The following is a 64,499-nucleotide window of genomic DNA, read 5'->3' on the forward strand; positions in this document are numbered from 1 at the left end:
TCACTCACTGAAGTCCACGTTCCAGCCTGTGGCCCCAGTCGATGGCCTGTGTCCACTCTCCCAGCCCGGCTGCGGCGTGGAACGCCCCCACCAGGATCCTGATGGTGTTCACGTTATCCTCGTGAAGGACCTTGTCAATCTCCAACAGGCAGTTCTGCCGAAACTGGAGCTCGTATTCCAAACCTGGTGTAATGGTTAAGTTGAAAACTTTGAATGGAGAAGCTATACAGTATCAGATAACACCGGTTCCGGTTTTTTAATTCTAGCCTAGTATTCACCACCTTCTATTAAACTGCGGGTCGCTCCTCTGGTAGCTCCACAGAATATTCGAGGATATCAGAGGAGCGGACTGGAGCTAGACTACCATGAATACCAGACTGCTAGTCCTACTCAAGCCGACAAACATGACTCAGTAGGATTTGACATGAAGTTACAAGGCATTCCAAAGTACGGCTTTTTTTCTTGTCCACTTTTTATCATGGAGTTCATCTGTGTTGGTAGTAATTCGTAGTAAAATGTGGAACTTTATTCCAACACAAGGATTACACGTCACGTATCCGTAAAGCCTCGTGTGAATAAGGTCACGTGTCTGTAACCGCAACTCTCGCGAGATTACGTTCTGAAGTGGTCATCATTGTCCTGATGAAGGCGACAGTGGTCGTTGAAAATTTGATCTCTTTGTAATCCTTGTGTTGGATAAAGTTCAATATTTTACTTTGTCCACTTTTTGTTAAGAAACTAGCGGTGAACCACAAAAGGATACCGTTGCACCATCTTCTCTCCTTGGTGACGACGTTGTCCGCGTACTGCACAGCCGTGTCGATCTTGTCATGAAAGTCCTCATCAAACTCGTCATGTTCGCACCGGGGACACTTCTCGTAGGTGGACTTAGATTCTGACAAAAGATTTGAAAATACTATTTAATATATATGCACATAGCGCTGTGTACCGGTCCGCTGGAACTAGTTCCGGACTTGTAAAATGTTTAGGTTCAAGTCCAAAACAAAATGAGCGTCTGGAACTAGTTCCGGACTTACAAAAAATCATGTCATATTCCCCTTTTTGTTCTAAACCACCTGAAATCTTCAATAGTCAAAAATGTGCACTGCAAAATGAAGAAAACATTGCCATTGGGCATAGTCAAGTGTTGGACTCGCTACAAAATTTTACAAGTCCGGACCTGAACGTTACCTAAACCCATGGACTTGAATCCGTACCTGGACCTGAACGTGGGTTTAGGTATACAGCACTAATTGTACACAGTGCACAAAATGGGTAGATTTCGGGACATTTTAATGTTTGTATTTTTCCATATTCATTACGTTTCCGTTGATATTCGGTCATTGACCTTTCGCGCAGCGAGTTATAAATAATCCTGAAACGGGGTCATTTATTTTGTACGAAGGGTTCATCATTTCATGATTTATTTCTGGAGTGTTTTGATAACCCGCGAATGTCAACAGAATGATTAATAAACGGATGGTCCGCAACCAGTCAAGGATGGGTACTCTCTAGTTTGTTCAGTTGCAGAACTGAGCCACATGTATAACTATAGCGTTTAGCATCCAACTGTTGCAGTCATCATGTTCAGATGTAACCATTCCTTATCAAAGGCCAGTTGACTATATAGTTACTGTTCTGTTGAAACGTCTGCATCATTTCTTGCTTTTTGAATGTAATGGTGTAATGGTGGCTTTGTATATGTTCCCACTGAATCAAAACCATTTGTACAGTGATTGAAAACTTTCATTTTTCAAAGTTGTTTCAGTGAGAAATGGATGTTGTAATAGTTGGCAGTAAACTTAGCGCAATCATTTCGGTTTATGGTATCAAAATTTGAAAATGTAGGAATGTTGTTTTTTGGCTCGACTTGTTTTTTTCGCCCTATTGCATTAGATTTGGAGACTGTGGTGGATGTTATCCATAAAATTTACTTGCTGCGGCCTGATACGTTTATCCATTTGTACCCAATAGATAGTGTGGCACCTCTGTAGAATTTTAGTGTCTATATGACTCATATGAAACTATGTGTACTGCGCTTAGCCCTCATGGGCATGAATGTGCAAATAAACATCATTGTCATTGCCATTGTCATTGTTATTGTCATTGTAAAACGATTCATTGTTATTTTCATTGTAAAATGAGTGCAACTTGAGTGAACATATAAGTACGAAAATACCGAAGTGGCACACCTGGGTTAGGTAGCACTGGCCCTTCGCAGTTGGGGCACTTCACGGTTCTCATTCTTAAGTCCTTTGGCAGAAGGAACACACAACGTTACCGCAATCTCAGAACCAGGGATCAGCAGCTTGTCAATACGAATATTCATCATCCAACAGAGGAAAGCGCCTCTACAGGAATGCGACATCAACAAACAAACAAACAAACAAACAGGATAAACAGCGTGATTGGATCAGACGAAATCTGATGAAGACATACCCTGTCGATATTGAGACAATCGTCACACTGACAAAGAAAGAAGTACTTCTCCATCAGGTCGTCTCTCCTGCGGTCTGTTGTCGCACCTTTCTGAACATAGGCATGGAATACCTGCGTAGCGAGACTGTCATTTTAGAACATCCAAACTATAACGTTAGCTGGGATAACAAAAGACACTGGGATGGACAACTAAAGAAATCTTCATTTGACCACAGAGTCACATGTACGGTGGCACAGATGTGGAAGTTCTTGGAAACAAATCATAGTGCCACGTGTTACATCAAGTCAAACTCGACAATGATGTTAATTTGCACTTGAAAACGTTTGTTGACAACATTTTATATATATTGTATGTAATTGTTTATTAACTATTTCAAATTGCTTAAATGACGTTTTGTACTGTTTATGTGATGTTCCGATATCATTTCAGCCTTCGGGCTGCCATCTTAGGGACAGTGTTGTTGTTAATGCAAATAAACCATTGAAAAAAATGAAGAAATGTCGCAGTTCGTTTGTTAACGTTACTGAAACAAAACGTACCTCTTCCCCGGGTCCGATGTGTGTAAATGTTCGAACCTCCATGTTGGGTCCCTGGAAAGTAGCGATGGTGTTGGACCTGCAGCTGTGGTTGAGCATGGCTGCCCTGGTAGGGAACAATTAAGAGGTGTACAACAACGCACGGCGCGGCATTTCATTCCAAAAATCTTACAATACAAACATGAAGGAAATAAAAGGATGAATACACACAATCTCAGTCATAACCAGTCTTTCCGTCACCAAGATATCGATAACTTAGATTTGTAACGTTTGAAGCAGACATGAAAGTGAGAGAAATGGACAATGATACAATAGCCTGGACCAACAGTCCTCGCGGTAAGGGTATATCTATATGCAGTTCTTAATTAACACTTTTACGGACACGAAAACGCGGAACTGCGGTATTTAAAATCTACCATTTAGTCTGTATACTTACTGTGGGTAGACGCCCACTGCAATGTCCTTGAGTTCAGAATTGCTGATTCCGAAACAGTTGCAGGTGACCTATAGTAAGAGAAAACGTTTTCAAATCATCGAAAACTACCAAGTTGCAGCTTGAATAACATGATGCATCCAGTCTGTAACATAGGGAACAGAATAAGCAGAACTCTACTTGTCCAACGCACGTACGTGGTTGTAACGTTAGTTCTAGATCTCAAATAGTGGGGGAAAGTCGTCCAAAGACATTAGTGGGGTCGTGTGGCGTAGTGGCAGAGTGCTCAACTCAGAACCAAGAGGTTCCGGGTTCGAGTCCTACCATGCCACCGATCATGTGCCCTTAGGAAAGGCACTTTGCACGATTTTCCTCACTTAACTCAAGTGAAAATGAGTATTGTCCTGTCTGTATTTGTCCTCCGCGTTGGTGGCGGCATAAAATAAGTTGAAAAAGCTTGAGAGTACTGTCACCATGTTTAGTCATGAAATGTTGGAATAAAAAAAAAACAGTGACATCAATAGCTAGCCGTGAAAACATGAAGACAGTCTGAACACGGTCTTTTGAACAGCGCCTGTGCTGGAATCATTGTGGCAAAGGCGTGTTCAGTGCTCTAGGTAGGCCTTACCTTACCAAAGAGCCGTTGAAAATACGCCCAATTTGGTATGACGTCCTTGTCCACCATACGGGCAAGATATCCCAGCTGCGAATCCATGCCAAAACTTCCTGTCAGGTCTTCCATGTCTGTAATAGAATAAAAGATTTTCATGATCAATCAATAAATACATCAATGGACAACTACAATGTTTACCAGAAGATCCTGTGTAGGTGTGCATGGCATTGCCAATATCAAGTGTAAGAGAGAAATGAACCAGAAATAGCTCAAAGAATTTGAAAGGGATAAAGAGGACACAAAACAAGGCTAGATTAGGGTAGAAAGGCTTGATAAACCATATAACAAATGGTTCTCAATAGACTCACGTGAACATAGATCGTTCAAGGGGTCCAACGGTCCCGTTTCCAACTTTCGCACGTGCTATAAAAACAGATTATTATATCGTACACATGAAAAAAAAAGATTAACCTAAATGCCGACGAATAATTCTTTAAGTCCATTGCCAACTTATGGCCCTTCCAGTAACTATTTTCCGTCAGAATGTTGGGTATTTTTGCTCCAAGAGGGTAAATATACATTGGGATAGTGTGGTTTTAACTCTGTATGTCGATAAATGACAAGAATATTAACTTTGAAAAATCGGGTTTCCAAGCCCAAAACTGCATGCATTTAAGCTGCATTATGTAGTTTTTTTGCGCAAAAATTCAAATATTCTGAATCTAACAAATCTTGGTTTTATCATCATTTACTATCACTTTTCAACACATTTGCGTCTTTATATTACGTTTCTGGCGTATTTTGTTAGCGCAAAAACAGTCCGCTCGATGTGCGCTCAGTTCCCGGTGGCACCGAGTTGATGCCACCACTGGAACCAAAACAAACAACGGTTTTCGGTCGGGAATCTTCGGTAAGTTCCGTTTTTTCGACTGCGTGACGTCATGACTAGCTCGCCCTCTCAAACAAAATGGCGGGAATGGAGGGCGCTCGGGATCGGGTGAACCGTGGAGTTAGAAGAAGTTTGCTGACAAGTTCCGCCAGGAAAAGAAAGGAGAAGGACAAGTTCCAAAAGCAGGTGTTGTTGGGCGATATGTTTGTGGACTGGCGGGACCTGAAATCTGCGCTCGGCCTGAAGACAGACTGTGATTTGGCCCGTCTTCTCATCAACAGGTTTGGGGTTCGTATTTTATACAGACGTGTTTACTTGTGTGTATTCTTTCCATTCTCTCCGCGAGTTACCCTATTTTGATCCAACGAATCGTTTATTGGATAAAGAAATAAAATAAGATTAAGTCAGTCTGTTCACCTGTCTGTAGATGATCCGTCCTATGAGCCTGAGATGGAAAGGCAGTAACATCAGCTGTCGGTACCCCCGGCACTCACACCTGTGATCCAGCTCGGCGTTTTTCTGAAGGAGATGTAGGATGTATACGCTATTTTGGGTACTCTGTACTACACGAAGAACCGGCCATCATACTACACAAATGTCCTGGATATTGTCAACTATTTTGGGTGGTATAGGGGTTGCGGTAAAGGAAGGCAGACAGGCAATAGGCATCTGACACTACCAAAGACAGTACGTGGAAATTTTCTTTGTCATTAAATCTCGTTTAGTGTACGGCAGTGACGGTCAAACAAAAAAAAAGGTACAAACGAGGTTAACGTTCTACCTGACATTGCTCGTTACAGTATCTGGCAGTGGCGCAGCCTGGACAAACCAGCAGCTTTTGGTCTTTCCTGGTAAAGATAGAGGGGAGAGAAGATCTCATCAAGTATTTTTTTTACCTTTGCTCTAGAGGTTTTGCTCTAGAGATACGGTTTTCATACTTTGGACAACTTATTTTATTTGTAGAAAAGATCATCGACTCGCATAATTTATGCAAATGAAGACAATACTTTCATAATAATAAATTAATGAGAAACCTTAATAATTTGTCACTGTATTAAGGTCGCGGAACTCTAGTTACACGAGATATAAAAATATAAAGGATAAAGGATATGGTATTCACATCAGAATATAAGTACACATCAAGCAAGGACCTTGAGTTTATTGTAGGATGTAGATAGTTGACTCCACTTCGCTTCGTTTACGAAATATTATAGCCATCTCACAGCCCCATGTGATAGAGGTCATAGCCGATCGTGAGGAAGGCCAGTAATATCTGACCTAATCACGATATTATCACGTGTGGAAGAAGACATGAAATCGCACCCCACGTATCCGATTCTAGGTGGTAACTAGGTGGCATGCTAGACATCTACCAACTGATTTACGTCTAGACTATATATAACAAAGAATAATCTTGAACCACGTCATGTTGCTGGGCCTTGTCCAGATTAAGGACACCTAAATACATATTTGTACATTTCATTGCAGTTTATCTTTATATATAGATGTAACGCTACGTACTATTAATCATAGTTAGACTGAGTATCATACTAAACGCAGTTATTTGCCTTAGGTCAACCAAAACTAACACGAAAATTAAAACAATATATACAATGACAATCATTGAGGAGCATCTGTATGTATGAACAAGTGATGTGTGCACCATAGCTGTGGTTGATCTCCATGGTTTTCTGGTCCTAATGTTGTCCCTTGCCCAGAATGACAGGTCACAGGAAATATGTTTAGCATGGCTGATAAATTTATCTCAAGGTTATTTTTTTCTATTTCAAGGCCAAATGCATGTTCAAACTGAAGATTGTGATTTTGTTGGCAATATATTCCAGTACAACCATTGACAACGTAAGTTCATGATACTTGTGCCTGTTTAACACAGCAAATATATTTTTAGGATGGCTTACAAATTTCTGAGGTTATTGCTATTTCAAGGCCAGATTCATGTTCAAACTGAGATTGTGATTTTGGAGGTAATATTCCAGTACAACCACTAGTGACAACGTAAGTTCCTGATACTTGTGCCTGATATTTGTATTACTTGGCGTCCCCCAAGCGCTTAAATACCACGCTACTTTACGGCTAAGGAGAGGGCCAACTGCCGTGAGAGGGATTGCCTGTACTCCCAACAGACTTTCAAAAACGCCTTGAATTTGCCTTTGCCAACCTCATGATCCGGTAGTGACTGTGATCTACATTTCATCAGTCTGTCTTATCGCTGATGGTCCAAATATGGAGAGGGAGTATCATACATACACACACACACACATACACATACAGACTTCTGGCTAGAGCTAATGTGATTGTTTTGACCAGGAGCCCGGATTATACGTATAACCTGGATACATGTACAGAAGGTTTGGTGTAAGGTGCTGTCCCCAGAGAGTCTGTTGTTCTGGCCCTATCTCATTCTGTGCCAGTCTGTTTGGCATCTCTCCCAATGGTAGATTATATGTAAGCTGGCTCTATCCCGGGTCACATCGTTCTTATGGATTAAAATGTAGATATTTTATTTCTTCCTCCTCATCTCTCGTAACAACTTAATACATCGGTATTGTCTCTATGACATATTCAGAAATCATCAGTAGCATCTGAAATCGTACAATACAGAAGATCATCAGCTGGCTTGTAAGAAAATAACAGCCATGCTTGTAATGTATCATATGTTTACGCTCATTGATATGTACCTACCGCTGGTAGTTCACGTTGATTTACACAACATCACATAGACCCTACATCTACGTTATCTCAATCTAGATTTCAGGAATGTTAAAACCCGGAATAAATAGAGTTCAGCTACTAGCTGACTGAGGGGTTGTGCAGGCCTCCGAGCACGTACCTTTCCTCGGCCAGGCAGTAGTGGCAATGGTTCTCCTCCTCACCATTCAGCAGGGCGTAACAGTACGGGCGCTCGGTGATGATCAGCGTTCCCGGCTCCAGCCCTTTGCCGAACCTGGACGTCCTCAGACCCCTCCCCTTCCCGGGCTCCAGGAAAATCTCGACCTGGTACCGGCCCATCGTGGCGCCGTGTACGCCGGGCACCCGTCCGGTACGCTCCGAGCTGCAGCCCGACCGAGGGCGAGGGTCCGCTGTGTGTTGCCTGGGATGGCCCCACAGAGATGCCCCGGTCACCTGATACTATAGGAACGCACGAGCCGGGGAATATCTGCCGGCTTCATGGCACTATATAAAAGCGCAATCAGTGGGAAACAATGCATGGTATGTCATTACCACATAAAAACAATGTATTTCATTACTTCATTATAATTATTAAGATGGGGCTCTGAGAAAAACGCACAGTGTATGTTCGTTACGTTCACCATTTATTTTTGGTCAAAATCTTTACTTTGTTTTTAGGTCCCGAACCAACTTTACCTTCAATGTTCCTATCACGCCTACAAGAGCAGTATTGTACAGGGGCTTTCCATACAAAACAAGTGTCAGTATCATTCGTCTACACTACTTCCGAATCACCAAGGCAAGGCTTTACAGACTTGACTGAAAGAATAACTTTTACATTTCAACCCAGATTACGAAGTACCCATAAATCGAAGGCAGTAACAGTAACTGTAGTGGAATAGAATGTATATATAGCTGGTTGGGTCAAATACGTCTCGAGATCTACGCCTATCAATAGATAGAATGTATCCTGAAAGTATAAACGTGGGTTGATATCAATGTTTTGATACCAAATGATACTTCCGTGAGTCAACTTCATGCGTTTTTCTTCTCGGGTATCAGGGTGGGTATCTGGGTGGGTATCTGGGTGGGTATCGGGGTGGGTATCGGGGTGGGTGGTACCCTGGATGCCAGACTAGTATCGGGCCGCTAACCCTTTTCCTTCGGCAGCCAGGAGCCCTTCGCCCATGTCGCCCGCCAGTCTAAATTACCGCTACGGGGAGTTGAGACCGAGGGGAATTTGGCTCTCACAGTTAGACTCCCCGTAGTGGGAATTTAGACAGGCGGGCGATGGGCTCTTGGCTGCCGAAGGGAACAGCTAGCGGCCCGTAACAAGTTTGTCACCCAGGGTTGGTGGGTGGGGGATAGGGATGTGAGAAGGCTGGTGGATCTGAAGCGTAATTTTAGTTCCGCGGAATGCCAGGCTCGCTCTTAAGCTCGATGACAGAAAGCGTCGACAGGAATGGGCTTAATCAGGATAAATTGATACGACACTCCCACGTGGGCGCGCCGTGCACAGAACGGGCACAGGTCCAGTCCCTAGGCGGGGTGAGCCAGCAGGATTACATAACGCTTGGCTCAGGGATAACAAAATAAATTTGAAGTGTCTTGACAAAAAGGACTAAACGTTCTTGCCAACACTGAGTAAATCAGTGGGACTTACCCAAATTTAAAGTGTCGTTTTGGCCTTTGTCACTTGCACGGTCGTGTATATTATATTATTATCGTCACACAAACTCATTTTTCCAAGATAATTCGTAGCGGGACAAGTCTCTATTAAGCTTAGTAATTTAGCCATGAATGCGTTGCTGATTAAATATTGGCGTCCTGCTGCCGACCACAATACACCAGAAATATCACTGTTTATTATTTCGGCACAAGTTTAACTATCAAATTTTTAAACAGGATGACGAATTTTGTTTACGATCGCATGGCGTAGCTACAAGTTGTATACACAGACTTCGAATTCAGTAAAAACACCACAAATCGCATTGGAAACATTCGCAAAGCATACTAAAAGTAAACAAGATTAACATATTCAAGTGCGGGTTCCCCCAAAAGGGCGACGATCAGAACTCTGATCTGACCATTGGGTTGAAACTCATCTCTTGGCATGGAAGCTGAAGAAAGATTGTATCTGTATATATATAACCGCCCTTCGGCGTAACACACCAGCTTCGCAGGCACGCGGCGCGGTGGCAGCTAGCTATATCACACCGAACGACTTGTTACACTCAATATTTGCAGGAGTTGTTTAAAGCTTTCTAGTGATGATGCCCCAACTGTGCTTGGTGGCAACGAGTTCCAAGCACAGATTGACATGCCATGCAGCATCACACAACAGTGGGTACACATTCTACGTAAAAAAAGTGACTCGGGCTGCCGTCATCAACTGATCGCTACAATACGGCAGTTGCACTGTTACTTTTACCATGGAGTTAAAACAACAGTGATCATATGTTGCAAAGAGTTGTAATGATTATAAAAGGGCCTGAGATGTGACCACGTACAGATTAATGCAGTCGGTCACTACAGATCATGACCTCGCACACAACAGACAATAAAACATCCCCTGACATGTTGCGGTGTTCTAACTACAATTTTAGTCCCTCTCACAAGCTAAACAGATCCTGGGAACGATCTAGTACCTTTCCTGGTACCCATGGAGCTAGGTCAAGCCAAGGATGTTTGATATAAACACTAGTATAAAGCCTGTGGTGCAAAATGTCGCAATGTTTGTGCAAGAATTGAGTGTCCATATTTGGAAGAGACCTGTCCGATAACATTATGGGTATGTGGAGAACGATGCCCCCCAATGTGGAATGGAATACAAATCCCGCCAACTTGTCTGGCTAATTGGTTTGACCCAGTTTAATACCGTGAGGTTTGGCCCAGTCAGTGTGTTGAGTTTATCTGGAGTATGTAATGTGACAATTGTTATGCTTCTATGCCAAGTATTTTGTCTTGGCATGGTGTAAAGGCCATGAGCACCCGAGGGAAAACACTACTGATTTCCTCAGGTATTCAAAGCTTTGTGAGTCTCACCTACCTGCAGTACCATTTCTGACCGCTAGTGAGAAAGTTACAGAACGACGGGAATGTAGTACGATACACGTATGTGGATTTTTAGAATGCGCATCAAAGCTCTTAAATAGATGCTATATTCGGTACAGATATCGTTAGAACTATTCAAAAACTGCGGGTCAGACAGATGGTGTACCATATAGAAGGAATTATGTGTTGAAGAACACTAAAACGGAATGTTGGCGGTGGTTGTAAGACGAACTCTTCATGGAATATCAAGGTAGCCTGGTTTCCAGACCTATTATAGCTCCCGAGTCCTACATCCTCTTTTCATCTATTTGCGGAGAGGATGTAGGACTCGGGAGCTATAAAAGGTCTGGAAACCAGGCTAATATCATGGACCCACTGGGTCCCCTGATAGTCATACGCAGTTTTTGACAAAAACTTGAAGTAAACATTGGTTGTTTTCAAATGTTGTTTTCAGTGATCACAAGACAATTGAAGTAAATGTAACTTACAGATAGAAATTTCGCACTCTGTGCACATAAGCTATAAACATTATGTCTGTAATTTCTGCCACGGTAGCAACTCTGGGAATATAGAACAGATTTCAACTCATCAAAGTTGGGCTCGTGTCAAGGAGCGCTTGGACCACGTGTAAATCACGTGTGAATCACGTGAAGGATTCCGTTGTAATGCATAGTCGCCACCCTGATTCCTGGACTAAGGTTCTTTACCGACGGAGTACATTTCTGTAGTTAATTTGTGATGACGTGCATTCCATATATGTGCAGATATGACAAGAACACAGAGTACGTAGTACGTACACTATATATAACATGAGATATGTAGTGAACCATATTTGATAGTACTCTTAACATGGAGTAAAAGAGACGAAGCAGAAAAGATCACCGAGGAGCGTACGTAAATCTGATCATGATTTTATCAATTTCCGTTGTGCGAATTATGATTATTTGAAACTTGAAACCATTGCTCATATTCTTCAAATTGTGTCCCCCACACACGGTCACTTCTGGCTTGTCCCTAAGATATGACAATGCGCCGCAATGACCCTCTAACCCCGTAAGTGGTAAGCATTAGATGGTAAACACTGCAGGGGGCCAGGTAGAATCTAGACCTTAACCCTTGGACTCCTTTTTGGTTTTCCCGCAGAGCGCGCTAAAAGGTTTAGGTTAGACCCCCCACTTCCAGTAACTCCCAACAGATCAGTGTGTCAAGATTTGTCAAACTTTACTGGGTACATCATTTTGCATAACAGTACATTGTTATAGTGCAGCCATTGTAAACTTGTAAATTTAAAGCAATTAAAACTAACAAAGCCCATAACGTGTTGGCGTGGTTTATGTTTCAGCCAATAAAACATTGTTGCTTGATTTTTTTTTCTGAAAGTCGTTTAAGATAAATTTCAGGTTCCTGTTGCTAATCATTTTGTATACGTAGTTTTCATGCCAGAGCAAACTTGTAAATTTCATAAAATTAAAACTAATGAAGCTCCAAAACGTGTTGGTGTGGTTTAGGTTTCAGTCGATAAAACATTGCTGCTTGATTTTTTTTTCTGGAAGTTCTAGATTTCTGTTGCTAATCAGCCTTGCCGTCGTCCTTCTTGGTGTACTTGTCGACGAGGAAGCGTAAGAACATCACGGCGTAACTTCCGTAGACGGCGACGGAGACCAGACTGACGAGCACGCCGGCGGAACACGGTTCACCGCGGAGAACGACCCAGAGCGCCCAGGCGTTAAACAAACAGCCACACAGGTGCTGGAGGATCTGCACTAGCGTGATGCAGACGGCTAAAGCTTCGGGTAAGATTACTCTAGCTGCCCGGAGAGCGAAGTAGGCGTACATCGGAGCGTGGATGCCGTAGTTCATGGCCAGTGAGAAGAGTCCCGGACCGTGCAGGTGGGCGTATGCGTACGAAGTATACACCAAGGTGGAGGCGTGGTGGTACCAGTGCAAGGAGCGAAGTCTCCGCTTACGTACCACAAGGAAGAAAGTGTCGCCAAGTTCGAAGACTTTGCTGAAGGCGAACAGAAATGTCCAGAAACCGATCAAGTCGTCGTGGTAGAAGGAAGAGTCGCAGACAGTGTACCTGAGGCCGTGACGATACAGCCTGGAGACGACCTCCCTGTTGGAATGCAGGGCTCCCAGGGCGCTGAACACGGCCAGGACGGCGTTCCAAGCCGTCAGCAGCGGGCGAAGGTCGAGCCTCCCTCGGTTCTTCATAGACCTCTTCCCGAAGAACACCGCCAGCAGGTAGGCGGCGGCGCAGGGGATCGTCACTCCCCAGTTCCTGGACATCCAGACCTGGGCGGCCTCGGCGTTGAACGGCCAAAAAGAGGGAAGAACATCGTCGTAACGGACGGTAGAAGTTTCCGCCATTGCTGAAGAGTGTCCCTCAGCCTTATCTGAGTCGAACAAAGCGAGAGAGTGCGTGCCGGATTCCGCCCTTGAGTACTCGTACCACCGGCACCGGTGCAGCACAAATACTCGAACTCTGGACGACGCCAGGTGGCTAAATATATTCTTCCATCTGTCAGAATAACGCCATGTAAGATAACGTACCTTAATGGGAGACGCAAACAAAGGTGTTTGCATCTGTTAAACAACTTTTCAGCGAAGACAGCGGTCTCTACTTAGCCCCTGTTTCAACCACAAGGATTGGACCACGAACAAACGTAAAAAAGTGCAAAAACAAAAACATTCACCTTGACACATTTCTATTGTAACGATTACCGTAACTGATTCCTCAAGCATTTGAAAACCAAACAAGTAATATGAAAGTCAAAGGTCAGACACAATTGTTTACAAACCATTTACCTGAATCTCCTCACGGAAGAAGCTATTGACCAACTTCTTGGAGGTAGGTCAGGACTCTGATCTCCTGGCCGACATTAGCGTATATGGTGTCGATCGCATGATAGGCACTTTTAAGGTAACCGAATGACAGGGTAACCAGCTGATAGGAATAGAATTGTAGAATTGATGTCAGCGACGTTTTTGTTGTGTAGGCATGGCACAGTAGGTTTTTTTTCGCTCACAACGTCGGCGGCAATAGAAGACTGAGCGTAATACAGGAAGTCAGCGAATACAGGGAAACCAGTTGGAGATAGGTCCGTGGTATATAACTCGCCTGTGCTTATGGTAAAGACTGGGGCCGAAAAATTACCGCCAAGGCGACCAAAGATTTGGTACCTAGGCTAGATGCCCCTCAAGTCCTGTACTTGTTGGTTCTACCAAGAACTGCCCCCACTCACTGAAAATGCACCAAATAAAAGAAAAGCGTAAATGGTCTGAAAGATGAAGGCCCACATAATTCATCATTGAGTCCCGTATTAAACTCCTGCGTCCTTCCGATGAAGAGGCGGTTGAGACACCACGACGCCACCCGATCCTGAATATGATTATCGAGAGAGTTTGTCTAATCATGGTCCATGATTAACGAACTCTCTCGATAATCATAACAGGTTTGGGTGAAGACGCCGGGACCACAGCCAAGATTCGCTAGCCTCTACCAGGCTTGGGGAGGCGGCTGGAAAGAGTAGAAATCGGCCAAATAGAGAGATAAGCATGGCAAGGGAGTTTGTCCGTGAGTTAAAGCATGGCAAGGGAGTTTGTCCGTGAGTTAAAACCAGGGAGAGAACATTTCGCCGGGCCCCGAAATGTTCTCGGCGAAATGTTCTCTCAACGGACGAACTCCCTCGCCATGCTTATCTCTCTATTTGGCCGATTTCTACTCTTTCCAGCCGCCTCCCCAAGCCTGGTAGAGGGTAAAGATTCGCCGCCGAAGAATGTCGCGGGAATTCGTCAAACTCATAACACTATAACACTAGGCTTGATGGGGAGGGGAATAGGTCAATCTTTTACAAAGTTACGAACAGAAAGCTCTCAAAAGAAGCATGTGAATTAAGGGTCTGAGACTTGGCATTGAACGCAATGTACAAGAAGCCCTCAATTTAAAACGGCTCACAGTTGATTTATAAGCCAATTGGAGCTTTTTCAAATAAGTCGATCGTTTCCGCGTTTCACAATTAGGCAGCAAAATGGAACTCATGCTTGACTGCTTTGCGTACTGTGGTATACTGTATTTACATATATAGTGGTGCCATACTGTTTAGCCTCTCTTACACCTGCTATAGTCCTACATGTTGTAGAGGGGCAGGGGTCTCCCCAGAAATTTTTAGGGGAGGGTTGCTCCCTAGTTGGTTGATGTTGTGGGAAAAAGCATCAGTCTATTTTCATGAAAATATTAAGAGAAACGCTTTAATTTGAACATTTTGGGAGAGGTGTTAGGATTTGGGGGCTTCATTGCTTGGGTATACACAATTCCATTCATAAAGTACAAAACTACCAGTATTCCAGAAGAGGTGTGAACAGTGTATCCTCAGTATGTCCCTTATTGGCCTTTCTCACTTGCTTTCCTCATATAGCTCCGGCGACGATGATTCCACGTTAAGAAAGCAAATAAAAAGCACGTCAAACAACTACGTACACAGCCTTTTGGAATTGATACTGAGTTAAGTGAAGTGAGTTAAATCCAGGCTAGTGGGTTAATCCTGGAGGCGCCGTGAAACAACTGTTTTCCAGCAGAACTCAGATATACTTACCCTGGAGGGGATTCTGGAGGAAATATTGATGTGCCATTGACTGATCTCAGCTGGGATTGTCCGGCTCAACGGAAGAGCGAAGAGGAAGACAAATTGCCGCGAAGATAGAATCTAGATGTATCTAGATGTCATTGGTTGGCTTTGTTGTATAAATGAGGACGACGTCCGTATGTTCTTTCAGAAGTGGGTGGCGCTTGTGTAGCATATGCATTCGGCTTGCTCGTGAAACAGGCCAGGCAATCGAAGAGCCGTTGGTTGCTTTTATTACACCACACCACTTTGGTATTCTGACGCGGCGATGTCTTCGAATTGGTGGCACCGCGGTTCTGCCCTCTGCCTGTGGGGCACCGTGTACGTGTACATGTACACGGTGATTCTGGCCGCTGGTGCCGCCGTCACGGATGAAGGGAGCACGGAGGTGCCGGCGGTTGAAGAGGGCGCAGGTGAGGGATCAGAAGACGGGGGAGTTACGATGATCACCGAGCTGCCTGCAGCTCACAACTGGACTGCCAAGCCCAGACCTTCAGGTAGGGCATCTACAAGAGTATACGACCCGTAAACGTGGCTTTTCGTCCGGTGGGCATTGCTTGATAATGATGTAACATAGCCTGGTTACCAGACCTATTATAGCTCCCGAGTCCTACACACTCCTTTATTTGCGGAGAGGATGTAGGACTCGGGAGCTATAACGTTATAGGTCTGGTAACCAGGCTAGGTGTAATAGTTAGGAGGTAGATTCAAAATTGCTATTTAAAATCAAAATGCTGACTACTACTTATTCGGTTGTGCTTTAAATTCTTTCGTAAGCTGCCATCAAAATGCAACACGTACTGCCTAAGTACAAGACCACTCCCTTTATGGCACTTGGGTACGCTCTGTGGAATTGTGAGTGTGTGAATTGTGATTTTCTGTCATATGGAAGACAGTTTCATGGTAGGAGGTTCATGATTTAATCCGGGTGTCTATCTGTAGATAGAAAACACCTGCCGGAACATAATCCTTCCGGCCACAATCACATATTTCACGTACACACCTTCAAACGGACGCAATTCCTTCAAATTTCATCGGAAATAACACAATCGGTACCGACTATAAGGTGTTCTGATATCTACAATTTAATGCATTGGGCCCTACTGACTACGACCATGAATATCGTGGCAGGACAGGCATCGGAAATCGCTGTCAACTCATCACATTTCACATACAGACCTTCAAACGGAGGGAAATCCGTCAAATTTTATCGGAAATAACATCATCGACACAGACTATGCATTGAGGTGTTCTGACATTTAAATTTTGATGCATTGGGCCTAACTGACCACGACCTTGAATATCGAAGCACGACACATCGGAAATCGCTATCTACTCGCATTTTCTGTCTGAACCTGTTTCGAAGCATAGTGAAGGTCCTTGAAAACAATAGTTTTAATTATTGATGGACTGTGTGTATATATATATATATTTATATATATAGCTACCGTTATAATCTTATCATGATCGCTATCTGCCGACGGAATGGGCTTTTTATCATAAAGTTACACAAAGGGATTTCGATAGCAATCTTTACGATCAGCCAAGGAGTTCGAAGGCAATGGAAGTGGGAAATGGATTTTATTAAACAATAATTCCATAGCTGTGAGCACTCGATTATAATCTATATTCATAGCTCACCGTTTCGCAGGTAGTCGTAGCTCAAATTTAAAATCTAATTATGATCAGGTGCATACAGTCTTATACTAGATAAAGAAGTGCAAATCATCAAATCAAAATTTTAGCATTATCATTTACTGCTCTGTGTGTTTTTAGAGGTCTGTTTGCAAATTTCGGAATGACTCGTATACCATCGAGAAATCTATACATGCAGGAAAACAAATGGATACGATATTGGAAAGACATTACTTTCCTCGATATGATAAATGGGAAATTGCATTTCATTTCATCAGCCATATGTGTTATCTTTGAAAAATATTGCCCGATTGACTCCTGAATCATATTTTTTAAGTACCAACCTAGAATGATCTCGCGATCGCCGTAAAATTGAATGTCACCAGACTGTTTCTATTTGTGTGTTAAATGGCTTTGCGGAAGTTGAATGGCCTTGCGGAAGCTTGGCGACAAATCAGTTTGCGATGGTACGATTCCACTCTCCACGTTAGGAAGGATGCAACCATGCTGAAGATTTGTCTCAGTCTTATAGAACTGGGCATTTGGTGGTCTTCGGCTGTTTTCTGACGGGAGTAATTCAACCAGGCCGGCTATGTTGTCTATATGCAATCAGAATATAGCACATAAAAGCTCCCAAAGACCCCGAACACCCCCAACCACGCCCCCCCAGTTTTTGGCTTGCTATGGAGGCTAGCTGAAGACGTTAGACGAAATGGATACGGAAGGGGAATGAACATAAAGTCAAAAGAACACAAGACATCTTAACGTCGCTTCTAAAAGTGAGCTTTTACAGCTTATCTGAGTGTTCACAAACTCGAGTGGTTGTTTCTCCTTAAGTGGAGCCAAATCCGTCAAATCAAGTCCGTTGCAGCTAACTGAGAAAAGCAAAGAGGTAGAACGCTGAGAACATCTCATGCCTGCCTCTAGCCGTTAGTTATGGATGCTGCAGAAGTTACCAAATTTTCTGGATTGTAGCCAACCGGCACCATGAAGAAGAACTCCATTCATGTGTTGGAGACATAGGGATGAGGAATGACACACTGAAAGGAACATTCAACCACGTTCCGACCACTTAGCTTGATGATTGCTGTGCCATCAGCACCTGTAGCGTGATTATGAGAACCGTAATGCACACACAGATCATAATTGGGGCATTTCTAGTATGATGGCTCTCGGCAGAACGAACTGCAGTCCGAGAACATCACATGCCTGCCTACAGCTGTCAGTTACGGCTGCTGCAGAAGTTGCCAAATTTTCTGGATTGTAGCCAACCGGAACCATTAAGAAGAACTCCATCCGTGCTGGACACAGTGGGTACAATCTTGCCCGGGAGAAAGAAGAGTCAGAGATGAGGAATGACACACTGAAAGGGACATTTAACACACTGAAAGGGACATTTAACGTTCGTCCCACTTAGCTTGATGATTGCTGTGCCATCAGCACCTGTAGGGTGATTATGAGAACCGTAATGCACACACAGATCATACCGGGGGCATTTTTTATAGTGGTTCTCGATGGAACGAATTGCAGTTCCGTTCGCTGAAAGCCATGCGAAAGGCGATGGATCACCATGGCATATTCTAGTTTTTCGCACCACTTAGCTGATGTGATGTGGCATCGCCAGGGCGGGGAAATGGCTATTTTACTTCGCAGGGATCTAGAGATCGATTGTTTCCGAGCTTTGGTTATTACCTTGGCAAGGTATACGTTTTCAGTAGCGTTTCTACGTCTGTCCGTTTGTTTGTTTCCAATTGAAGGTGAACATCAACAAAGATAATTTATTTAAATTATCACCTCATTTGCATAATCTACGAGGAAGTGCTAGAATAGCCTATTTTTGTTGTGTGGAGAATATGATCAACTGATGCAATCCATGCAAATGAGGCTCTTATTTGCGAAATCAATGATTAAAATTGTATAATTCGTCAACCGGAAGGGCTAACATCATTTGGCGAAGGTATGAGATCGTGAAACTCTTGTTTATCCGTTTTATTTAGTACTGAAAAGTCTTGTCTTAAAAAAAACGTGCTAACTACTTTTACATAGCAATAGGTAGAAAATTCTATCCATTGTACCACCAACTGTTTTCTATATGGTTCTCTATATTGTGAATTAATGGGATAGCACCCGTGTTATCCCATTAATTTACCAGAAAGAGATAATATAAAGATAGTGGTGGCACATAAGGTGAAAAATGGGATAAACAAATAGCATACACTTATCCCCAGCATATCACGTTTTTACAGTCAAATACTTTTCAGTACTAAATAAATGGAATGAATGATCAGATAATCAGAGACGGGAGGCGCCATAGACTTTCTGCAGCCTTTGATCCACTGCTCACAGAGTCACGTGTGTTATCTGCGTGGCGTCACGGAAGAGGTGGATTATTCATTCCTTGACAAAGACTGGAGTTGTACAGTCGAAAATTTGAGTGAGTCCAATTTCTTGTGTTAGAAATTACAGTTTAAACTTGCTGCATAATGACTTCTACCAACACAGATGAAAAAAATTAACTTTCAAGATAATAATCAGATCGTGTTTCCCCCTTTAATATGGTCGGACTGTCTTTGCATTGTTGCAAACAGCCACTCAAACAGTGCAATGGCCCAGAGATGTGCCAAAAGTCCAAAGGGCAATGGCTGCAGATTTGTCATTGTCATTTAACATGACAGGAGACCGTACGTTTCGTTTATCTCTCCATCTATCTCGTACCGTCATTTCCAGGTCGCTGGTTGGATGTCACCGTGGCAGCGCATCTTGAAAGCTTTGGGTCGGTGTCGGAGAAAACTATGGTGAGATACTTTAATGCTAGTACGTAAGTAGACTTCTTTGAACGTCTAGTTCTATGGTACATTGTGGACTGAAAATTTCAAACTCAACTATCCTTTTTTTTTTATTCCAACATTTCATAACTGGGCATGGTGACGGCACGCTCAAGTTATATCAACTTATTTTATACCGTCACCAACGCAGAGGACAAATACGGAACAGGACAATACTCATTTTCACTTTAGTTAAGTGAGGATAGTCGTGTAAAGTGCCTTTCCCAAGGGCACAAGATCGGTGGCATGTCAGGACTCGAACCCGGGTTCCGAGTCGAGTACTCTGCCGCTACGCCACACGACTCAACTTTCCTTAATTAAGCTTACTCCTACATCAGAAGAGTTTCATTATAGCAAGATTGTTAATGACAATAATTTATAGAGGAATGTAAGATATCGTATCTCCCATCGCCCATACGACGAAGTTCATTGCCTTTTATCAGCGTCACAAATAAATTGTCGAAATTCTTCTTTAATTCCCATACAATCTTTATCATTCTCCGGCATGTTTACTTACCCTAGGTGTAGCTGTAAGGCCACACCAAGTAAATTTTATGGATGACGTCCTTTGGAGACCCTAAATCTAATGCGAAAGGGCGAAAAAAAAAAAACAAGAACGGCCCTAAAAAACAAGATGCCTAGATTAGAAATATACTAAGAGACGACAAATGTCAGGACACAAATTGAATGAGGTGACACAGATTAACAAGCAAGAAATCTTCTATTCATCATCAAAACAGCAATAAATCAGGTGGAACAGTGGACAGTGAAAAATTTTCTGTTATTGACAGGATGGTCCTGTCAATAGTGCAATTTTTCTGTTATTGACAGGATGGTCCTGTCAATAGACCCTTTCTTCGCGTTACGGGTTTCACGTCAATCCGACGATTTGCGGCATTGTCGTGACTCTTTGGTCATAGTTACAGGAAGCGAAATTTCTTGTTTTTTTTTCTAGGAAGAGGCCAAAATCAATGCGCGCGCGGACGTCATCCATAAAATTTACTTGGTGTGGCCTAAGCCTTTGATGTGCGTTGACGAACGCTGACCATTAAAAGCTACACACTGATGTATCGTCCCGCTATAGGGAGGGCTATAGGGAACAATTGGCCTACTTCAAAAGATATTGGCATGTTATTATCGATAACGACTACATGTCAGAATCCATTTGACATTCATCCGTATCTGCTACTTGTTATCGAGGATAGGAAATGGATTTCCACACCTTGTTGAGATTCAATCAGGGAGTAATACCGCGCCTCTTTGATGGAAAACCAACATTTGGGTCATCTGTCAAGCACTTGTTATACAGTGATCATCTGCTATTAGTTTTCCGAGATAGGCGATGGTGTAGCCTCCTTTGTGTGTGTGTGTGTGGGGGGGTATTTTCTGATCAAACGTAGATCGCACGCAATAGAAGCCCCGGCCGGCAACCCTACATAGCTCTTACAGGGCCAGGGAGAGAACACTCATATCTAATAAAATCATTTTATGACGATATCAGAAAACAATTTTTACCACCAAAGTGCTCCCTTACTTCCCTACTATCCCCTAGCACGAGAAAACAATGTTACTACTAAAATCAAAGAAACCACATCTTAGAGAAGAAGTGGGTAAATTCGTCTTCCATTGCCGAAAAAGAAGAAGTCAAGCCCAGAAAAACTAGCACCATGTATGTTGTACAATGGAATGTAGTATAATGTTATACGTAGTCTCTCATACCATTGTATTTTCTTTCCTGTTGTTTGTACCTGCAATTAGCCCTTTCGGCATGTATTTGCAATAAACTTTCTTCTAATTAGGTCAGCGGTGTCCAAAATACTCCGGCAATTTACCTAGTTTTCCGGTATAGTACTCAAATTGAATGGGTGCGTACTGTGCTTCTAATGAAAGTAGAAGTAACCTTCAGCGTTCCGCATCCCCAAAGACTGTCTAACCTCCCAGTTGTAGACCTTTAATGACCATGATAGATGTATTAATCCTTAGAAATCCCAGGGAAAGTAAAAAAAAAATGTGCAGGTTAAGCGTTTTTTTCAGACATGGAAGACCTTGGGTATATCTATCACACCATTCCGCTATGTATATGAGTCTCTTGTATGAAAGAACGCCAAAGGCAAACACGGAAAGTCCCACTGAAAGTTAAGAAATGTGCAGGTTAAGCGTTTTTGATGACATCTAATGTCTCGGGTATATATGTCACAACATCCCACTGTGTATACTCGCCTTTTGTACGAAAGAATGCCAAGGGCAAACAGTTACTTTTCTCGACACCCGGCCCCATGTCGTGAGCCAAGGGAACAAAGATAGCTTCCACCAGGCCTTTCTATGGGAATACGGATCGAATAACTCGGCAAAAAAGAGAGTAAAATTGGCCAAGGGAGTCCGGCCGCGGGGAGGTAGTTTCTTTCCCTCTCATTTAACTGCGCGGCCAGTCAAACCCCAAGGCGACCAAACTCCCCTGGCAAATATTCTCCTACATATAGCTAGCGTAGTTAGTCTGGTAAAGACAAGAACAAAGGAAATAAATCCATGAATGATGTGCTCCGAACCAAATTCATTGTTAGCTTTTAGGGCGACAGTAACACCATACTGTGTCTCCATTTGCCAACGTATTATCATTTAAGAACGTTCTCCAATATCCCCAATAATACATTGATTGTCTGTGGAGTTTACTCCCATCACGGTAACATTACAGGTCATACAGGTTCAGATTCTCTATTGACTCGACAAAAAAGTACAGCGACTTTCGTATGGTCTACTACAACTGAAATCGAACAAAGCTAAATATACATGTATGGATAAAGTCATCCTACTTCTATTCATACATGGTCAATGGAATGGTGTCTCTTGTTCAACTGGAAACATTCTGTTAGTGAGATAAAGAGATCTTTTGAAACCAGGAAATCACAAAAAATTGACTTAAGAAAGGTCCCTAGGTCACTGCACCAGTCCAGACAGCTATATCGACCAAATGTAACAAACTGAGTGTGGTATTACATGTACAAAGGAGTTTGGGGAGTTTAGTTTATTTATTTATTTAGTCCAATTTATAAAACGTTTTTGCTATGAATGATTATTGCTGACTCCAATCATTTGAGCTATCCCGTGGCAAATACGTTAGTTAGCCTTGGGATTTTTTTACTGTACTAGTACGGAAGCACCCCTGCCTAGGGAGGATGACACCAATATTCCACGTTATTAGCTTTTTTTTTTACGCGTCAGTGGTTTTGAAGACTTGCCAACAAGTCTAGCGTTATTGCTTTCCCAGTTTACTGTCGAATGAACGGGTAATGGGCCTTTTCGTGGAACTGGAGACAACTTACATACGACCTTACCATTCTAGTAACTTTTGTTACGTGTCAGTGGTTTTGAAGACTTGCCAACAAGTCTAGCGTTATTGCTTTCTCAGTTTACTGTCGAATGAACGGGTAATGGGCTCTTTTCGTGGAACTGAAGACAACTTACATACGACCTTACCATTCTAGTAACTTTTCTCATTATTTCCAAATATCCATGTCAATCCTCCAGGATTTCAAAGTAGAGCTGTTGCTCATACAAGAATGGAAAGACGACCGTCTGCATGAGATCCTGACCGGTAAGAACTGGCTGTCCCTGTCTCCTGATGTCACCCTCTGGTCCCCTCACGTCGACTTCTCCAATGCCAAGAACGTCCAGGTCTTTGACTTCCTGTTCTATCATGAAAGTTCATCTTTAAGTTGGTAATTACATGTTTAGAGTTAAAACTTTAGATCCAACACAAAAAGTTCTCTCACCTAGAGCTTTCGACCAGTCACTCTGACCTTCCTCAGTAGACTGACCCAGTGAGGCTTGTCACGTGGCTTCTTTGAAGTGTGACGTCAACACTGGGTCAAAGGTATCTGGTAAACGATGTCGGCCCCCGTCGCGGTTCAGTGATGGGCCCTGATGTATATAGCCTCCTTCACCCCTCTCAGGAAATAGTCTTGTTCAGTGTCCAAAATCCTTACAGCATTAAGTGAAACAAGGTCTTTGACTTATTTGCATCATCTTTGTCTAGCTTTGTTTCATTTTGTACTTTCAAAAAATTAGTTTTCACTTATTTGTATATCAATCAACAGTCCGTGCTTATAAACCGGTATTTCTCATGCAGTCTCTAGTGTCACTGACGAAAGGTAGTGGATGCTACCTGAAATGTCTGATGGTTTCCAAAATCATATCCAGTTGCTTGAGTAACTGTTTTTTTGGCGTATCTTATTACGAAAGGTAGTGGATGCTTCCTGAAACGTCTGACCGTTTCCAAAATCATATCCAGTTGCTTGAGAAACTGTTTTGGCGTATCTTATGTCTAACCTTCACCGATGTGTCCAGGTCTTTACCTACGAGAAGGAATCCCACCAGGCCGCTAACACTTGGATATCACCGCTGGGACTCGTCAACCATCAACTCAAGTAATAAAACACTGGTCCTTTTGTGCTGAATCCGGCCAATATATATCAGTTATGACGTCTTTTTAGAAACATAATAAAGTAAGCCACTAACTAATTGGTCATGAAAAAAGTACGTGCCATAGGCGAGATTGGTTTGCCGTTAGACCACAGCAAGTACATTTTATGGATGACACCATCCGAAGACTCCAAATGCGATAGGGCGAAAAAACATGGCGGGGCAATAAAACAAGATTCCTACAGTTTCAAATTTTGACATCATAAACCTCGTTTACAGCAAAATATTACAACATCCATTTCGCACTGAAACAACTTTGAAAACTAAAATACAAATGGTTTTGATTCAGTGACCATCACATATAAAAAGAATGAAATACATCACACGAAGTAAAAGACAACATTCAATCGGAGCCTTGTCTTGTCTTGTCTCCTCTCTTCATATTTATTTGCAATAATCTTTTAGACCTGAATTTGCATCAAAGATTATTGCTAAATTAGATATCCAAGATTTACAGTGTGCTGTATTATTTGGGCTAGCTTGGCTGCAGTTGGAAGGAAGATTGTTGTTTTGCTAACTGAATTTACTAGGGTATAAATTAATGTATTGCATGTGACATTAGCTTCTAACAAATACATTGTAATCAAATGACTCAGGGGCGTTTGTCACTAAAATCAGGCATACCTTTGTCACAGAGGAACTGTAATGGTGATTCAATAGGACATGAGTGTTTGTTAAATGTACATTGTATTTACTATCTTGGTAGAAAGTTGTACTGTTACTGTAGTCTAGACCAGACTTCTTTTGCGGGGTGAATAAATCGTAGAAATCGGCCTAAAAAGGGTATCAATTGGTCGGAGAAGATAGCCGGCGGGGCAATGGAGCTTCTCTGGCCGGCTATCTTCTCTGGCCAATTAATACCGGTACCCTTTTTAGGCCGATTTTTACGATTTATTCACCCCGCAAAAGAAGTCTGGTGGAGACTACTGTTACTGTGTCCTGGTGTAGTAAGAAAAGTTTTTCTGTTCTCCGCCCACCTCCCCACAGGTACAGCGTTACTGTGAAGTGTCTGATGGACCTGCGGAGATACCCCCTGGACACGCAGACCTGCACCATAGTCCTGGATGGGTGTAAGCAATGATCGATAACTTGTCTCCCCACAGTAATTGAACACACCACGCACTTCCCCCATGTAGTCACGTAGCCGCATCATTTACCGTTTACCATGGCCTTTGCCGTCATTGAGATGGATTCGAACAGCCCGGGGTATTGAGCATCTCTCCCGGTCCGAGACGGAAGGACTGGGTGCGCACACCGGGGTGGTTTGGGTTGATGGAGCTCTTAACAGGAAATTCGTCACCAGCTAGCACGTTTTTCATCATTTATTTATGCCAATCTGGCAGGAACTTCTAAATGGAAACTAGTTTCATTTGTGGTACTTCTAATGTCATAACTACGTATAAACAACCATGAATGAATCACTAGTCTAGTAATGACCGTCAGGACGCCAAGTCCGACAGTTAGCGTTCTTCATACACTATATACATGTATATGATGTTTTCTACCACCAAACCACTTTTCACATTTCCACTATATTGAAAGGGTTTGGGGCCCCACTGACATAGTTTTGTCGTTGGTCTCGTTCGCATCTTGTCTAAGATGCGGCTTTCTCATTGTTGGGTCTATTGACGCAGGCGCTAACTCTCCAAGCAGAGGTTGATGGTGGAAGATAGCGTTGGCTTTTTATATATGGCCCGGTTTTTTTTTGTAGTGGTTGCGACAAAAAAAGGGACCATCTATAAAAAGCAAACGATCTTCCACCATCAACATCTGCTTGGAGAGTAGCAGGCGCTTACCGTTGTGTCATCCTAACATCCCCTCTGTACTGGACCTCTCCATAAAACAAGTATCGTTCTGCCTTTCATCGTAAATAAGTTTTTTGAAAGAACGCGTTGTATTTCAAAGTCTACAGTGTATTCCGATATTTATGCTAACCTATGTACAGTTGAGGGAATCCGCCTGTCCTGGGGCTACCCCGGGATCTGGAGAAACAGAGAGGCACCTCTGACGTCAGACATCACATCCCTCCACTCACAGTTCCAGCTCAGCCGAGTCGACATGAAGTCCTACGTGACATCCTTCATTCCTTACTCAAAAGGTACTCAAATCAGTGTCGGTTTGCTTTACAGTATTAATGTGTAATTGATTGTACATTTGGAGTCCAGGTATTACACCCAAATCATCTAAAATTTGGTATCGGTATGCTTTATATATATCTACCAACAACAACTCATTATAACTTTTCGCATGCATCCCTTTAAAATTGAATACTAGTAATTTGGGACTTGTGACTATTTTTCAATGCGAAAAAATGAAGTACTTACTGTATAGCATGATTAGTCAGTAAGGAATGCAGAGAGCAACAGCCAATAGGCATGCAGCTTTTGAGATCGTAGGGCAGTTGTAATCTTCATGCTGATTGGGTGCTGGGTTTAATTGGATTAACTCATTTTGGGCCAGGAGCTCAATGTCCAAATATGGACAGCAGGTGCAGCCCTGTTTGCTATATCTGTATCGTCTCCTAATACTAAGTAATACAAAACTTTGGTTGTAACATGGCAGGGAAAGGGTGCACGTACTCCACCATGTCGTGTGACTACTCCGCGGCGGAAACATGTTTCTCCAGCCGGCTGAGGTCCTGTCTCATACGGACGGACAACCCCGAGTGCGAGTTCTGTACCGGGTTTTCCGGAGACTGCTCCCAACAAAGGCAAAACTGCAGTCTGGTGGACAAAGGTCAGTATAGCATCCCTTCTCACCCCCATCAAACTCCTTTCAAACCGTACCCGGAAATTCAAGCCGTACCCGCTCAAAAATTCTGGCCGTACCCGGAAATTCGTGCCGTACCCGCGAAAATTTCAAGCCGTGCCGTACCCTGTACTTTTTCGCCGTACCCAATGGCGGATATCGCTCAGCCCAGGTGCGTAGTCACTCGAAAGTCATGTCTAAATACCCTGTACGGCAACGATACACAACCTCATAAAGCCTATGCTCTGGTTATTCCTGGCCAGCTATCTGCCGAATGGCGTCTTACAAATCGCGCCCAATCTTGAGGGCTAATGTAAAAGACTGCAAGCAAGAGAAGCCCTGCAACAGTCGCCGCGGCTAGCTTCTGGTCAGCATTACAGCATGCACGCGCGCATGAATTATAACACTTAACACGTTGTTACATACTAAGGCCATGTTGATTTGATTACTAGTAATATATATGGATGACATCCGCGCGCGCATGAATTTTCGGCCGTTTCCAAAAAAAAAAGTTTTCAACCATACTGTAAATCGTACAAAACAGTTGCAAAATGAGCAAAAATATACCATAAGTTTTTAAAAAAATTGATAAAAACTATACCAATGTCGTAGAATGCCAAAATCAAACGAAAAAAGACGAAATTGTAAATAAATGAACTTGAAGACAAGATTATTCGCCAAACCATATTCTGTGCCATTTGCTCAACCCTCATGACCACGTAGATTTCATAATGAAAAGAACTTTTTTTTTTTTTGCAAAACTTTTTTTTATTCGCACGCGCGCATCAGTTTTGGGGCTCCAGGAGGATGTCATCCATATAATCAAATCAACATGGCCTAAACAAAATTAAAATATTATGGGGTGTTTAACGTTGTCGATATGTCATACGTAGGAAACGCTATGCCCCTCCAAAATCTGTGACAGTTGCATGCAACAAGCAATCCAATCGTCGATAAAACGTATCCCGGAAGTTATGGATCCCTGTCCTTGGTGCTGAAAATGCCTTCCTCCTCACGAACAGCTGACAGATTCACCTACACAGCCCTGGAGATCCAGCTGCTGCTACACCGCCGGCTGTCCTACCACCTGCTGCAGATGTACATCCCTTCAGGTGCCATCGTCGTCATGTCCTGGGTCTCCTTCTGGATCGACGAGGGCTCGGTACCGGCTCGAGTCGGCCTGGGGATCACCACCGTGCTGACCATGACGTCCCAGAGCACCCGCACGGCGCCTATGCCGCAAGTGTCGTACGCCCGCGCCGTGGACGTCTGGCTGGTGGCGTGCGAGCTGTTCACGTGCGCCGTGCTCCTGGAGTTCGCCTTTGTGGACTTCATGCGGAGGCAAGAAATGAAACGCGGTGCGAGAATACGTGATCTGGAGGTAATTTCTCTGACTATGTTCTCTTCGTGTGGCGTAACGGCAGAATGCTCGACTCGGAACCAAGAGGTCCCGGGTTCGAGTCTTGACATACCACCGATCTTGTGCCCTTGGGAAAGGCACTTTACACAACTTTCCTCACACTCCTGTCCTGTATTCGTCCTCTGCGTTGGTGGCGGCATAAAATAATTTGATGTAACTTGAGTGTGCTGTCACCATGTGTCATGAAATGTTGGAGTATAAAAATAATTTCTCTGTTGAAAATTGATACAGAAATTTTGTAAAATGCGTCGGTTACCGCGTTGGTATAGAGACTGTTAACAGTGATTTCAACCACGTGTGCATTGTTCAAATCATAATGAGATTGTACATGACTTAATAGCTTTAAATATAAAAAAATGAAATAAAATTAAAATTATTTGCTGTTTTGTTTTGTGACATACAGGCTGTGGAAGATGGACAGATGGATCTGAAGGAAGGCACCGATGAGAGAATATTACCAAAAGTTAGCATCTCGACCAAAATGGACTACACGTGTCGGGTGGCCTTTCCCATCGCTTTCCTGATCTTCAACCTGCTCTACTGGATGTTGTATCTGAATTCCAGAGACATGTAGAAGAGAGAGCGAGGCTTTCAAGGCAATCTTCCGAACAATTTGAAGACAAGCCAAGCAAATTGCTAACGATTTGCACATCTAAACAGCATTGCTGGCTCCCTGGCCTGCGAGTTAATGGTCGTTTTTTTGCCAATGATGTGAAAGGTTCTGACTAGTATAGCATTCTGATGACTCTAGATAGTGCAGTCTGCACTCTGCCCAACAGCTTCCTTTCAATCTACACCTTCCAAGCTTTTGATGCAAAGATGGCAAAAGCAGGCTGGGTGTATATGGGGGAAGACATGCTGGTGGTGACTTTGCCCTTTTGAATACTAAACATTGTACAGAACATGACAGTATGCTATATGTAGTCTAGAGTGCACTAAGTGTCAAGGTTTATTGCCCTATACAATCATAATATTACACGGGGCTCTCCCTAAGCAATGAAGCAAGGGGCTCCCTTCTCCCCAAAATCCTAGGACCTGTCCCAAAATGTTCAAATTTAGGGTTTTCTATTAGTATTTACATGACATTTGCTGATTTTTCATCAACCGATTAGGGAGCACCTCTCCCCTAAGAATTTCTTAATATACATTATGCTAGAGCTGCAAAGAAAAAACAATAGATGCTGTATATAGATAGGCAGATAGAGTTCATGTCCTCTCACGAGAAGGCATAGCATGTCACTAGTCTGTATATACATGTTGTACAGTTTGTATAGGGACTTGTGTGTGCTTGTTTTGTGGATCATGTGTGAGTCATTGCTACTTGAGTATATACCATCTCACATCAGACATATCAGGTTGGTATTTCCTATATTAAGTATTGAATATATATATGACAAGCTGAACTTTATATATTCAACTCATAATACCACCTCTTGTTAACTTTATTGCTTGTATTGGTATATCAATTTTTTGTTTGTTTTATTTTTCTTGTAATGTCCACGATCATGATGATCATTCTGGCATTTTCAAGTGAGAAAAGCCGTGTTCAGTGACTTTCCCAAGGGGCAAAAGGTTGGTGACATAGCAGGATTCGAACCCAGGACCTCTTGGTTCTGAGCCAAATGTCCTGCCATTACGCCACACGACCCAACAACTTTTTTGTCCCAGTTTACTGTAAAGTCTCACATCAATCTACAAATCCAGTAAAATGGCACAGTAGTTCCATGGGGAAAACATGATGCCATTTTAAGAAGTGCATCTGTGCACTCTAAATGAAAGGATTTCTGTGGTGCAGACTGATTACACTCTAATTGATTAACGCGTGAAAAAACTATGTTACGAAAAAAACTAGGTCACATGAAACAAGATTGTGTGGACAGAAAAACAGATCATGTACCAGGTAATCATCATCTGTGGTGACCGTGTGACATTGGAACAGTACCACTTTTAGATTGATTACACTCTAATGGGAGCAGGTGCACTGATACTGAAACTAAGTCATTTTTATCCTAAAGCTTTCTGCTACTTTCAGAACATAAATATCTTCACACATGAGATAAAAGTCAAAAGGCATATACACCAAGGACTAGAATTAGAATATTTATTTTTTTCTGTCCACTCAAATCGATCAATATAGCAATCTTAGAAGCAGAAATAACACTCAATAACATAATAGTATCATCCAATAGTGAACAGACCAGTATACTGAAAATGCATTTTGTACATTGAGTTTTCAATGCTTCTTTTTCGGATGAGCATTTGGGAGCTTCTTGTGTTTCTTTTTCTCTTTCAGCTTCTTCTTCTTCTTGGTTTTCTCCCCACTACTTGTAGGAGAGTCAAAAACTGCAGTTTGTTTGATCTTCAGTTTAACGTGTTTGTCTCCATCTCTGTCAGTGTTCTTCTTTGTCTTCTTTTTGGGTTTTTGTTCAGTTCTTTCTCCATCTGTAAAGTCACTGACTTTGAACTTTTGTTTGCCTTTTTTCTTTGTTTTTTTAAGGTTGGGTGTATCCTTACTGCAGAGGCTGACACATGTGACACTATCGGATGACTCCTCACTGTCACTACCAAAATCATTCTCTTCCTCCTGGAAGGAAAAGAAATATTTAGTGATAGAAACTATATTAAGCTGGTGTGTTGCCCCGAAGGGCAGTTATATCAGCTATACAGATACAGAAACTACTGATGTTCTTCTACTGTAAGGTATATGGCAGAATATGCCATACAGCATTTGGTAAGACCAACATTTCTTGCTCAGATAGCCTTATCCAAAGTATTTCCCTGATAGAATATATTGCATGAAATGCAGATCCTTTATGTAACAAGGATCTTATGGTCAGACCTAAATGTATATGAATGGCTGTAACTTTATAATATAAACAGATCTTCTTTCCACTGATGCCATTCTAACTGAACCTCACCTGCTCTACTCCCACCCCCAGGATGGCCAGCTCTGGTGCCAGGTGGTCTGCAGGAACTGTCTCTTTTACTTCCTGCTTTGGTTTTTTGGGAGGAGGATCTGCAAAATCATATAACCAGAACAACTGTATGAACATCAGAAATGTTTGAAAAAAGTGAAGCAGTTGTGGGGAAATTTTCGTTTTTAGATTTAGGTCTCATACACAATGTTAATTTCAACAAACAAATAAACAAACAAACAAACAAACAAACAAACAAACTGTATCTTGTTTCTTCTGTCTTTTTTAAGTTTTTATAGCATATGCACTTTGAAATGTTTATGAAAAAGTACAAACCCCTGTGGCACAACAATTAAAATCCCCAATTGATTTCTGCATATACAAATGAGGCTAGGTAACCTAAGGCCTAGGTAAAAAAAATATTGTGTCCTGTTTCAGTCCTGCAAAAATTAGGGTCAGTAGGTAGGGATTATCTTTTTTTATCTTTCTTTTTTAAAGACTTTTTTTAGGTGATTTCTAATGATTCAACTTATACAATAAAGTAAAATGTGCATGAGGACATATTCATTTTACAATGTTTCATCACTCAGGTGTCAGATCATGGAGCTAGAAAAGGTCGATCAGCTCAAAAATTTATATCCCAAAAAAAGTCTAGGATCGGTAGGGAACCAAGAAACACAACAGTTTTTTCCTAGGCTAATCATGGAACAGGTGGCAACCAAGAAACTTGCGAATGAAAAAAAATCACCTTCAGCCAAGATGTCCTGGAAGAGCCTTCTCTTCCTCTCCTGGGCAGCCTGGACGTCCATCCACCTGTCCTTCAGCCTCATGAAGTGGTCAATGGCACAGTTCTGCCACACAAACCTGCCATACTGGTCACTCCTCAATCTGCGAACAACACAACACAATATGTCATATCACAAACTTAGGAAATTGAAAACAAACTTGGTATACTGTGGTACAAGTTGACAAGTGCCACTGGCCAACTTCAGGCTTTAAAATTAAGCATTCTATTGTCCCAGCACTGTCCCAAAAATAAATTTCAACTGTCCTGAAGTGAGGATGAACTGTCCCAAAATGTTTTTCAGGTAATGTTGTATGACTTAACTTGAAGTCAACTTTATTTTGCTTAAGCTCTGACTCTCAGGCATGCAATAATTGCAAAGTAGACAGGAAATTCGAGGGGGACTTTTCTGGATCCAAAAGCTTGGGCATGTACTTGATAAAAAAAGGACTGACATTCTGATGTTGATTATTGTTCTGTTGTCCCAAAAATGTCCTAAAGTGTCTTTTTAGTTGTCCCGGCCTAAATTTTAGTGGTCAGTGGCCATCGGGACACCATTAAATTCGAGCCTTGCAACTTGTTCTACAAGGAAACATGGTCTGTCTTGTACCAATAACTACATAATTACCTGTCCTCCTTCTCAACAAGCTTCTCAGCGATGGAAGCCTTCACACCGACAGGAGCGACTTTCCACACCACATCCATGACCCTGCTGCCAAACTTGTCACACGACAGCACCACGTACAGGTCCTGGGGGTGAAATCACAGCGACTAAAATCAGTTGTATAATTTACTAGAAATACTTTTTTTTCAGTCTTCCACAATATTGCAGAAATTTGTCAAAATTTTGTTCTGCAATTTGCAAATACTTTCTGCAAATACTCAATCTTTTCAGTTTAGTAGAAGTTTTTCTATAGCAATAACAGTAAGAAAAGCACTAAATGTTCACCCTAGAAACTGCGTTATCTGGGTTTAGAAGTAAGATAATTATGTTGTTTGTGTGGCACATCTGTGTGAAACTGTGGCCATATGCATGGAGGCCAATATCATTTAACCCGTAGCCTTATTTTTCAGTCTGCAAAGTTGCAGGTTGCTTGATTTTCCTTCTGTAATATTGAAAATGTCTCTGCAAAATGCAGACTGCAGATGGGTATTTCTCACACTGAAAATTATTGCCCTTTTTCATCAGAGATCCAGATTTATGCAGTACAACACATACTGTATGAGAAACATGGTTTCCTCTCTTTCATCTTTTCTTGTCTGCAGGGGTTTTTCTAAACAGGGGAATAAGGGTGCTGCTCCCTCATGTAACCAGCCAGCTCCGGCCCTCATATCAATTTTCAGATTGAACCCTAGGTGGCTACTTACACATATATAATTTAGTCTTTCTCAAAATGATGTTTTCAGGTAAAGATGTAAAAACAATACAACAATGCATTCTAGCATTACAAACTGTATTACTCTCATTAAAAAATTCACCCTTGGTCACTTTGCTCTCTCAGTCACCATGCTAGAAAAACCCCTGTTGTCTCCATGAGCCCTAAAACTGTTCAGTTAAAGTTCAAGAAAAGAAACTACTGAATGACTTAAGATGAGAGAAAATATTGAACGGCCCCTTACAGATATCAATTTAAGAATATCTTCTCCCAAGCTTGACTTTAACCACTTACCATCATCTTCTGCAGTAGAGGCTTTATTCTCTTTTCAGAGATAGTTGGACTGGTGAGGAAGGTCTCTATGACCCGGCTGCCAAATGAGTTACATGCCAGAGTCTGGAGCTCATGTGAGGACATGGCCTGGATACTGTCTGCTACATCCGAGGGGTCATCAAACCTCAGCAAGTGTTGGAGTAGGAGGGATCCATGGAGAGTTACTGTAGTCAGAACCTACAACAATAACAAGACGGTGGTTGCTGTTAGGGTTATTGTTCGCATGTCACTGCCATGATTTAATGATTTTGAGGAAGCCTTGGTACCTGTTAAGTCTAGACAGATACAGTGCACTCCTCCCCTGAGTGTATAGTGAACGAACCCCGGGGTCACAGAAAGTAGGGCATCCGGGGCAGACAGGTTTTCCCAAGGGTTTTCAGGAATGTAGGCATAGATGTGGGTCAGAGACATGCCTGTGGACATTCCATGCCTGTGGACAAAATACCTGTACAATTCCTAGAATTCTTACGAACTGCACACGATACTGTACCATTAGGCTCCTCCCTGAGACGTCGCCAAAAAATCCAGGACACAGCTCATAAAAAAGTCCTACTACCTTATATTTATCTATTTATTCACACATATATTTATTGAATATTAGGCAAGAAGCACAGTGGCTTATGTGACGCCTTCTACTCAAAACATAAATAAAACACAATGACAAAATACACATTACATAATTACAAAGTGGGTAAAAGAAAAATGAGTATAAACAAGGCAAGTTGGTGATCTACGAGAATCTACCTGTACAGTAAATAAAGTTTTGAACTACATCAAAGACATTACACTACAGTTATATAACATAAGGCACACTGACTTAATTATATGGATGACATCTCAGCATCAATTTTTTCATTTAAACAAAAGTTTGAACCCATACTGACAGTCAGTCTCACATAACATGCATTTGAAAATCTACGATATAACATGCATTTAATAATCTACAAAAGAAGTTGCCATGGAAAAAATGAGTTGTCTACCTTTGTAGTCTTCTGTTGTTCCTCACTCTTATCCTTTGGAACACCTGAGAACTGCTCATAAGACTGTAAAGAGGCCACAACCTGGGCACACTTTAGCCTGTCTGTCTTTGGAATGTGAAATGCCTACAGTAAAAAAAATCTATTTAACAAGGATGTACTAACGTAGTACAACAACAACTAACGTAGTTATAATAATAGTTTATTGGCAACACTCCTTGTACATGGCAGCGTACAAAACCGCTGAATTACGTACAGAGGTTTAAAAACAATTCAACAATAAGGTGAACTAAACAAACAAAAGACATTGACAAACAAGGTACAAACATAAACAAATACTGGCTGTACACAGTTATACATGTAGATACACTGTGTTTCTTCTTTGACCGTTTTTCGTGATATGTAGTTTAACACACATCAACTTCAAAAAATCACGAAAAACGGTCAAAGAAGAAACACAGTGTATCTATATGTATCTGAAAGAATTACTAAGAATGAATGGTACAACAGGTCTGATAAAGATATAACATGCAACTAAGATGGAAACAAAGCTATGGTAGAGTTTCTTACAAACATCATTTCACAGTCATATACATTATAACATAACCCTGAAACGTTGGATACCAAACACATAAAATTACAGTACTTTGAGATAATGCCAGACATGTAACTACAGGTACATTTTATTTGACTGTCTGCCTTTTGTTGTCTGACTAAATGTTATCATGTCCTGTCCTGTGAAATTGTATACTGGGCCCCATTGGAAAGCAGCTCCATAGCTGAATTGGGGTACCCAGCTGTTTTAAAATGAAATAAGTAAATAAATAAACAAACAAACAAATTACTATAAGATGCACACCTTTAGTAGTTTCTTGACAAACTTTCTCTGCCCATCCTGCATCTGGTGTCTGACACAGGCATCAGCAAGGTTGATCAGCACCATAGCCTTCCCATGGGCCAGGAGGTCCTCACAATGGGCCAATAGCTCGTCCAAAACATCTGCCAACTAAAAAGTCAAACGTCATATAAACATCCTTACAGATAATCTGTAAAAATATTAGAAATTTTTTAAATATTAGACATTTGAAAAGATACCTGGCACTCCTTCAAGATTAAACTTAAAATGCTAGAGTTTATGTATTTCTCAATTCTGGATGCCAACAATATTCAGTTGTAAACAAAACACAGTTGTGTCCAAGCATGACCCAAGTAGTACTTTTTGAAACACAAGTCAAGTCAAAGTTTATTGTGCAACAATTACATTGGGTACAACGTATGGCAAATAACACTTAATAACTATAAACTATTTCTACTAGCTTACTAATCTACAATGTAACCTTATCATTCGATACATGTACATGTTACGATGGAATACTACAATTTACACACAATTCCATCCCAAGCAGTTAACCTCAAGCCACACATACCTGGTCCTCAGTGCGAAGTGTGGACAGGAGTTGCTGCAGACCAAATGTTGCCACAGGATGCAGACTGAGCTGCAGCAGCCGCCACAGGAAGTGCAGTTGGAAAAGATTCTGATAGGTGGCGTCGTCTGCCACGGTCAGCAGGGTCTTTACTATGTAGCTGGCATGCTGGTGTACCAGGGCAAGGCACACCCCACTGTAAACCAGCACAGTACAGACTTAGAAGTGGGTATGTATCACATTTAAACTATATCACATTTTCCTTATTGCCTCTTAACTTAGCCTGGATGCCAGAACAACACTAGACTCAAATCCTGCACACTGGATAACTTTGAGCCTAGTATGCTATGGGCACCCAGGCTACTTTTGACTATACTACTAATAGAAATTTAACCCTAGGGGATGTCATTCTGAGCTCTATATGTGTACCACTTCAAATTTGCTACGCAGAATCTAGCTGATAAATTACTACAATTTCTATGGTGTACATTACTACCATTGTAGTGATATTTAATAATCTAGAGATACAGTGTGTATCATTGTAGTACCAGGTACTGTGATATTGTACCAGGTACTGTTAATCATATTTTTTAAAAACAGAAGCAGTGGTAATTATAAGTTGGTGACAGTTAGACATCCAGATAATAGGATACGCCGAAAAGCAGTTACTCAAGCAACTGGATATGATTTTGGATGTGGTAATTTTAAGTTGTATGATCATCCTCACCTGAGTTCACTCTCTGCACATGTTCTAGTGAACACCTCAGACTCCATGACCTGTTGACAGACTTGTGTACACAGCCCCTGGTCTACCTTGTGCAAAACAGTCAGGAGAGCCTGCAGCACTGGGCTGGCTGCTACATGGGACACCAAAACTACAACAGAGCAGAAACAGACAATATGATGCTGGAAGGAAATTAGCTTTTCTTTACTGAAGGAAAACATATTGATTTTGCTCTGTTTCCTCTTCCTCTTCTTCTCTAAACAAATAAGGTCAATGGCCTGAACCAGATGTCTGTCACCATGGTAACTACCGGTAGTGTTGGGCTACATCATGTTAGCAGGAGGGATGTAGACTCCTGTTTGACCATATATGAATGTGTTTGAGTAAGAATTAAGAGAGCAGAATCAGCAAAGGTAATCATTATGCATTTGCTTAGCAAATGTTACCTTTCTAGTAAATGTTCTATATTTACTAATGTACTGTCTTTGAACATTATGTTCAATGTCAAACTTAACACTCTGCATAGGATTATCTAAGTCCAGTTACCTGAGAAGTCATCAATGTTCAAAATAGCTTTGGTGAGCTGCTGCAGCATCTGTAGGAAACTGGGAGGCGGTGGTTTGACTGTGACTGTGGAGGATGCTTTGCCATCTTTTCCAGGAGTGACTGAAAAGTAAAATATTCTTAAGTAACTGTAGTACATGTACTATGAGTAGAAATCTTGATACTAGTAATGTTATTTTTTTATCTATTCATAATTTGTAGATACGGTGGCAAGACTGAAACCTTACCAAAGACAAACATTTAGGCATATTACATTTGTACATGACATGGCATGGTCTGAAATTTTGATGAAACTCTAGGAATTGTTTGCATCTTTAGAAGTTCATTTCTCACTCTGTACCCAGTTCTTATGTCAGAAACCAAAACACCTTTTCACTGGGTACACAGTAACTTTAAAACTCTTTGCTGTCCACACCTCTGTTCTGTTGTCCGAGGGACAGCCGACTGCGAACCATCTTCTGTTCAAGCTTCACCCCACTCAGGGTCTCAAACACGGCTCGCAACACGTGACTTCCGTAGTGGTCCCTTACAAGCCGCCCGACACCCTCCACCATCTCCTGGCAAACTGCAAGGAACAAGTCACGCAGGGAGTCCTCTTCTTCCTTCTCTGTCGTCTTTTTTTGAGCGGTAACGTCTTTTCTCGATGTTACACTGAGATGACGGGGGATGAGGCACACGATGGTCTGGAGGACGTAACCAGCAAACCTGGAATGAGAGAAGGCCTTCCTGAAGCAGTGAACAATCAGATGTACCTAGCCCTCTCTCGGTACATCGAGAGTATGCACTGTTTTGACGTGCTCCCCTAAAAACACTTCCAGCTTCACACAAGTACAAGGCACCTAGAGTTAAAATACCTAGAGAGACTTTTGACTCTGAACTGAACCATGCGAAAACGGAGCTGGAAAACGAGCACCAAGAGACCACGTCTAGCGATATATTAGACGTAAAACAAGGACAACAACAACAACCTGTCCGTACACAGCGACGTGAAGTTGTTTTCTTTTAGCTGTGTGATGATGCTGATGAGGTGGAATGTTGATGCCTGGTGCAGGAGGTTCTCCAGGATCCTGCTGACTGTCTGGTTACAGGCCAGTACGTGGATCTCTTCTTCCACCTGCGTGAAGACATTGTTGAGGAACAGACCTGGAACAAAAACATCATGCAGCAGTTGTTCGACGCGGTACTCAAATTGGTTTGATTTTGCCCATGATGATGATCATGATTCTGGCATACTCATTTTCACCTGAGTGAAGGAGGAAAGTCATGTAATCAAATACTAGTAGTGCCTTTCCCAAGGGCACAGGCAGGATTCGAACCCCGGACCTCTTGCTTCTGAGAGCCAAAAATTATGCTCTGCCGTTACGCCACACAACCCTACCTATTTTGGTATACAATCTTTACTTTAGATCGTATTTGATACAATAAAAGGTACTTTGGCTGAGATTTAAATGACTTGTAACTTGCATGTTGACAAAAACACAATTCTGGGCCAGAATGCGAAAGGAAAGTTACGGACAAGTGTCCAGACAAAACTCAACTCACACTTTTCCTCTTCTTCCTCGAACCCATCCTTCAACTGTTGCTCCACTCTACGGTAATAACTCAGCGTCTGTGGGTCCAGGCGACCGAGTCTTCTGTCCGGCCCTCTGTCCTCTACAGCCCTGCCTTTCCCGGCGTACGGTTTCTCATTTCGTGGCGCATTTTTGTCGAAATATCTCTTTCGACCACGAGGAGCCCCTCCACCACGTTTTGGTGGCGCCATTTTGGGTGCATCTATTATTTTTCAGGGGAGGGAGAAAGTATTTGTCGTTCTAAAAGAGACCAATATCATTTTTCCAGAGCCAAAATTTGACAAAAAAAATTATACTTAAATCAAACTTATCATAACACTCTTATGATAAGTTGTACTAAATATAATTTTACGATTGAAATATGTTTATTCGAATGAAAATTATAGATATCTCCATATACTAATGGAACATTCGAATTCCCTTTGACCCTCTTAGGATACGCATCTTCGATTTCGAGCCCAAAGTTCAGTGTAAAATCTTCAATATAGTCTTCAGTTCTGCCTTCGCTGATCTAAAGTTGGATCACGGAGGTTGTGTATAGTAACTCTAAGCTATTTCCCTGGAAAAGGAAGGGGAAAACCGATTATTTGGGCCAAGTTGTGCAAGACTGTTACGAAACGCAAGGGGTCAGGCGGCCATATTTGTGACCCGACGTGACTTTAGTTACCGATTCATGACTTTGCGTAACGTGAAATTTGGGTTATGATGCTAGCGTGAGGCAGAGAAGATGGCGCACAGGTACCTCGCTGCCGCTAGATCGTGTGAGAGGGCCGTCAGAGGGCTTGTTCATCTCCAAAATACATGTAGGACGCAGGTAAGAGATACTGCTGATTTTATAACTGATGGGGGAGGGGGGCACTTAAGCTTGTTACATATCTCATAATCTACTAAAGGTACGCATACGGAAATCCTCTTTTGTTGTTTTCCCTTTAATACAGTTATTTTGTTAATTTGTGTTATTCAGAGGATGATTTTATACGTCCCGGAGAAAAAATGAAAATATTTTTCTGATCTATAATTTTTTTGTGGGACATCTAAACGTAAACTGAGTGCCTTATGCAATCATTAAGGTGGTTACATATACTATGTATTGTTTAAGTAATAGTTTAATTATTGTGGTGGCGTTTGTATAAGTATATAACCTGAGTGTGTTCCATGCTGTAACAGTTACATATGTATGTTGTGCGGAACTCAATAATACTCATGTAACAATTACATATACATTGTACATGTAAAATTATATGATTAGAAGCATATTTACACTATATAATTTTTTTTACACAGTTGCAAATATTATAGTAAAGTTTTAAATTTGGAGTACATTTATACGTACTTGTATTTTCCAGATCCCTGCCCATACTCATACTCTCAGCACGTCAGCTGAACAGACACAACACATTAACAGACTTCTCCAGAAGTGGAGCAGATTATTATGTCAACCACCAAAAGGTTTGTGTTTTTTGATATTAATAATCATCATTATTACAGGCTTGTAGATACCACTGTAGATATCAAAAGTAAACCTTAGGCGTCATAAAATCTTCAAAAACATCATGAAGTACTACTCTAGAAAGGTAACATTTTCAAAGCAAATGCATAATGTTTACCTTCGCATAATTGGTCTGCTCTGTTCATTCTTACTCAAACACATTCCTATATATGGTGACAGGAGTTTAAATCCCTCCTGCTATAAAATTGCAACATGATGTAACCCAACACTACAAATGCAGCTATATTGTACCATGGTGACAGACCCCTGGTTCAGGTCATTGACCTTATTTGTTTGGAGAAGAAAAGGAAACAGAGCAAAAACGATATGTAAGCTCTATGGATGAGAAATGAAATCTCATTGGAAACTTTTTCTTGTAGGATTTGAGAAGTTCTTCCCAGGTGGGAAGAAGAAGGAAGCCCCAGAGACCAAGAACACCCCCCCACCGCCTCCCCCTCCGAGCCGGACCACAGGCGGACCACAGAAGCAGAGTGAGGGCCAGGATGACTGGTTCTCCCAGTTCTCCAAGGCTACAGGGGGTGGGGGAGGGGGGAAAGGATCTGGGGGAAAGGTATGGTGGTTTGAGCTTTTACAATACATGTAGTTGAACTTGTTGAAACGTTGGTGAAGCTTTGACATCCAGGTAATAAGGTACGTCAAAAAACAGTTACTCAAGCAACTGGATAAGAGTTTGGAAACGGTTAGATGTTTCAGGTAGCATCCACTACCTTTCTTCAATCAATAGTTCTTGCTTATTATAAAACCTGCATTTTTGCACAATGAAATGCCTGAAATGTCTGACTATTTCCAAAATCATATCCAGTTGCTTGAGTAACTGTTTTTTGGTGAACTAGTTGAAGTTTAACTTTAAATTAGTGTGCTAGTTCCCAATGAAGTTGATGTACAGATTAGATTCATTTATCTTTGCTTCCAGATCCAGAGTTACCATCTTCAAGATAGCAGGAAAATGTTATATAGCTTTCACATCTTCATAAAATGTACTAGTATGCTGGTGGCTTTATAATATTATGTTTTTAAATTTGATCATGATATCTACTGTGTTTTTGTATACTGGCTTATCAAATTAGGGATGTTTGAATACTTAGTCACTTTACACCTGAATTTAAATTGACTACTTAACCAAGATGGCATAAACAGGTACAAAACGTATATAACTTATTCTGCAACTGGTAAATGAAACTGGAACTTGAAATGGTTTCTTTAATGTTTTAAATGTCATTTTCAGCAACAGGGCAAGTGGCCGTGGGATGAGCAGCAGACACTACTGTTACTAGGAGCGGTTGGCGGGGCAGCTGGCCTGTACTATATGATCTACGGGGCTGCTGGACCAGAGATCAACTGGAAAGACTTTGTCAACAACTACCTGGCACCAGGGATTGTGAGTATTATATCCTTGTTGATATCAAATATATCTTAGTCACAAATGCTTCTTTATGTTTACCGAAAGAAAATATATTGTTTTTGCTGTTTCCTCCTCTTCTTCTCCAAACCAATAAAGTCAATGACCTGAACCAGATGTCTGTCACCATGGTAACTAGTGTTGGGTTAAATCATGTTGCAATTTTATAGTAGGAGGGATTTAGACTCCCGTCAGACCATATATATTATATATGACTGTGTTTGAGTAAGAATTAACAGAGCAGACCATATGGGAAGGTAAACATTATGCATTTGCTCTGCAAATGTTACCTTTCTAGTTTGCTATTCATATTTGCTATGATAGTTCCAATAACAAATATGTTTATCTTCAGGTTGACAGAGTGGAGGTAGTTAACAAAAGATGGGTGAGGGTGAGGCTAAAGCCAGGACACCAGACAAATGGGGTGAGTCAGCTACATCATTATTTTCCATCTGTAAAATTAAACCAATCAATACCACTACCTGAAATACAAGTACATGTAGCCAAATGTAATAATATCTTGGCTGCTTAGTGTTCGGTAAGGACAGGCATGTTTATCTGTGTGTGGATAGCGTTTTTGTGTTCTTGTCCTGTCTAAACCATTTGGGTTATAGATGAAAGGAATAGTATCTTGCATGATTGTCTAAATGTTTTTTTCTACATCACCAGAAATACGTGTGGTTCAACATTGGGTCTGTGGACACATTTGAGAGGAACTTGGAGAATGCCCAACTGGAGATGGGCATAGAACCGTCCAACCACCTGTCTGTGGTCTACACATCAGAGAGTGATGGGTAAGGACAAAGTCATACTGCAAAACTGACCACCCTGAAAGCCATGCATGGACAGATCTTTATGTTTTGTTGCACCTATTGGGCCTTGTCATGATGGACAGATAGATCTACTGCGTTTCTAGTGCTTTATTCTGTATTTAGTCTCAAGTGTTAGTAGTGTACAGTCTCCATATTGGGTAAAGAAGAGATTGTATTACTTCTGACTGTATTCCTTGAGAGTGCTCCTTATTCACTATTCATGATAGGATATACTATTACATTGATAGGGGTGTTAACATCTGTCTTACTTAGGGCTGTGTACTGGTACGCAGTAACAGTACTGTACCAAAAAATGTATTAGGTACAGGTCCAAAATACCTAATCCCACAGTACTGGTACTGTACCTGTGTAGAGTTACACTAGTCATATGCTTATTTGCGGCCTAAAATAGGGAAATAGCTGGTCCTCCATGGGTCCCAGAGGTAGGACTGTGTGTTTGTGTTACAGACTAACAGTGTTAGCTACCCTGAAATACCTGTTGTGTATTAGATATGTTCCCTGTAGATGTCACTTTGGTCAGGTTTGTGTTGCATCAGGCCACATAGGGTAGGAGAGTGAAAACAAAAACATCTTAGTTTTGCCCATATTTTTTTTGAGCATTCTCCACGAACAAAAACTTTTTGTGTGCTGCTTTGGTGGCGCAACAGTTAGAGCGTTGGACTCAGAACCGAGAGGTCCCGGGTTCGATACTCACTGTGGCCCGACGTTGTGCCCTTGGGAAAGGCACTTTACATGACTTCCCCACCATGTATGATGGAGTGACGCCCACCGACCCTCTAACGCTAATCTGTCTAACTGTGTGCCAAAAACACCTTACGGATTTTGTGCACCAATGTGACAACATCTGCACTTTGGCCACTGAGAGCCGTTAATTTTTTTGTGATGTAATTTTGTCCATGTGTCTATTTCAGGTCGTTCATCCTGGGTATGATCCCCACCCTGCTGATCATCGGCTTCCTGCTGTACATGTTGAGACGAGGACCAATGGGAGCAGGCGGGGGAGGGGTGAGCAGGGGGGGACGGGGAGGGGGGATCTTCGGCTTCGGGGAGAGCACAGCCAAACTGGTCGCACAGCAGGACATCAACGTCAACTTTGCGTAAGTTACTCATTTCTTTGATTACAAAATTGTGTTTGTGGTCACTTTTTGACATGCTTAATGTATTTGTGTATTTGTGTGTGGATAGTGTGCAGCACTGAGGGTAGGCATGAGTGTTTGTGTATGGCTAGTGTACAGCACCAAGGACAGGCATATGTCTTTGTGTGTGGGTAGTGTTCAGCACGAAGGCTAGTCATGTTTACCTTTGGGTGGATAGTGTTCAGCACCAAGGACAGGCATAATTCCGTGTGTGGATGGTGTTGAGCACTAAGGACAGGCATGTTTCCCTGTGTGTGGATGGTGTTCAGCACCAAGGACAGGCATGTTCACCTGTGGGTGGATAGTTTTTTTTGTGTTTGCGTATCTAAATTGAATGCCTATACATGTATTTCTCGCTGTAGTGATGTTGCAGGCTGTGAGGAAGCTAAGCTGGAAATCATGGAGTTTGTCAACTTCCTGAAGAATCCTCAGCAGTACATTGACCTGGGTGCAAAGATTCCAAAGGTATTTGATAATTCCATCCAGGTTTACTAAGCCTTGATATACATATACCATAACACCATTTTTAGGATCAAGGAATTGAATGAAGATTCATTATTAACAGCAAATCACATACTAATATTGTAAAGTTTTGTTTTTCCCCCACACTCACTCACTCACTGTTTGGCATCTGTTGTTCACCGTCTTCCGAGGGTTAGACATTCTTGCATAGCAGTACTGTGGCTTCAGTCAAACGTGTGTGATGGCAGCAGTGTGTTGTAGGGCCTAGGAAAAAATGTTGTGTTTCCTATTTCCTGAACGACCCTAGTCTTTTTTTCAAGCTGATCGACCATTTTTCTACAATCTGGCACTTAAACATTGTACAATTAGTTTTTCAACAACGACATTGAAAATATGTGTCCTCATTCAAGTTTTACTTTGTTAAACTCTATTGTTTAAGTTGGATCACTAGAGATCACCAAAGTCTAAAAAAAAGAAGGTAAAAAAGATAATCCCTACCTACTGATACTAGTTTTTTTGAGGACTGATACAGGAAACACAACATTTTTTTTCCTAGGCCTAGTCTATACTCCTCAGTACCTTTGGTCACACATGGTATATTTCCAGGGGGCGATTCTCTCTGGGCCTCCCGGCACAGGGAAGACACTTCTAGCCAAGGCCACAGCAGGGGAGGCCAACGTTCCCTTCATCACGGTCAACGGTTCTGAGTTCCTGGAAATGTTTGTTGGAGTTGGACCTGCCAGGGTGAGCAAGTCTGCAAAGAATGTTCTACAGATTTTTCTATTCAACAATGAGTGATAAGTGTTCAAAAACTCATTCTTTCCTAGAATTATCGCAGAGTGGAACTTGCTGTTACCAAGTACAGTAGGGGCGTTATCATTAGATAACTTTAAACAATGTTTAGAGTTTGATGTTCAAGGGTTAGGTGTAATGTAGCCAGCTGCCGCCATGCTGCGTGCCTGTGAGACTGGCAGTTAATATAGGCTATACAGATACAGATACTAGTACATGATTTTATCCAATGGAAAATCGGGAAATGTTTCATGCATTACTAATGTGTATTAATAAGCAGATTGGCTCGGAACGTAGTTAAAATGTTATATTAACCCTCGAACTGTCAGAGAATATTAGATCTGCCTTATGGATAGAAAATTATGATTCAGTCATTTAGTCTTTAACCCTTGAAATGTCAGGGCCTGTAAGATCTCCTTAACTAATGCCTATTGAAAAAATTGATTCCAACATTGGGTCTTTGAAGGTTAATGCCCAATAAAGATTAGGTAAATGGCTAGTTAGGGACCATACTACTTGGAGGTAGCTTACCAAGAGGAGCAAGGGGCCAGCCTCTGGTCTGAGCACTTAGGCAGTAGGTAGACAGACTGTTTAAACTGTATTGGTTTGTGTAAGATGAGTGAATGGTGAACGCTCTATCACTTCTCTTCTGCCTGAAGGTGCGAGACATGTTCTCCATGGCCAGGAAGCACGCCCCCTGTATCCTGTTCATAGATGAGATCGATGCTGTGGGCAGGAAGAGAGGCAGGAGTAACTTTGGTGGGCAGAGTGAGCAGGAGAACACTCTCAACCAGCTGCTGGTGGAAATGGACGGTCAGTACAACATTGTAGAACACCAGCCTGTGTGTGGATGGTGTGCTGCACTAGTTATAAGCATGTCTATCTGTGTGTGTAGATGGTGTTCAATACCGAGGACAGGCTTGTTCACTTGTGTGTGGATGGTGTTCAGCACCAAGGACAGGCATATGTCTTTGTGTGTGGATGGTGTTCTGCACTAGTTATAAGCATGTCCACCTGCGTGCGTAGATGGTGTTTAGCACCAAGGACAGACATGTTCACTTGTGTGTGGATGGTGTTTAGCACCAAGGACAGACATGTTCACTTGTGTGTGGATGGTGTTCAGCACCAAGGACAGGCTTGTTCACTTGTGTGTGGATGGTGTTCAGCACCAAGGACAGACATGTTCACTTGTGTGTGGATGGTGTTCAGCACCAAGGACAGGCTTGTTCACTTGTGTGTGGATAGTGTTCAGCACCAAGGACAGGCATGTTTACTGCTTCTGATTTACAAAGTGTTGATAAGAATGATCTGATAATAATGTTAGATATTTAATGTAAATCATATGTCACTGTGGTAGACTCAGAAAAATGTATTTTGTTTTGGAAAGTTTTTTAATATGAATATTCTTCACATCCTGTTACATATCAACCTTCCTGTTACATTCTTTTCACATTTCATTCATCTTGTTTTTTCCTCAGGTTTTACGACACAGATGAATGTAGTTGTCCTGGCAGGTACAAACAGACAAGACGTGCTGGACCCCGCCCTCATGAGACCTGGACGCTTTGACAGACAGATCTACATCGGACCTCCGGACATCAAGGGGAGGTGAGATGATAATGTATAGCTTGTCCCCTGCGTAGAATGATGGGACAAATTTAAATGGTGATATTATAAATAACTTCATTGCACGGCAGTTATACATGGTACAATGTATGTCAACGACTATTTGGTACCAAAAAAAGTATGAGATATCAGGCAGAAGTGTTGAAGGTACTACTAATACTGGTATTTGGACTGTCATGGGTAGTAAAATGTACAACACGTCATGTTATTTAATGTTCATGTAGCTTTTGTCAAACTTCCAGTGAAAGGTTGAAACTAACAATAGCCCTTCAGATACAGATAAATTTGTATATTGATTTTTAGTACTACTTCTCTTGCAGAGCGTCTATCTTTAAGGTCCACTTGAAGCCACTGAAGACAGATGTAGACAAAGATGCCTTGTCCAAGAAATTGTCAGCCCTCACTCCTGGTTTTACAGGTACATGTACATTTGATTCATGTACTTGTTTTGTGTCATTCTTTGATTTCACTGCTTCTTTACAAGTACCAAAGGTGGAGGCCAATCAAATATTGTATCATTATCTATGTCATCATGTCTTACATCATGCCAGGCAATATGTGTTATTAGGTTTACCAAAGGAAAACATATTGTTTTTGCTACGTTTCCTCATCTTCTCCAATCCAAAAACAAAAAGGTCAATGACCTGAACCAAACTGTCTGTTACCATGGTAACTAGTGTTGTGTTACATCATGTTGCAAGTTTATAGTAGGAGGGATTTAGACTTTTGTCTGACCATGTATATGAATGTGTTTTGAGTAAGAATTAACAGAGCAGACCATATGTAATGGTAAACATAATGCATTTGCTTTGCAAATGTTACTTTTCTAGTTTTGGTGATATTTTGTACAACTTTGAAGTGAAGTGCATCCTTCCCGTAAAGCCTTACCAACAAAATCTGTAACAGGGATTGTAAATGTTACCTCCCTGCAGGTGCGGATGTGGCTAATGTGTGTAACGAGGCAGCCCTGATCGCAGCTCGTTATGGCAAGCCGTCCATCGAGATGACACATTTTGAACAGGCGATAGAGAGGGTAGTTGCAGGTAAAGTTACAACTGTACAGTAACCCTCTGTCTTTACATTGTATGATAAGATACCAAGTGTGCCCTTACTTCTTTCTTTTGTATAAGATATAAAATTTGGAGGCACTCTGGTTCTGAATCAACTCAGATATGCTCATATTTTGCCCCCAACAGTTGAGAAAAGTCCTTTTCTTCCTAGTTGTTACAGTTTTTCCATCTATCAATGCTGTGGTTTGATTAAAAGTTCAAATTTCATTGTTTACTTGTGTTGACTTCATGGCTTCTATCATAACATTTGGGGCTACTATAGGATGCCTAGACCTGTTTTTATTTCTTTTTTTTTTCGCCGTCGCTTCATATTTTTTCTGAAAATATCTGAGAACCAACAAATTAAATTGGTGTGGCCTTAGCTCTTCAGTGAGCTAAAACTTGATTGAGATCACTTTTGTTTCCTTTATCTCAGGTCTGGAGAAGAAGACCCAGGTGTTGGCCCCTGAGGAGAAGAAGACTGTGGCGTACCACGAGGCCGGCCATGCCGTCGCCGGCTGGTACCTGGAACATGCAGACCCTCTGCTCAAGGTACTTTTGAGTTTGAGTTTATTGGGATCCACAATTAGCATACATAGTATCTTGTGGTCCTACATTTATACATGACATGACACACAGGCAAATATATAAAGCATAGATACGCTGACAATAGGGAAGTTTGTGTCTGTTTTTTGCCATTCAAAATTGAATACCATTGAAATTTTATATGCGTTCAAAGGACAGGAAATGGTAAAAATTCAAATCAGTGGTTAAGCTAGTGTGTTATGCTGAGGGGTGGTGATACCAGCTACACAGATACAGACAGTTAATAGAATTTTCTTCAAACGTCATTGTAAAAGTCTGCCATGTCTTTCCAGGTGTCCATCATCCCCAGAGGGAAAGGTCTAGGCTATGCACAATATCTCCCCAAGGAACAGTACCTCTACACCAAGGAACAGGTAGGGCACCATTTGTCGTTTTTTAGTATGGTTCGTTGACAGGTCTGTGTATTGTTTAGACTGATATTTATGCAGCACTCAGGGCTCAAAATACTTTTGTCTGCCTATCTGCAAAGGTGTAGGCAACATTTAAAATTATGTGTACCTGCACTAGACATGTTTCACCTGCGCTAGTTTCTTGGCCTTGGCTGGTCATATCTTTCCAAAGTGCCAGGGGCTGGTTTTGTCATGGACCAGTGCAGGTGGACATCAGAAATACCTGCAAAGCTCCAACATTACCTGCAGTAACTTGCATATGCAGGTGTTTCGAAGTGAGTACTTCATCCCAGGGCTCTAGCCAGTACCAGTTTTTCCGTCAATTACCAGAACTTTGCGGCGTGTGATGGAAATTTTCTAAAACCAATCCAATCAACCTTGACAGACAAAATTAACAGAAATCTTGGGTAAAAATATGAAAACATCCAAAGGACCACTGACAAACACTCTCAACACCATGATTTGCCTCTCAAAATGCGAGAAATTGCATTTTTGAAGGCTTGAAAATCCAAAATTTCCCAGGGGAGCATGCCTCTAGCACTCCCCTCCCCAAATCTGATGATGAACCTGGGCTGACGGAAAAAAAAGTCAAGCTGGCTAGAGCCCTGCTTTATTCTGAAGTTGTGTATCATCTCTGACTAAGCCCCAGTACTAACGCTGATGTCCTGTTCCCCCAGCTGTTGGACAGGATGTGTATGGCTCTGGGTGGGCGAGTGTCGGAGCAGATCTTCTTCAACAGGATCACCACAGGAGCTCAGGACGACCTCAAAAAAGTCACACAGAGTGCCTACGCACAGGTTTGTCCATTTCCTATTGTACCCCACTCATAAGAATAACTGAAGTCAGGGTTGTCATTGCCAACAAAGAATGAACATTATCATCATCATCGCCCCAGTATTGCACAAAAAAGCATCATGCTTAACCTCAGTTGAGGATGACAAAGCAACAACATTGCACAATTACAGGTGTTAACACTACCTTTTGATCGTTTGTCTTGGTGCCTATTGTTCACATACAGTCATAGGCAGTGCCCTGAGTGATCTTGTACTTACAGTAAGGCCATGTTGATTTGAGTGTATGGATGACATCCTCTGGGAACCCCAAAACTGATGCAAGCGTGCGAATAAAACTAAGTTTGGAAAAAAAAGTTGCTATCATTATACAATCTACGTGGTCATGAAGGTTGAACAAATGACACAGAGTATGGTATGGCGAATAATCTACTCTTCAAATTCATTTCTTTACATTTTCGTCTTTTTCGTTTGATTTTGGCATTCTACGACATTGGTATCATTTTCAATATTTTTTTAAAACTTACGGTATATATTTGCTCATTTTGTTTTGTACGATTTACAGTATGGTTGAAAACATTTTTTTTTTAACAGCTGAAAATTCATGCGATGTCATCCATATAATCAAATCAACATGGCCTTACAGTAATTGCTGATGACTTGCAGATTTTCAATGAAAACCTAATATTCTATATGTTGTTTCCCAACAGATTGTACAGTTTGGCATGAATGAGAAGGTGGGGAACCTGTCGTTTGACCTGCCCCGACAAGGCGAGATGGTGATGGACAAGCCGTACAGCGAGGAGACAGCGCGCCTGATCGACCAGGAGGTGCGCGGGCTGGTGGACATGGCGTACAAGAGGACCGTCAACCTTCTGGTGGAGAAGAAGGCGGATGTGGAAAAGGTCGGTACAACATTTACCTGTCTGTTAACACTGAACGATCATGACCTGTCAGCCGCCATGCTAGACCTAACCTAGAATATGCCGCGACAGTATGGGATCCATATACAAAGAAAGACAAAGATAAACTGGAAAGGGTACAGAACCAAGCTGCAAGATTCTGCACGAACAACTATGAAAGGAGTGCTAGTGTAACGGAAATGAAAAGAAACCTACAGTGGGGGTCGCTGCTAGACAGATGAAGAATGTCCAGACTGTGCATGATGTACAAAATGACTAATAAACTGGTGGACGTACCAATCACTCGGTCTTGGTTGTCCGTCGATGTCGACGAAGACGTACCAACCACTAGTATTTGATAACAGCCCAGAAAAGAACAAAAAACAGTCAAGATTCAGAGTTACCAACCAAGAATTGAGGTGTTCAAAAACTCGTATATCCCCAGAACTGTCGTAGACTGGAACTCGTTGCTTCATTTATGTAGTAATAGTTTGATATTCTGCTATCCTTATCTATTGCTAGCAAAAAACAAATAAATAGAAAAAACACAGCCCTTCCACTGCTTAGAAGTTACTGGAAAGAGTTCTGAAACCATGGTCTATTTCCAGGTTGCCCTGAGGCTGTTAGAGAAGGAGGTGTTAGACAAAGCAGACATGGTGGACCTCCTGGGGAAACGGCCGTACGCAGAGAAGTCCACATACGAAGAGTTTGTGGAAGGAACGGGAAGCATGGAGGAGGACACGTCCCTTCCCGAGGGTCTTAAGGACTGGAACAAGGAGAAGGAGGGAGGGAAGGAGAGAGAACCTGCTGTAGCAACGTTTAGGGACGGGGGGTTATGATCAGTCTGATTGTCCTAAAAGGTGTGAAAACTGTATGTGAGCCATTGTAAGGCCACACCAATTTAATTTGTTGGTTCTCGGATTTTTCAGAAAAAATATGAAGCGACAGAGCGAAAAAAAAACAGGTCTAGGCATCCTTTTATAGCCCCAAATGCAACGATAGGAGCCATGAAGTCAACACAAAAGGCTGGGTTAATATTCAATGAATTTTGAACATTTAACCCAACGACTGCATTAATAGATGGAAAAAAACTGTAACAACTAGGAAGAAAAGGACTTTCCTCAACTGTTGGGGGCAAAAAATGAGCATATCTGAGTTGATTCAGAACCAGAATTTTTTTTTTGCAAATCAGAAAAAAATGAAGAGGCGAATCTGAGAACCAACAAATTAAATTGGTATGGCCTAATAGAACACTGTGATATCTGCCGTGCCCTTTTGTAGCTTTGAAAAGTTGTCTCACAACATTTCTTTATCTCAAACTTACTGGCTTGCAGGAGATGAAATGAGTCAACTATCTTGTCAGGAGTTTGTTAAATTTGAAGCAAAAGTGTACAAAAACCGAGGCACTTGATGACTTCATCTTGTGTGCAGAATAGGATGTACATGTTGTACAAAATATTATGCCGCATAATGTAGAAAGTCAATGGCTATTAAACCCTCAAATGGAATTCCTTTTGATGTCCCTCCTATGTTGATGACTATAGTTGTATGTGTAAGATTTCAAATCTAGACTATAAACAAGTAAAATCTGAGATTTTATACCTCCAGGCTTTTTATTGTGTATCCTTATATGTTGTTTGTTATGAATAGTTGATGGTGTTAAATTTTATGTGTTAGATTTAGTGTTTAATCTACTCATTTCGAGGTCTCATCAAGAGCTACCCATCTACCAAGTATGAAGACAATCCATTTAAGCCTTCACGAGTTGTCGTGTTTACAGACACACACACAGAAGGACAGACACGCACACACACACACACACACACACACACACACAGATACACACACACAAACACACACACACACACACACACACACACACACACACACACACACACACACACACACACACACACACACACACACACACACACACACACACACACACCCCTGAAAACATAACCTTCTTGGCGAAGGTACTGTAATTACATTTTGGACCCCAGATGGCTTTCCATGGCACTGCTGGAGAACTTATTGTTTCGAGATGTTGTGTTCGTCGTAACTAGCCTGCAAAAAATCATGAACGTCAGCTTATCTTTGCAAGAGTTATAATTGTCCTTTTAATTGTCCTCTTCACAAACTAAGTGATGAACACAAAAGGCCCCCTACAGCAAAAATGGAACACTCCCCACGTCTGATTTTTGAGCTTGACCTTGGTCTACCCAGCGGTATCTAGTCTACGAAAAATCATAAACATCCGCTCATCTTGGCACGGCACACTCAAGTTTTTTTCAACTTATATTAATGCCGCCACCAACACGGGACACAATTCTCATTTTCACTTGAGCGAAGTGAGGAAAGTCGTGTATATTTCCCAAGGGCACAAGATCGGTGGCATGTCAGGACTCGAACTCGGGACCTCTTGGTTCCTCCAGCTACCATGAACCTCGGCAATAAGGCCCGAACTCGTTCATCACGTAATTTTTAGATATTCGCCGGTCACCGATCTAGCTAATTGGATAAGGAAGGAAATACGCTTGACTCTAGTGTGATGTTTGGAGTTGGCGACCTTTTGGCGATCAAGAAATACGACCGTTCGGAAAGGCGACGACCGTTCTGAGAAAAGGCGACGACCGTTCGGAAAGGCGACGACCGTTCTGAGAAAAGGCGACGACCGTTCGAAAAGGCGACGACCGTTCTGAGAAAAGGCGACGACCGTTTGGAAAGGCGACGACCGTTCTGAGAAAAGGCGACGACAGTTCGGAAAGGCGACGACCGTTTACGAGACGGAAATTTGCTTCGGCGCCGACTGGTCCACCCGCAGAACTTCGAACAGGTCGGCTGGTGTTCGGGAGCTTCCGTGCCGACCATGTCCCAAACCATTTCAGAACCATTCCCCGAACCAGCCCCGAATGCTAGCCAACCTACTTCCAACCATCCCGACCACTAGTACTAGCCGAAGTCTGTCGAATCCGTCATAACCATTTTCCAACTCTGTCACGAATGAAAAATTGCAGAACCATGGGTCCAGTGGATATCAAAACGAGAAACACTTAAGACAACATTTCGTTCAAAGCATCCAGGACTGTGTAAAGTAAAGGTGTATGGTGTTAAAACCAACTGTAATGCTGTCATCTATTGGAATAAAAAATTAGAGGAATACATTTTTGAGGTTAAATGATATTTAAGAACAATATTTGTAAGGCAAATAATGGTATAATGATACTAGTCTAATACGTTTTAAAGCTTAACAAAGAAAATGCAATTATGATATTAAAATTGAGCTGGTAAGATCACACCGGTACCGGTGTTCAATCTAACTTAATTACTTGATTGGGAAAATGCAAATTATGGTGATTCCGTATCAGGTGGTTAAGACCACGCTGCTGCTCAGAGCAAGATGGCAAGTCACGGTGCTTGGACAGGGAAGAACTCGGTGGTTAAATTCGTCTTTAATGACGAGCTACGTCCGTTTAAGGCGGTGAGTCGCATTTAACATTGTCCTTTATGTTCTCGTGACTATTTGGGCCAAACTTGTTGCAATGAAATGAAGCAAAAACTCAGAATGGCGTGAATTATTTGCGCCGGTGACGATTCCCTGTGTTTAAAGCTGCACTTAGTAAAGCCGCCGTCTGGGGGCGTTTTTTTCATGCCCGCTTTGAGCAAGGAGGCCGTGAACTAACATTAGATAGATAACGCTCGTTTTATGTTCATTGTATAAAACGGTTAACTGAAAGAATATTTGATTTTTTGAAAGTTTGGAGGGTCTGGCCTGGCTCTAGGCCTGGGTAGTCCATGGCACCCAGGCTACCGAAGCTCCACGACTCAAAAACTCAGTACATAAGAGCACAGTACCGATTCATAAATGCCGCAAAAAGCCAGCATGTGCCGGCTTGTCGTATACGTTGCTACGTACTGTCGCAAATTCACAATTCCAGCTTTGTATTCCTGTGATTTAGTAGCATTTTTATTTTTGGCCGGAATTTCTTTTATTCGCCCGCGCCCACTAGTTTGGGGGTCTTCAGAGGATGTCATCCATAAAGATAAAATCAAATCGGTGTGGTCTTAAATATCTTCGCGACGTGGAGGCACCGCCTGTAGTAATCCCGGTCACGTACTTCAGTCCCTCCCAGTGTTTATCTAACCGTGATTTAAACTCATTTACTGCATTCCAATCGCTGAACGCTGAAAGTCTGCCTTCTATGCCTTCCTCTAGCCAAGGGAACTTCGAGTTTACAGCTATGTCCTCTTGACTCTCTGTGCGTTTTGTATGTAAAGAAGGTCTTAAGCTGGACCCCCTCCAACTAGCCTCAACCAAGCCTTTCTACTGGAATGCGGATCGTAGAATTCGGCAGAAAAGAAAGTAAAATTGGCCAGTCAAACCTACAAGGCGGCCAAACTCTCCTGGCAAATATTCTCCTATATACAGCCATCGTAGTTAGTCTGGTAGAGACTAGCCCTCCAACCCCCTTAGTCACCCCCATCAAACTCCTTTCAAGCCGTACCCGGAAATTCAAGCCGTACCCGCTCAAAAATCCTGACCGTACCCGGTAATTCGTGCCGTACCCTGTACTTTTTCGCCGTACCCAATGGCGGATATCGCCCGAGAAGCGGTCTGGAGTGTTCGAGTGGGGCCGAGCGAAGTGTTCTCAAGATTGCAATTGGGCGCGATTTGTACGACGCCACTCGGCAGATAGGTGGTCAGGAATATTTACCAGAGCATAGGCTATATGAGGTTGTGTATCGTTGCCGTACAGGGTATTTAGACACGACTTGTGTCTACTTGAGTGACTACGCACCGGGGCTGAGCGATATCCACCATTGGGTACGGCGAAAAAGTACAGGGTACGGCACGAATTACCGGGTACGGCCAGAATTTTTGAGCGGGTACGGCTTGAATTTCCGGGTACGGCTTGAAAGGAGTTTGATGGGGGTGAGGGAGGGAAGACCTAGAGTCCTCAGTCTCTCCTGGTAGGGTAGGTCTCTGACGTTCAGAGGGAGTTTGGTGTCCCTTCTTTGCACCTTCTTCAGTGCCCGCTAGTCCAGCCGGAAATAAGACCCCCATATGACAGTTGCATATTCCAGATGGACTTATACAGCAGTGGTACTGTCCTTGTGTCAAGGTTGTCGAAAGCTCTCTTAACTGCCAAACCCCCCAGTCTCCAGTTGACTTTGTTGGATAACTTCTGCCACAGGGACTTTCTGCCATCCCTAAAGTTGAGGATGCCTCATCCATGTATTAATTATAAGTGTGGACCTCTCCTTGGTGCTGAACTCACCATCAGAATTGCAGTATTTGCTTGAAGGTTGAGTTTGTTGTCCATCAGGACCCCCATATCCTTTTCTTCCTCTGTTTCCTGAATTTTTTTTACTGTTTTATATGCATTTGGCTACAGCAAGTAATTTTTATGGATGACATCAGCGCGCACATTAATTTTCTCCTGATTTTGGAAAACAAATTAGAAATTTTGTTGCCCTCTGACAGTGGTCAACATCCTGAAAACGGGTAAGATTTCTGTTGCCATCCCGGAACTTGGATCGCACATAAACCTGGAGAGAGGAGACAAGACAAGGCTATGATTTGATTTAATTTTTTTTTCTTTGATGCAGTGATATGTCATGCTAGCTGTGTATATGTGATGTTCCCACATCAAAACCATTTGTACAACGATTGAGTCAAAATTTTAAAATGTAGGAACCTTTTTTTTTGGCCCGCCCTTTTTTTTGCCCGCTCGCATTGGATTTGGAGTCTGTGGAGGATGTCATCCATAAAATTTACTTGCTGTGGCCTTGTGTGTGTCATCTTTTCCCATAATGTTCTGTCAATATGAGATGTGTTTGAATGCTGTCAAACTCTTCAGATGCTCTAATAGCATTCTGTGTACATGTGTTGTTGGTGACTGTTCTGAGGTATTTTATGTGAGATGTACTTCATACGATTTTCCATTGTCATATTCTATGTTTACCAATATGTTTACTTTTGATTGAATGTTGATTGTAATTTTGCTCTGCTCTTCATTTTCCCCAATCAGAATTTGCCCTTGCCCCCAACCCAAAGCAGGTTTTAGAACTCAAACAAATGATGTGAATATTGCAATGTATGATGCTCTGTGAGTAATTGTCTGCATGTACTAGTATTTGTCCTGTGATTTTTCTGAATGTGTATTTCTTTTACACCCTAGGCTTGAGATGCTGCTAATGTAATTAGCTGACATTGTGGGACCTGTCTCATGTGTGTGCTGTGGGACCTGTCTCCTGTGTGTGCTGTGGGACCTGCCAGCTATCCTATGTTCCTGGATGTGCCTGTGTTTCTGAGGGACTTGTCTCCAATAATAATCTTAGCAAGACAAGAGAACATCGGACTCGACTGTGAGTTGGCTTTTATTCATAAACTCTTCCAAAAATGGGGTTTGCATGCCGCAATAAATGCGTAATCAGCCATTTTAGCTTTGCATAATGGAAATTCGGGTCGATCTAGTCACCGTTCTCTGTCATCTGTGTGATAAAACGTCCAGCCAGTACAAGTGAACCGTAATACATGGTCGTTGCTTAATTGCAGCATTCTGCACCTTGCCGTTTCAATTTTTCATAATTTGAAGGCCTTACAGAATTTAGCACACCAAGCATGATCAGGACCTCCTATGCAGACCCTTAAAAATGACAATGAAATATATCTCCAGGTTTACTCATAGAAACTCTAAGTACCCATAGGAACTCGAAGTACACACACAAGAAAAAAATTGTACCCATGGTCTTTCGTAACCACTGGACTGCTTTTTCCGCCAATCGGACTGGACTCCTTTTACCACCAACCCAAACATAGTAGGCATTTCACAAAGTTAATGTTTCTTTTTAAACAATGATATTGTGGATTTCTGGGAAAGTCCTTTGGTCACATAATGATTGTTAGGAATATGTTCTTTTAATTTCTTTACAGAAAATGGAAAAGGCAATGTTGTGCTTTCTTTCTGTAGAGTGAAATGTATGTGAAATGTGTGTGATCGATGTTTGGAAGGGAGGAATCAGCAAAACAAAAACGTCTACTAGTCTTTTCGTAAGGATCATAATTACTCTAAAGTTGGTTTCTACTTTTAATGCAGTCAAGTCACAGATAGTGTAGGTAGAAGGAGGCTAGGTTAAAAATCAATCTTGGTACATGTATAACTAAACTGTAGATAGTCAGTTACAGTTAGACTTAGAGGTTGATAAATGTCCAGTGTCCAGCAGGTATGGCCTTGACAGTGGGGCAGGATTTCTTTCAAGGTCCCAATGGTCTCTGCAAAAGATAGATATTGATACAAGGATCATATACTCTCATTTGATTTTTAAAGTTAAAAGAGGTGTGACAGTCTTTTTATGATCACAAATGACCATTCTAGGGCCGTCCTTGTCACACGAATCTGAATTTTTTTTTGCTTTCGTCAATGTCCAGATTGTCCTCCCATTTTTAGTTTATAAATCAAAGCTGACAGTTTTACCTCAGTCTGTCTTTTAAGCGAATGACAATGCCTTGCAAAATGTTGGCCCTGTTGCTTTCTACGTTAGGATAAGACAGATTCAATGCATTTCCATGGTTTTATTCTAGTCGTATTGGTTAGTAGGGTACAAAGTGTGTTTGTTCAATGCTGTCCAGATGGCAAAGAGATGGAATCTCAGGAGGGCCTGCAAGCCCTTTTTCGTAAGGCGTAATCAGGCCGTTTTAGACTTCGTAATCCGTAGGCAGCCTCCGCAAAAATCAAATTGAATGCAATTCGTAATTCAGGACATTAGCCGCAAATCGTAAAGTCGTAATCAGCTCTGAAACGTAATTCGTAATCACTACCCCCCCCCCTTGCAGGCCCTCTCTCAGATGTCAGCTTCTCTTGGTGGCTTGCTTCTGAATATGCATGAGCTATACTACTACAATGGGTAGGGGCTGTTAGCTTATTCTTACTTCCTGTAACGTGAAGTAAAGCTGACCACTTTGATTTGTAAAACTTCCGATTGATGAATTCAGAACTCAGGGTTTAATAGTAAGCATAATAAATATGACCACAGAAAAATGTCAGATTTGTGCGGCAAAGATGGCCCCAGAATTGCAGGTAAAAAGATACAGTAAATATACAAGACTGTTGAGTGAGAGGTTTTATATAGCTTTATATGTTATGTAAAAAAAGCTTCCTAATTGAAATGTAGCCCGTGCGTGTTGAAGATACAGAAGTTCAGGCAGTCGGTAGACAGTTTTCAGTGTTAAAGTGTGAAAATTTTGGAAAGTAGTCTGAAACAGTGAAAGAACTTTGGGTATATGGCCAACTAATTGGCACCCTCACCTGGTTAATTAATTGGATTAAGTTTTCCCGCCTTTACAGGCAGCATTTAGCTCCATTCTTACTGTCACAAACTTGCATGTTGCGTGACATAATATCTTGCATTAGTAAGTACAATTATAGTGACTTTTGTTTCTCTGTCTTCAAGATGGGGACCCGGAGACTGGACTGCAGCAGGAGGAAGAACCAGACTTTTGTAGGCAGGGTTGCGTGAAAGAAGATGGGGAGGAGTGAGTATGGTTTCTTTATTAACACGAGACAACACTCTACATGCACACACTTGCACTCACATGTCTCTTTTTTTTTTGTGAGGAGCCATTTGACGTTTATTGTAGCGAGCAACTTCAATTTCATGTCATGCAACACTGAAAAATTCTTCATATTGTATGGTTGAATGCCAAATTGCCCCTAAATTGTTGCTTCAAACCTTTATACTTAAATTCTTCCGCCGAAAAACTTCGCATCTAAGCCGGCTGCATGAATTCCACGTTGTTGTCCTCTTCATATTGTATGAATCCAAAATTGCCCCCAAAATTGTCGCTTTTGACCTTTACACTTAGATTCTCCCGCCGAAAATCTAAGTATTACAGCCGGCTGCATTGTTGTCGTCGCCCCCAAAATTGTCGCTGTAGACCTTTCTTTACACTTAAATTCTCCCGCCAAAAAACTTGTCTGTCTTCCACACTAGTCTTCCTTGTTCAGTCCATTTTCCCGCCCAAAAAAAAATAATTGGCACCCTCACCTGGTTAATTAATTGGATTAAGTTTTCCCGCCAAAAAACTTAGTATATAGAGCACTCTAACCTTGAACTTGTGCCCCCCTCCCCACTCTTCCTGCCCACCTCCCACACTTCTTCCACAACTCAGAGTATGTTAAGTTACACTGTTCTCTGGACTTCTTCCAACATGTAGTCACCACACTCTGCTACACAAACACTTGGTTTATTGAGTGTAGTTTTTCCACCACTTAGACTTAGGAATAATCTCTCGCTCTCCTGGTCAGTCAATTGCACGGGTATACTGATGTGTCGAAGCATCAATGTCTCCGAAAAGACATCCCCCGGGGAGTACACTTAATGCATTGACCGACCAGGAGAGCGAGAGATTATTCCTAAGTTAAGTAGTGGAAAAACTACAGTCAATAAACCAAGTGTTTGTGTAGCAGAGTGTGGTGACTACACGTTGGAAGAAGTCCAGAGAATAGTGTAACTAACATACTCTGAGTTGTGGAAGAAGTGTGGGAGGTGGGCAGGAAGAGTGGGGAGGGGGGCACAAGTTCAAGGTTAGAGTGCTCTATATACTAAGTTTTTTGGCGGGAAAACTTAATCCAATTAATTAAACAGGTGAGGGTGCCAATTAGTTGGGTTTTTTTTGGCGGGAAACTTTTAATCAACTACATGTCCAAAAAGTGTTTTGGGCAATTTGGTACACTCAACACACAATTATTTAGTCACTGAGGTGCTTAACGTGGAATCAAATGTTTTTTGCGGGACAATTTCAATCAAAGACGTGTTCGGAAAATTTAAGTGAGAAGGTCCAAATTGACAATTTGGTGGCACTCTGGAATTCAATGATACAACAAATTTTTCAGTGATGCTTGTGGAATTAAAGTTGCCTTCTACTATCATTAATTTAAAAGGCATGCAGACCCTCAGAGTAGAGTGAACTGGGCAAAAGAGAGAAGTATGAATGCGTGTGCACCCGAAGGTATGTGGAGTGTTGTCTTGTGTTAATAAAGAAAACATACTCACACCTCCCCATCTTCTTTCACACAGCTTGGCTGATAAGTCTGGTTCTTCCTCCTGCTACAGTCTGGGCCCTGGGTTCACATCTTGAAGACAGAGAAACAAAAGTCAGTGTACTGGTAATATTGAAAACAGCAATTGGCCTTGCAAGAAATTATGTCACACAACATGCAAGTTTATATAAACCACATTCAACTTTAGCCCCACCAACATCAAAACTCAAATTTTACTTCAAATGTCAAAGGAAAAAACATACGCTATCTCATACCTTAATGCCCATAACTAATCAAAAATACATGTATTTTCAAAAGGCAATTTACAAAGGTATCTAAAAGCTCAAATCTAACCAACATCTAATGCATGTTATGGCCACACCAATTTAATTTGTTGGTTCTCAGATTTTTTCAGAAAAGGACTTTCCTCAACTGTTGGCGGCAAAATATGAGCGTTTTTGAGTTGAGTCAGAACCATAATCTTTTGTTTGGAAAACAGAAAAAATGAAGAGGCGAATCCTCAACAAATTAAATTGGTGTGGCCTAAGCTCAAAAAAAACTATGTATAAAATTGAAAACAACATTGCAAACTTTAGAAATGAGGAATACATTTAACTGTCCACTATCTAGACCTACAATGTACAGACAAACATTTAAACTATATAATTCTTTCTTTCATATGACACATAACAAATACATGGCAGTCACAGTTGTGTACAATAATGAATTAAACAATAAAAAGACAAAGTACTAAAACTAGCTATACATACTATACTTAGTAAATGATACGAGACGTTATCAATGACTTCTTCAACAGTGTCTTTACCACCGAGGATGAACACATCCCCAGTGTTGATGTCAGGCACTTCGGGTCAGGACAGCACGTCGGCAGAACGTACTGCGCCTGTGCAGAACCCTGTATTTTCACGGTTTTCAATGGATTTTTGGTCAACGTTGCATCAGAATTTTGCCTGTTGCAGAGGATATCTTTTCCAACACAACATTTGGAAACTACAGACGGGATGTTAACCTTATATGCGCGAATACAACCTTATATGAGACGTTCTACCGAAGTGCTATGCACAATACGTTACGGGTTTCGCGCAGGTTTTGCAGTGCGTTCTGCCAACGCGCTGGTCTGGACTAGAGAGTCTAGAGATCCAAAAGGAGGTTGTAATTTTTGCTTGTTGTTGATTGGTTAGGATTGGAGCTATGATGACATAGATTTTATGCCCAAATATGGACAACCAATTTGAAACAACTGCACCGCTTTACTGGCATGTAATCAAGGTCAAAATGACTGCAGTTATGAAGTATTTTCTGACAAAGGGAAGTGTTTGAGACAATCATGTTCCTCCAGATAAGCCAGAGTTGGCTTTACTGAGACGTTAGGACATTGTTCAAGCTCCTTGGTGACAAGAATAGGTGAAAAAGTCCAGTCTACCAGGCTAATATTATTACAAACTGAGGGAGGGGGCGACATTGGTTTCAGGACCAAGGACAGCACCAGTGGTAGACAAATGGTAGACCTGAGCAAACTAGTGCTTCCCTGGAATCGTATGTATGATTCTAAAAGGCTTTTCAAGCAGGCTGTTCCACATTCTGTGCCTCATAAGCACCTACTCCACAAGTTACAGTTCTGTGGAGTAACAAGGAAACTATGGTGTTGGGTAAAGGACGTCCTGTTTCAGAGTACTGGTGAATGCGGGACAGTCTTTGTGGTCTGACGTTAGAAGCTGCGGTGTTCACTAATATATAAGGAAGTGTGCTATTTGTAGAGTTTATCAATGACCATGCCTTCAAGTACCAGATTTATCAACCAAGGATTGAAGACGTGTTTAAGAATTCTTTCTTTCCTAAACTATTGCAGAGTGGAACTCACTGTCACCAAGCACAGTAGGGGCATTGTCAATAGATAGCTTTAAACAAAGTCTAGAGCTAGAAGTTCAAGGGTTAGGTGTAACAAGTCGATCCGTGTAATATAGCCAGCTGCCGCCGCGCCGCGTGCCTGCGAAGCTGGTGTGTTTCAACGAAAGGCGGTTATACCGGCTATACGGATACAGACCTTCCAGAAGTACCTTCGAGGACAGAGCGTCTCTACAACACGGCATGGAGTCAGAGGAGGATTGGTAAAAAAAATGTCAAGTACTTTACCTAGAGAGGAACAACATTAGGCCACACCAATTTAATTTGTTGTTTCTCGCATTTTTTCAGAAATAATATGAAGTGACAGGGCGCTGTGAGGGCAAAATATTAGGCCAAGGCAACCCATGAGGGCCGGAAATGTTTCGATATGAGCCATGAAGACCATACCAGGCTGGTTTATAATTTTAAACAATAGATTTTTAACTTTACATGGAAAGACTTTAATAACTGGTTAGAAAAGGACTTTTTTCAACCGTTTGGGCCAAAATATGTCTTTCACTGAGCATTTTGCAGTTGATTCAAAACCTAAAATCTTTTTTTTGCAAATCAGAAAACAAATAAAAATAGACAGGGCAAATCCGAGAACCAACAAATTAAATTGGTGTGGCCTAAGAAGAGCTTTTCATAACCTCAAAGTCCAGACAGTTGTACTGTTCGAGTATGATGTCACGGATGTAGGATAAAGTAGAGACGCGATTCTTCTACCCCGAAGATGGTATGCAGGTACACGAGAAGTGCATATTATATATGCACCCAGTTAATTCTAGCCTTGGGAACTCCGAAGTCTTGTTTACGCGACATTTTTGGCGGGAACATTGAGTGGGTTTAATTATGCACACGTGCGGTGCGTTCCAAAAGGTGTTCACTGAGCCAAACTGCGGAAATAAAAAAAAAATGTTTGCATCGAATTTTTGGCAGCGAAATTTGCGCCTCTAGCTATTTCAATGCCACTCAACACGGACGAAATGTATTCAGTGCCCCCCGAAACCACGATATTCAAGAAAACAAACTCCCTATCAAAAACACAAGTCAAGTACTAATGTAGTGAAAATGGCGTTCCACGAAAGGCAAATTTCTACGAATATAACGATTATTATAACGAAATATAACGTGCTCTGTTGCTGTAGGTTTTTTGGATGTGCAAACATGTGCGCAGTTTGTTGTCTTACCTCCCAAAAAATTCTTCCAAACACCACGCCGCCCTTCCCGCCATTTTCGCTTCTTGTCGTCCTGCCAGGAAATGCTCATTTTCTCCATTAAAACATCCAATGAACGGCATAAATCCATCCCGGCAACGTTCCTGTGATATACTGTACACTTTTGACGGATAATTTGCTGACAACAAGCCGAAATTTACCCGAAACTTTGAAGAGAATTCACGCACAACACGCCGAACGAAAACGCACGTCCATGCAGTAGAGCGGCTTCTGGTGTTTCGAATCGGTTGCCCATATTTGGGCATGAAGTTAACGTAATCATTACTTCCAACCAATCAACAACGAGCAAGCATAAAACGTGAACCAATCAGCATCAACGGCTCATCATCGTTGCTAGAATTATGACCAATCAGCATTAAGGATACATATTTCAATGTAAATTTACGACCTTCAGCGCCATGGATCAAAAGCGACTTCTAGCAGTCGTTGAAATTATTGCAGAAAAAATTTTCTCATTACCTGCAATGATTACACGGATTACACCCCAAATAACGAGGGCGTGAGGGAGTAGACTTGGCAGTGAAAGGCGCTGGTCTCGCCAGGAGTAAAAAGAAAAACAAACAGGCATACCAACAAGCAATAACTAGTAACGTTACTTTATAACAAGTTGGTGGGGGTAGCGACAAAACGGCCGGGGCAAATGTGAAATGGTAACGTTAACGTTAACGATCACCCCCATCAAACTCCTTTCAAGCCGTACCCGGAAATTCAAGCCGTACCCGCTCAAAAATTCTGGCCGTACCCGGAAATTCGTGCCGTACC

At 41.9% G+C, this 64,499-nt stretch overlaps 5 protein-coding genes and 1 pseudogene across 5 annotated transcripts in view; 2 read left to right on the forward strand and 4 right to left on the reverse strand.

Moving 5' to 3' along the window:
- The window catches only part of LOC109473929, a 5,943-nt gene extending 5,765 nt beyond the window's left edge, over positions 1–178 (reverse strand). The window contains exon 1 of the mRNA XM_019774098.1: positions 9–178. The gene's annotated coding sequence lies outside the window, so the exon portion shown is untranslated. The remainder of the gene's footprint in view (positions 1–8) is intronic.
- Positions 1–8,069, reverse strand: part of LOC109473410 (N-lysine methyltransferase SMYD2-A-like) — a 12,033-nt gene extending 3,964 nt beyond the window's left edge. Inside the window, exons 1-5 of the mRNA XM_019773269.1 lie at positions 7,763–8,069; positions 5,693–5,759; positions 5,329–5,430; positions 4,391–4,445; positions 4,038–4,153 (exon numbers count right to left, since the gene is read on the reverse strand). Of these exons, the coding sequence (XP_019628828.1) occupies positions 4,038–4,153; positions 4,391–4,445; positions 5,329–5,430; positions 5,693–5,759; positions 7,763–7,941 (519 nt within the window). The 5' untranslated portion in view covers positions 7,942–8,069. The remainder of the gene's footprint in view (positions 1–4,037; positions 4,154–4,390; positions 4,446–5,328; positions 5,431–5,692; positions 5,760–7,762) is intronic.
- A 3,873-nt stretch (positions 8,070–11,942) lies between these two features.
- LOC109473483 lies at positions 11,943–13,030 on the reverse strand (annotated as a pseudogene).
- A 2,519-nt stretch (positions 13,031–15,549) lies between these two features.
- LOC109473411 (glycine receptor subunit alpha-2-like) lies at positions 15,550–30,339 on the forward strand. Its single transcript, XM_019773270.1, has 9 exons — positions 15,550–15,778; positions 19,644–19,711; positions 23,267–23,413; positions 24,086–24,165; positions 25,208–25,290; positions 26,166–26,318; positions 26,783–26,956; positions 27,991–28,349; positions 30,289–30,339. The coding sequence occupies exons 1-9, from the start codon at positions 15,550–15,552 to the stop codon at positions 30,337–30,339; spliced, it is 1,344 nt and encodes a 447-aa protein (XP_019628829.1).
- Positions 30,340–30,621: 282 nt separating this feature from the next.
- Positions 30,622–39,247, reverse strand: LOC109473412 (nucleolar protein 9-like). Its single transcript, XM_019773271.1, has 13 exons — positions 39,028–39,247; positions 38,454–38,628; positions 37,901–38,190; positions 37,468–37,587; positions 36,925–37,072; positions 36,201–36,393; positions 35,633–35,779; positions 34,777–34,899; positions 33,758–33,973; positions 32,716–32,837; positions 32,052–32,191; positions 31,307–31,404; positions 30,622–30,972 (listed from the first exon to the last, which is right to left on the reverse strand). Exons 1-13 carry the CDS (start codon positions 39,245–39,247, stop codon positions 30,622–30,624), a joined length of 2,343 nt encoding a protein of 780 aa, XP_019628830.1.
- A 218-nt stretch (positions 39,248–39,465) lies between these two features.
- Positions 39,466–51,502, forward strand: LOC109473956 (AFG3-like protein 2). The gene is made up of 18 exons (XM_019774145.1): positions 39,466–39,870; positions 40,403–40,505; positions 40,926–41,116; positions 41,792–41,944; positions 42,318–42,389; positions 42,635–42,759; positions 43,710–43,895; positions 44,297–44,399; positions 45,003–45,140; positions 45,848–46,001; positions 46,667–46,796; positions 47,135–47,232; positions 47,747–47,857; positions 48,300–48,415; positions 48,742–48,822; positions 49,536–49,655; positions 50,360–50,554; positions 51,160–51,502. Exons 1-18 carry the CDS (start codon positions 39,784–39,786, stop codon positions 51,388–51,390), a joined length of 2,394 nt encoding a protein of 797 aa, XP_019629704.1. The 5' UTR covers positions 39,466–39,783; the 3' UTR covers positions 51,391–51,502.
- Positions 51,503–64,499: the final 12,997 nt, after the last annotated feature.

Source organism: Branchiostoma belcheri, unplaced genomic scaffold (genome assembly GCF_001625305.1).
Source record: "Branchiostoma belcheri isolate BF01 breed outbred unplaced genomic scaffold, Haploidv18h27 scaffold3, whole genome shotgun sequence".
NCBI lineage: Eukaryota > Metazoa > Chordata > Leptocardii > Amphioxiformes > Branchiostomatidae > Branchiostoma > Branchiostoma belcheri.

Bases quoted from the DNA above. Each gene is read 5' to 3' on its own strand.
- LOC109473411 (XM_019773270.1), top strand. From the start codon at position 15,550: ATGTCTTCGAATTGGTGGCACCGCGGTTCTGCCCTCTGCCTGTGGGGC. The intron at 24,166-25,207 runs GTAATAAAACAC...ACCTCCCCACAG, and splicing joins CTCGTCAACCATCAACTCAA to GTACAGCGTTACTGTGAAGT. The intron at 28,350-30,288 runs GTAATTTCTCTG...ATCATGTACCAG, and splicing joins CGAGAATACGTGATCTGGAG to GTAATCATCATCTGTGGTGA.
- LOC109473412 (XM_019773271.1), bottom strand. From the start codon at position 39,247: ATGGCGCCACCAAAACGTGGTGGAGGGGCTCCTCGTGGTCGAAAGAGA. The intron at 35,780-36,200 runs GTATGTGTGGCT...TTGACTTTTTAG, and splicing joins CACTTCGCACTGAGGACCAG to TTGGCAGATGTTTTGGACGA. The intron at 32,192-32,715 runs GTAATTATGTAG...TGTTGTTCGCAG, and splicing joins CTTGTTGAGAAGGAGGACAG to ATTGAGGAGTGACCAGTATG.
- LOC109473956 (XM_019774145.1), top strand. From the start codon at position 39,784: ATGGCGCACAGGTACCTCGCTGCCGCTAGATCGTGTGAGAGGGCCGTC. The intron at 45,141-45,847 runs GTGAGCAAGTCT...TTCTGCCTGAAG, and splicing joins TTGGAGTTGGACCTGCCAGG to GTGCGAGACATGTTCTCCAT. The intron at 46,797-47,134 runs GTGAGATGATAA...CTTCTCTTGCAG, and splicing joins CCTCCGGACATCAAGGGGAG to AGCGTCTATCTTTAAGGTCC.